Source organism: Symphalangus syndactylus, chromosome 4 (genome assembly GCF_028878055.3).
Source record: "Symphalangus syndactylus isolate Jambi chromosome 4, NHGRI_mSymSyn1-v2.1_pri, whole genome shotgun sequence".
Taxonomy (NCBI): Eukaryota; Metazoa; Chordata; class Mammalia; order Primates; family Hylobatidae; genus Symphalangus; species Symphalangus syndactylus.
Genome location: NC_072426.2, coordinates 136,541,540 through 136,613,628, shown reverse-complemented (window position 1 = coordinate 136,613,628; position 72,089 = coordinate 136,541,540). Strand labels below are relative to the sequence as shown.

The 72,089-nt window shown below is 38.0% G+C and overlaps 1 pseudogene; it reads left to right on the top strand.

Annotated features, from left to right (window-relative positions):
- The first annotated feature begins 50,363 nt into the window (after positions 1-50,363).
- LOC129480170 (small ribosomal subunit protein uS5m-like) lies at positions 50,364-52,154 on the top strand (annotated as a pseudogene).
- Positions 52,155-72,089: the final 19,935 nt, after the last annotated feature.

Sequence of the window (72,089 nt, the reverse complement as noted above, 5' to 3'; positions counted from 1 at the left end):
TTCACATGATCATGTTAATGGATGCAGAAAAAACATTTGAAAAAATCTATCATCCATTTATAGTAAAAACTCTCAGCAAAGCCAACTAATAGAGGAACAGAAAACCAAATACCACATGTTCTCACTTACAAGTGGAAGCTAAATATTGAATACACATAGACACAAAGATGAGAATAACAGACACTGGGAACTACTTGATGGGGGAAGGTGGGAAGGAGGCATGAGTTGGAAGGCTACTTATACTACATTCACTACCTAGGTGATGGGATCATTCATACACCAAGCCTCAGTGACACGAAATTTACCCATGTAACAAACCTGCACATGTACTCCCTGAACCTGAAATAAAAGTAAAAAAAGCAAAGAGAGAATGAGAAGAGAAGCCAAAGACCTAGGAGAAAATATTTTCAAAAGACATATCTGGTTCTAGATCCTCGAGGAATTGCTGTACTGTCTTCTATAATGGTTGAACTAATTTACATTCCCATGAACTGAGTAAAAGTGTTTCTATTTCTCTACAGTCTCACCAGGATCTGTTGATTCTTGACTTTTTAATAATTGCCATTCTGACTGGCATGAGATGGTATCTCATTGTGGTTTTGATTTGCATTTCTCTAATGATCAGTGATGTTGAGCTTTTTTTCATATGTTTGTTGGCTGCATAAATGTCTTCTTTTGAGAAGCTCCTGTTCATGTTCTTTGCCAACTTTGAAATACCATTTGACCCAGCAATCCCATTACTGGGTATATACCCAAAGGAATATAAATCATTCTATTATAAAGACACATGCACATGTATGTTTATTGCAACACTATTCACAATAGTAGAGACATGGAATCAATGCAAATACCCATCAATCATAGCCTGAATAAAGAAAATGTGGTACATATATACCATGGAATACCATGCAGCCATAAAGAGGAATGAGATCATGTCCTTTGCAGGGACATGGATGGAGCTGGAAGCCATTATCCTCAGCAAACTAACACAGGAACAAAAATCCAGACACTGTGTCTTCTCACTCATAAGTGGGAGCTGAATAATGAGAATACAAGGACACAGGGAGGGGAACAACACACACTGGGGCCTGTTGGCAGGGGGTCAGGGGAGGAAGAGAATCAGGATAAATAGCTAATGCATATTGGGCTTAATACCTAGGTGATGGGTTGACAGGTGCAGCAAACCACCATGGCACACGTTTACCTATGTAACAAACATGCACATCCTGCACATGGATCCCAGGACTTAAAATAAATTTTTTTAAAAAGACATATCTGATAAGAGGCTGTAATCAAAAATATATAAAGAACTTTGAAAACTCAACAACAAGAAAAGTAATAACACAATGTAAAATGTATAAAATACTTGAATGGATGTTTCACCAAAAAAGTTGCACAGAAGTTAAATAAGCATATGAAAAGTTGCTTAATATCATATGTCATTAGAGAAATGAAAGCTAAAATAACAAAGAGATACTACCACATACCATTAGAATGGCCAAAAGACTAACAGCACCAAATGCTGGCAAAGATGGGGAGCAACAGGAACACTCATTCATTTCTAGTGGGAATTCACAAGGGTACAATCACATTGGAAGATAGTTTGGAAGTTCTTATAATACTGAACATACTCTTACCATATGATCCAACAATCATACTCCTTGGTATTTACCCAAATGAGTTAAAAACTTATGTCTACACAAAGCTTGCACATGGATGTTTATAGCAGCTTTATTCCTACTTGCCAAAACTTGGAAGCAACCATGATGTTCATCAGAAGGTGAATGGATAAACAGTGATATATCTAGACAATAGAATATTATTTAGTGCTAAAAAGAAATGAACTATCAAACCATGAAAAGAGGTGAAGAAACCTTAAATGCATTTTACTAAATGAAAGAAGCCAATCCGAAAAAGCTTTATACTGTATGATTCCAACTATATGACATTGTGAAGAAAGCAAAATAATGGAAACTGGAAAAAATTCAGCATTTTCCAGTGGTAAAGGGAATGAGGGACAAATAGGCAGAGTGCAGAGTATTTTTAGGGCAGTGAAACTATTCTGTAAGATACTATGATGGTGGATACATGTCATTACACATTTGTCAAGACTCATAGAATGTACAACACCAAGAGTGAACTGTGATGTACACTATGGACTTTGGGTGATAATGATATGTTAATGTAGTTTCACCAATTGTAACAAATGTTCCACTCTGGTGTGGGATTTTCATAGTGGGAGAACTGTGTGTATGGGGGTGGCAAGGAGTAAACGGGAAATTTCTGTACTTTGCACTCCATTTTGCTGTGAACCTAAACCTGCACTAAAAAATAGTCTAGGCCAGGTGTGGTGGCTCATGCCTGTACTCCCAACACTTTGAGAGGTTGGGACAGGAGGATTGCTTGAAGCCAGGAGTTCAGAACAGCCAGGGCAATACAGTGAGATCCTGTCTCTACAAAAAATAAAAAAATCAAAAACAGTAAAATAAGTAAAAAAAAAAAAAAAATCTATTTATAAAAATCAGCAAACAATAATATATCCACTAGCAATGGCTTCTGATTCTTTTTCCCCTCCACCCGCTGGCAACCACTAGTCCTATTTTCGTCTCTATGCATTTGCCTATTCTAGACATTTCCTGTAAATGGAATAATATAATATGTGATCTTTTGTAACTTACTTCACTTTGCTTAGCATAATATTCACAAGGTTCATCCACGTGGTAACATATATCAATATTTCATTCCTTTTTTATTAAAAATAATATTTCTATGTATGGATACACCATATTTTGTTTAACCTTTCATATGTTGATGGACATTTGGATTGTTACCACTTTTTCAGCTATTATGAATAATGGTGCTATGAACCTTCTTGCATACTTTTTTTTTTGTGGACATATGTTTTCCTTTCTCTTGGATATATACCTAGAAGTGAAATTGCCAGGTTGTCTGCTAACTCTATGTTTAGATTTTTGAAGAACTGCCAAACCATTTTACAAAGCAGCTGCACATTTTACATTCCTACCAGCAATGCATGAGGGTTCCAATTTCTCCACTATTGTCTGTCATTTTGATTATGCTCATCCTTGTGGGTGTAAAGTGGTTATCACCTCAGCGTGATGTTAATTTTCATCTCCCTAGTGACTAATGTCATTGAGCATAGTTTCACATGCTTAATGAACATTTGTATATCTTCTTTGGAGAAACATCTATTAAAGTCCTTTGCCCATTTTCAATAGGTTTATTTTTCTTGATATTTTTGAGTTCTAAGAGTTCCTTATATATTTTGGATAATGGTCTTTTATTAGACATATAAAAGACCTTTGGGTTGCCTTTTATAATTTAATTTTAAAATATAAGTTCCTAGGAGGAAAACTTACATAGGAGGCATTTAATTATCATAAAAAATGAATTTTATTTTCACAATGATTTCTACAGGGGAGAAAAAGGTACAGAAGGCCAGAAAACAACTAAAATTTGAGCACCTACTATGTGCCGAAAATTTCATGTATGTCATCTCATTGGATCCTCATGAAACATCTGTAAAGTCACTTCTTTATACTAATTTCACAGATAAGGAAACAGTTTTGGACAGATTAAACAGCATTCCAAACTGACTGAGTTCATAAACAGCAAAGCAGGAATTGAATTGCATGTGTTTGACTCCAAGTCTTGTGCCACTTCTAGCGTACCAAATTTCCTCTCTTATTTTCTAAACTGCCCTAAACTTGGTCAAAAGAAAATTAATAAGAAATTCTGTGCAATGCTTCAATGCTTCCAGTCAAAGCTGCTGTATTAATGCCTCATATGCATTTACTGGGCAAGCACTAAATACCCCCTGGAGACAATGTCACAGATCTACAGACCTGTATCCATGTTAGATTTTGCATTTGCATCTTACACTCCTAAAAGAAATAGAAGAGAAGCATTTGTTGATTTAAATCATATGTTTTGAAAATTGCAGTAAAATATGTATCTCACTTAAGTTTTTTGCCAGATGCTTTTATTTCTACATTATCTCATAATATTCCAAATAAGAAGTGATAAGATTGGAACCTAGGTCCGTGTGACTGCAAATTCCATGGATTTTTCTTCTATACCTCTACAACAGTGAGCAATTGAATGACATCATGCAGTTGATTTATTTTTGTCTATGTTCCACATAAACAAAACTACTAGTAAGAAAAAAATGAATAAAGGCAATCATGCAAAATATTCTGCTTTGTCCAAATGACAAAATAAAAAAGAAGAAAAGTGCTTTTTATAACTAAATTTTTCTGTTGTTTTGGCATAACATCACCTTTGTGCCCCCAACCACACCTCCTTTATTTTATTTTTATCTTGAGCCCTAATATTTTATAGCTCTTCAAAAGATTGATGAAATAAGTAAGTTTCTCTAGTTCCATTCGTTTTGTTGTACTGCTTATTTCCCTTAGGAAGACAAGTTTGGAGATTGTTGTATCTATCCTATGCGTGCATTTCCCCTAGTTATATCAAATAAACTTTAATAATAATAGCTGACAATTATGTAGCACATATGTGGTAGATGCCTTTCTAATTTGTATCTGATTCTCACTTCAAGTTTGCATTATGGTACTTGTTAAAGCCCAGAGAGGTTAAGTTAGTTAACCAAGGCCACAGGCTGGCAAAGTGGTAGAATTCAATCCAGATCTGTCCAGCCTCAAAGCCCAGGGTCTCTTTGCCATATACAATGCACACTGTCCTTTACGGGGACTGAGTTTATCCAAGGGCCTAACAGATGGCAGGGGACAGACAGAAATATGGTAGAGGCAAAAGTCCTATGTCCTCTCTGCTGTTGGTTTTAAGCACTGACAACAAAGGCACCCATTACAGGCACAGTGTTTTGATATTTTGACTCTAAAATTATATCAAAATCTTTCATAGTAGTTATTATTTTCTCAACACAAAAGCATATTTAGATTTTGCAGACACATGGGATGTGCGTAAAATGTAGTCTTTGCCTTCAAGGAGTGATTGTAATTGGAAAGAAAGGATAGACAATGTTTGTTATGCACATCTCCAGGCTTCAGCACCCTAATTTGCAAAATGAGGAAATTAAACTAAATGACAGCTAAGATAGATATCAGCTCCAAAATTTTGTAATTTGTAAGATTAATGGGTTAACAGAAAGGGGAGACCTGGTCAGGGACTCTATGCAGATAAAATGTTCTACCTACAACAAATCGTATAAGAGAAAGTGTCCTGAAAAATAAAGACAAAGGCCGGTGCGGTGGCTCACACCTGTAATCCCAGCACTTTGGAAGGCTGAGGCAGGCGGATCACTTGAGGTCTGGAGTTTGAGACCAGCCTGGACAACATGGTGAAAGCCCGTATCTACTAAAAATACAAAAACTAGCCAGGCGTGGTGACACACGCCTGTAATCCCAGCTACTCAGCAGGCTGAGGCACAACAGTCATTTGAACCCAGGAGGCAGAAGTTGCAGTGAGCCTAGATTGCACCACTGCATTCCAGCCTGAGTCACAGAGCGAGATTCAGTCTCAAAAATAAATAAATAATAAACATATAAAAGCATTATGGTACTTATTATACCAAAGTATAACAAAGTATACTTGTTTTTTACAAATATACAAGTGTATTTCTTACTTGTATAGCAAAGTAAGAACTCTGTGACATATAAAAGGACAGACTGGGGAAAATGGAGGTGAAACTGTGGTCAAAGAGAACCAAGTCTGGCTGAGCATATGTAAGACTAAGGCAGGCTGGAAGGAGCAGAGGGTGTGGAGGAGCTGCCTAGGAAAGTGCACCTAATTTTCAAAATGGACAATGCATTTAAAGGCCATGTAAAGGACATTTTGCAATTGGAAAGAGAACATGATGTTCACAAATGAATATGGATATGAATGAAGTCGAGGAAAGCAAATTAGCCAAACAGACTCTATATGCAAGGTGAAATTCACATTCAATGATTATACTATGCATGGAATCACAGAGACCAGGAGTTTGTGGTAAGGTAGAAGGAAATAGAAAACATGGCAGTTAGTAAGACAGTTAGTAAAATGAAGACAGTGATCTGTCTTTCCTATAATAGGTTGGAAATTAGAAAATACCCAGTTGGAAAGTAGACAAAGAAATCCTATGGACAAAGAAATCCCTTGACATCAAGTGAAGAGTTAAAAAAAAAAAAAAAAAACAATTTCATAGAGGGTATACGAATAGCTACCAATCGAGAATTTAAAACCTCAAAACAAGCCATATGTATACAGTGTTATTATTTTACAGATGAGAAAAGTGCAGCTCAAAGAGATTACATAGAATCCCCAAAGTCTCACTTATTAATCTGCAGAAGTTGAATTTTATCCCACATCTGGGTGACTCCAAAGCATGTCTACTTAAAAACTAGAATATTACACTTTCCAGTGACAGCCAAATGGAATTTTTAAAATTGCATGCTTAGCTTTCTGCTTGAGCACATCCATATTAGTCTATTTTTTAAATAATCAATCTCAAGATACTGTGGTTAGCCTATATTTAACACTAAATAAAGAACACAAAATAATTTTGAAAAAAAGTGCAAGCTTTTCTGCAAACTTTTTATGTGAGTATTTCTTTAGAGGAAAACTTGTACCTAAATATGATTAAGCACTGTATAAAAACTTTAAAAAGTCACATCTTGAGAGAAAATACAAGTTATAATTAAATAGCCATGCTAATACTCCAAATATCTCATTATTACTAGAATGTCTGCACCTAAGTCAGCCAAATACAGGGTGAAAATAAAATAAGCTAATATATTAGAAGCTAGGATATAGTTAAGTCTTACTCAAATATTTTCCTTTTGAGGAAATCAGAAACTTTGTGCTTTGAAAATATTTCAATTGTTCCTGGCTTCCAAGGCATCTTAACACTTCTAACTTTATACTTCTAGAGAAATTATTTTATTTCCTTTTCATGCTTCCTGTGGTTTGGACATAATGTTCTCTTTCCAGCCAGATTTGCTGGGTTTCTGAACAGTTTAACAGAGTATTCTTGGCTGGAGGGCTGGTAAGGGAAAAACAGCAAAGTATGAAGTTAAGAATTCTCATCCCATCTTTATTTAGTAGAATATGTTCATCTCACTCTCAATTTATCTGAAGCAGAAGAATGGATTACAGCAAGAGGTAGTATCAGTTCAGGTTCATTCAACTGACATTTAAGGTATAAACTAGCTGGTGCTAAGTTCTGTGGAAGATGATGGCAGTAAAATGAGACTGTCCTTACTTTGGACAGACACTAAATTCAATGGGGGAAATATACAGAAATATATTACTTCTCATGTAGCATATGGTGAACATAACCCTAAATGTATATTCACAGTGTTCTCAGAGGTACTTAGCTCAGACAGGACTGAAGGAAGCTTCTTGAAAATACCTAAACCAAACCTCAAAAACGAGGTAAAATTACAGTTACCTGACAGAAAAAATTATAGAGAACCTTAATCTGTCCAGTTCATATAACATACAACAAAATTATTAGAGTCTTTTGCTTGTTTCTTCTTTGCTTATGTTATACATAATTTATGCATTCATATCAAAATTTATATTTAAACACAATAAAACTAGAAACATTTTAGCTAAGGAAGGAACTAACCTTAATCAAAGATAAGTGTAAGCAAAATGTTGGCTACTATTCATAGTGCTAGAAAAATAATTACCACATTTAAGAATCATGCTTTTTTTTAGCTTTTTGGTTCTAAGTTCAATTATTTAAGGATTGTTTCTTCCTTGAATACAGCTATTGGCACATGAATAACACCTAGGCCAGTGCTGGAAACTCCAGTTTAATATACTTAGGTTGATTGAGGAAGATGTATTATTATGGATGTCTATTGTGTAAGTTAGATATTTGAAGGTAAGGTATATGTGATACCCAAGTACGCTTTCATTTTCTTCAAGCAGAAATTCTTTTTTATTCAAACAATCAGCCTTGAAAACAGACACGTTTATTAGTCAGAATGAAGAGGTTCTCTTGGGGATCTCTGTGAGTACGAAGCAGGTTATTTTTTCTAATAATCTTGACTTGCACCCAGCTTTGCTCAACAAGTCTTTTCCATTCCAATTTGCTGTCCAAGCCACTTTGTTTGCTAAATAATAACCAAGTAAACTAGGTGAAGTTCAAGTGGGCAGACACTGTAAGTTAGTTGCACTGGGGTGACCAATAGAATGGTTGACTTGGTATTAGGGCTAAAGGAATATCATGGCCTGGCTCAGTGGCTCACACCTATAATCTCAGCACTTTGGGAGGCCAAGACAGGCAGATCACTTGAGCCCAGGAGTTCGAGACCTGCCTGGGCAACATGGTGAATCCCTATCTCTACAAAAAATAAAAATAAAAATAAATTGGCTGTGCTGTAGTCTTAGCTACTCAGGAGGCTGAGGTGGGAGGATCCCTTGAGCCTGGGAGGTGAAGGTTGCAGTGAGGTAAGATCATGCCACTGCACTCCAGCCTGGATGACAGAGTGAGATCCTGTCAAAGGAAAGGAAAGGAGAGGAGAGAGAAGAGAGGAGAGGAGGGGAGAGGAGGGGAGAGGAGGGGAGGGGAGAGGAGGGGAGAGGAGGGGAGAGGAGGGGAGAGGAGGGGAGAGGAGGGGAGAGGAGGGGAGAGGAGAGGAGGGGAGGGGAGAGGAGGGGAGAGGAGAGGAGGGGAGGGGAGGGGAGGGGAGGGGAGGGGAACGAAGGGGAGGGGAGGGGAACGAAGGGGAGGGGAGGGGAGGGGAGGGGAGGGGAGGGGAGGAGAACATGCCCATATCTCCCACTGCCATTTATATTACCTGACAAATGACCACACTGACAAGAAGATGGTGCCTCAGAAGGCGCACAGAACACCATTTTCAGTTTCTAATAGAAACTGACACTAAGTCCTTGAAAGTTTGCACTCATTCCTTGTACTAAGTAATTCACTATCTCTTGTTCCCAGGTCTTCCTTGACGTGATAGATCTTTAGAGGAAAATAACTTATATTTAAATAATGTTTTGCAATTCATTAACTGCTTCCATGTAGTTTGCTTTATTTAGATATTTTCGGCCGCTCTTTGTACTAAGTAATTATTAGCTCAATTTTACAGACCAGAAAACCCAGATTAAAGGAGGATGAGAAATAAGATTTAGTGATGCCTGCCAGTCTTCATAAACCCTGTCAGGTAGGTGTCATTCATCCCTATTTTACAGTTGAGAAAACTAAATGTTTCTGTAACATCTTCAAAGTCATAAACTAATGTATGGTAGATTTGGCACTTAAAATTAACATTGTCAGAAAGTTACTCTTTGGAGTAATTATCAACAAGAATAATGATTGGAGTCACCTATGGGGCTTTCTCAAAATACACATCTATCCTATATCTTAGACTTCTTTGAGACTAGTAAAACATTTGAACTTTGAAAGCTTCCACAATTTATTCTAATGTGCACCCCTGGTTAAGACACTCTGCTTCCTCATTTGCTTCTTTATTACATATTATCTTCTCAAACTAGAGTTGGATCATCAAGAATCATTTACCATCTTTTAAAAATGAATCATTGGCCAGGTGCGGTGGCTTATGCTTGTAACCCTAGCACTTTGGGAGGCTGCGGCAGGTGGATCACAAGGTCAAGAGATTGAGACCATCCTGGCCAACATGGTGAAACCCCGTCTCTACTAAAAATACAAAAATTAGCTGGGCGTGGTGGCCCGTGCCTGTAGTCCCAGCTACTCCTGACGCTGAGGCAGGAGAATCGCTTGAACCCGGGAGGCAGAGGTTGCAGTGAGCCAAGCTCACGCCACTGCACTCCAGCCTGGCAACAGAGTGAGACACCATCTCAAAAAAAAAAAAAAAAAAAAAAAAATTCTTGGTTTAACTACATTTAAATATCTTACATGGATTCTGATCATCAAGTTGATCATTAACAATTATGAAACTTACCAAAGAGAATATCTAGTTTTTTACTATCTTATAATACCCTCAACATGTTGTAATAGTATAATCACTTAAAACATCTTAAGCACAGATAAAGTTATTACAATTAAAACATTGGTGCTGAAATAAATAAACACACAGACAAATACACCAGTGGAACAAAAGAGAGAGCCCAGAAATAGCCACATTTTTATTAAATTAGTATATTTGACTATATACAATGAGCACCATATTTGGTATCATTATTGTCATTGCTATTATTATTATTGCCATTATTGTTATGGGAGAGGTTACTCTACAGAAAAATGAGTGAGGGATGGTCTTCTCAATATAGTTAACTATATGAAAAAATGGTTCTAGATTTTAAGAAAGAAAGAAATTATTCTCTAGCCTTAGACCATATAAAAACAATAGCTCCAAGTGGGATGTAAACTTACATTTAAAAGATAAAATTAGAATGATTTTAGAAGATACTGTAGAAGACTATCATCATAACCTTGGAGTTAGGAAAATATTTCTTAACTGAGACACAAAAAAAGCACATTTAAGAAATAAATTATTAAATGTGACTACATTAAAATAAGAACTCCTTTATCAAAAGACATCATCAATAGAGTAAAAATACAAGTCACAGAATTGAAAAAAAGTTTGTTAAATAAATAACAAAGGACTAGTACAGAAACTTTAGAACCAACAATAAGAAAAAGGAAGAAAATCCAGTAGAAAAATTGACAAAATATTTGAACAGGAACTTCAGAAAAAAGGAAATTCAAATGGTTGTCAAACATATAAGAGGTGTTTAACATTATTAGTAATCAGGAAAAGGCACATTAAAACTGTAATATGACACCCTTACAGAGCCATAAGACTGAGAAAGATGGGAACAGTATGAGTTGCATACACTGCTAGTAAGGGTGTAAATTGGTACAGCCATTTTGGAAAATAGTTTGGAATTAGCCAGTAAAACTGAAGATATGCATGTCTTATCATCCTACAATTTCAAACCCTGGAATAAAACTCATACAATCTCCTCCTATGTGGACCAGAATACACGACATGCAAAAGAATGTCTATAGCATCATTTCTTCTAATTATCCCAAACTGGAAACAATCCAAATGTCCAAAGACAGTAGAATGGTTAAGTAATATTATGTATTCATAGACTGGAACTTTTATAGCAATAAAATAAAATAAACCCTGGCCATATTCTAAAATCTTCCAATATGATATCGAATAAATGAAACCAGAACATATAATAATACATTTTGCATGTATCCACTCAAATTAATTTTTTTGTTTTTTTGTTTTTTGTTTTTTTAGTTTGTTTGTTTTGAGATGGAATCTCACTCTGTCGCCCAGGCTGGAGTGCAGTGGCGCGATCTCAGCTCACTGCAAGCTCCGCCTCCTGGGTTCACACCATTCTCCTGCCTCAGCCTCCCAAGTAGCTGGGACTACAGGCGCCCACCACCACGCCCCGCTAATTTTTTGTATTTTTAGTAGAGACGGGGTTTCACCGTGTTAGCCAGGATGGTCTCGATCTCCTGACCTCTTGATCCGCCCACCTCAGCCTCCCAAAGTGCTGGGATAACAGGCGTGAGCCACCGCGCCTGGCCCAAATTAATTTTTTTAAATGCAAAATTAAACTACATTACTAGGGAAGTGCACATAGTTGGGAAACTATAGAGAAAATGGTTGCTGTAAAAGCAAGGCAATTGCTGTCTCAAGTGGGAAGGAAGAAGGAATAGAATCTGAAGAGACACACAGTGATATAGAAAACCTCTATGAATGTAGCAATATTTTATTTCTCATATTGGGTGTTCTCTATAATTTTCATTATATTCTTCAACCATGCTTTATACATTTTTTGTATTTGTGTTATATCTCACAATATTGAACAGGTTTTAAAAAGCCTGCTTAAGCAGAAAACCTCCTGTGAAATGTTTATTACTATCAAATTTGAGTATAATAAATATTTAGGGTTAAGAAATAAAAGGGATAAATGAAATAAGTTTGGTCTACTGCTGAAATGGTATATATATATATATATATAATTGTTAGTACGCATCAAATGTGTTTGTGTGTTTTTTCATTGTCATGTGGTGTGGAGCAGTTGGTGATTCTGGAGCTGCTTTTCAAATTATAATAAGACATCCCATATGATAATCTCTAGAAATCAGAGAATAACAATACAGCTTTGCTCCTGATAACACTAACAATGAAGTGCCTGCAGGCAGGGCATGGTGACTGAGATTTTAATTAATCAGTGTGTTTATTTTAGTATGAATTACACTCCCACCACTTCCTGTGTTCAGAGTTTATTATTAATATTTCTATGGATGACATATCTTCCTTTCCAAGACCTTGCTGCTTTCTTTTTTTATTGCCTTGGGTAGCTAGGGGGTTGTTTATTTAGCTCTGGCTGATTCTTACATGAATCTTTTCACAAGAAGAGCCTGATGAAAGGATAAACCAATGGATCTTTATTAAAATATGAAAAACAAAACTATGGACAGCATGGCTACAGATTTGGTCATAAAACCAAGAGCACGCTGTATCAGGACTAAAACATATTGACACATTAAATAAGAACATTATGAACGAGCACACAGAAAATAGAGCTATCACAACAATGTAAATGGAAACTAGCCCCTTATCTTATTTGACACTTACAGAACCCTTCACCCTTCACCATCCAGGGAAATAGGACAGAACAGAATAACAAATAGAGGTGTTCCTTCTAGCACCTCTAGATTTTTCCTTTTCACCAGGAGTTGCATCTTTTTATTCTTATTAGTGGGTCATGGTCCAACCAAACCAAACAAAAATGACAACTTTCCTGAAATGAGAGTAGTTTTTAGCTCTTTCATCATATACAATAAAAGCTAACATCCGTTTATCCCTTAACATCTGAAAGTGACTTACCTATATTATTCTTCAATCCTCACAAAATTGTATAAAATTGTTATTCTGCTTCCCCATTTTACAGAAGAAGAAACTGAGGTGTAGAGAAGCTGAGTCTTTTGCATACAACAAACTGGTACTTGTGGAAGAGTCAAAATTCAACCCCAGGAGTCTGATTCCAGAGGCCACACTTAACCCACTACATCATATGAGATGACATATGTCCTCCCATCAGCTAAGGGACCCAAGAGATTCTGTAGAATTTCCTGACACTTCTGGAAATGCTGTGAATGCTGTCTTTGATGATAATCTCTAGAATAATGCCTGGACAGCATCCTTAAAAGCCTGAATAATTTATAGTAGATTTCAGAAGCATATGATTTATTCCCAGAAATCTTATCCGTAGAGCCTTTGCCATAGCTAGAAAAGGACCAGAAATGTTTCTAAAATTCTGCGTCTTAACGTTGTCTTATGTGTGATGCCTTTCTTGGTTCCCTAAGGCAATATACCCATGTCCCTTTGCCACTGCATTTTTCTCATTATACTCCTGTTTATTTATGTTTCTTTCATCTCTTCTAGATTTTGAGAACCAATAAAACCAGGAATTTTGAATATTCATATGCCCAGTACTTTCACAAGGCCTGGAATATAGCAGTTACAATGTATCATTCTGGAATGCAGGATTAAGCAATCCCATAATAGCATTGATATGGTTTGGCTGTGACCCCACCCAAATCACATCTTGAACTGTATAATAGTTCCCATAATCCCCACGTGTCATGGGAGGAACCTGGTGAGAGGTAATTTAATCCTGGGGGCAGTTCCCTTCATGCTGTTCTCATGATAGTGAGTTCTCATGAACTCTGATGGTTTTATAAGGGGCTTTCCCCCTTTTTCTCGGCACTTCTTCGTCCTGCCACCCCATGAAGAAGGACGTGTTTGCTTCCCCTTCACCCACAATTGTAAGTTTCCTGAGGCCTCTTTAGCCCTGCAGAACTGAGTCAATTAAACCTCTTTCCTTTATAAATTACCCAGTCTTGCGTGTGTCTTTATTAGCAGCATAAAAATAGACCAATACAGCACTTAATATTTATTGCATCTACTCTGTGTTAGGTGTCATAGAAGATATTTTGTATGTATTATCTTATTTATTCTTCACAAGAGCTTAATGAGATTAAAAATTCTTATTAGGCTTATCTTTAAGTGTATAATTGAATGCTTAGGTTTAAATCCGAATAGCTTGTTCATGGTCATGTAGGTAGTCATAATGAAGACAAAATCCAAACTCAGAGCCATCTGGCTCCAGAGTCTACCCTCTCAAACACTACACTGCTCTGTTTTCCTGTCTTAAAATTCATCACTTTTGTTAGAAAAAATCAGTCAGATTCAAACGGTAGGTTTTTGTATGACTTGATGATAAACGGCACTGTTTAGACTGGTATGCATAAATATTCCTCTTGAAATCTTTTTAATTTCCTGGATGGATGATTCCTTAAGAGTCAGAACTGACTGGCATAGTGGCTTCATGCCTGTAATCCCAGCACTTTGGGAGGCTGAGGCGGGCAGATCACGAGGTCAGGAGTTCGAGACCAGCCTGGCCAATATGGTGAAACCCCATCTTTACTAAAACTACAAAAATTAGCCGGGCATGGTGGCGTGCACCTGTAGTCCCAGCTACTTGGGAGGCTGAGGCAGAAGAATCTCTTGAACCCAGGAGGTGGAGGTTGCAGTGAGCCAAGATCGCACCACTGTACTCCAGCCTGGGAAACAAAGCGAGGTTTCATCTAAAAAAAAAAAAAAAGAGTAAGACCCTTCAAGCTCATTATAATCCTGTTTCATAACTGCATACATAGAAGAATTAATAGTGTTTGCTCTTTCTGGGGTATAAAAACTGAATAATTGAATAGTGAAAGCAAGTTTCTATTGACTGTGTATTAGATATTAAAATACAGTGGCAATTGGGTTGTAGAGAGCACAAATTATTCCTATGAAATACAGTTACTGCATTTCTAATGGTTCTAATTTTCCTCAAATATAAGCCCTATATATTTAAGAAAAGAGAAAATAATGCTAAAGAGCACTCCAGTTTGAGGAAAAACGAAAATGATTCCCATTAACTATTCTGGAAGGTTGTAAATATTATATAGACACTGTAGGTCTGATTCTATGTAAGATTAGCTATTTTTATTAAAGGTAGTTTTTTTCCCATACAGTATATTTCTGCACTTTGTTTTTAATAAAAAATTTAAGAAGCATTACCAGAGCCGTGGGAACAATTTCACACTTTAAGCAAGAGCTTAGAGAAAACATCAAACTATGTATTTGAAATAGATATAAAAAAGAAACCATTTATTCTGGCATTTTTCCAAAACTTGGTCACAATAATTTGAATTTTTAAGCAATATAAAATAGTTCTCTCTAAAGTGATGAAATTCAAAATAAGTCCAAAGAAAATGCTCACAAAGATTTGCTTCTCCATAGCAATTCATGGATTCTGAGGTTAAATTATTCCTGAAAATAAAACAAATGAAACTGATACTATCAAGCCATCAGGCCAAGTTTCAGCAATAGATGCTATTTTTTTTTCTCTTCCATTCTTTCTTATACTCCCTACTCAAACCCTTGCACAAGGAAAACATAAGAAAGTTAAACAGTCCTCAGAAGATAATGCATTTCAGAAGGCAAAAAAATTAAAGTTTTTTTTTTTTTTTTTTTCCTGGGAGAGGATGAATTATCCACCACTGGGCATACTGAAGCAGAGAATAGACCATCACTGGTCAGGATATTGTAGGATATTGAGAATTAGATCAGTTAGTTTTCTCCCAAATCTGAAGTCTATGATTCTGGCGCTCATTTGTGCATTTGTGCTAATTGCTTGTACTCAGCTACTGTGAGGGCATCCTTTCCTCTCTTGACTTCACTTTTTAAGGGTAGGATTCACTCTCAGGCCTCTGGCTTCTGGCTGGCTGGAAATCACACCTCTGGGTCCAGGAGCACCTCTGTCCAGGCAGTTTAAAATGGGGCAGAGAGTAAAACCATCTCTGTGCCTGTTCTTAGATTTCTGTTCAGAGTTCACCTACCCTGGTTCTCCTTCCGGCCAGATCCACTTATCTATTTATAAACATAAGCTAGCACAAGGTGGGTCGGCATTTAAACCAAGGTCTGACTCCAAATCTCATGTTCCCATTGCACGTCACATTATCCATTATCCTAGATCTTTCACAACAGAGCAGTGGAATTATAATTTGTTGTTGCTCATGTCCTGACATAGCTCATAGCCTAGCAAAGACTGCTTAGCCTGGAGTGTGCAAAGGTCAGGGACATGGCTAAGCCAGATGGTCATAGCTGAAAAGATTCTCTTGTCCATCATCCAGGCTAGCACTGATGCCTCGAGCATATCAGTTGAATCCTTTCAAATAAATGAAACTGTGCTTCTCCTGATAACATCCTACACTAGGGATTGTTGGCTACAGGATTAAATTTGCATGTCCCAGCTAAATTGGAGAATCACAGAATTATTGAATTGAAAGTAGAACATATCTTAGAAGCCCTTGAATGTGTAAGTTACATTTTTAAAGATGGGAAATGGAGGCTCAGCAAAGCCTAAGTAGCACAGTATGAACTGATACTAACGTTGGAATTAGAGCTTTGGTCGGAGCCCTTTCTCCAACATAAAGGGATAGACTATTTCACCATGCTTTGCTTTATTGGACTTCACAGATAATGCATGTTTTACAAGTTGAAAGTTTGTGGCAAACTTGCCTCAGACAAGTCCATCAGCATCATTTTTTCAACAGCATGTGCTGGTGCCTCTGCGTCATGTAATTCTTACAATATTTTAAACTTTATTATTATCACATCCATCATGATGATCTGTGGTCAGTAATGTTTGATGTAACCACTGTAATTGCTTTGAGGCACTAGAAATCACTCTCATATAAGATGGCAAACTGAATCACTTAATGTTGTACATGTTCTGACTGCTCCCGTCTTCTCCCTTTCCTTGGGCCTCCCTATTCTCTGAGATGCAGCAATATTGAAATTCAGCCAATTAACAACCCTAAAATGGCCTCTAAGTGTTCAAGTGAAAGGAAGAGTTGCACTTCTGTGACTTTAAATCAAAACCTAGATATGATTAATCTTAGTAAGGAAGATATGTCAAAAGCTGAGATAGGCTGAAGGCTAGTCCTGTTGTGCCAAACAGACAAGCAAGGAAAAGTTCTTGAAGGAAATTAAAAGTGCTACTCCAGTGAACACATAAATGAGAAGAAAGCAAAACAGACTTATTGCCAATATGAAGTAAGTTTGCATGGTCTGGATAAAAGATCACACCAGCCACAACATTCCCTTAAGTCAAAGGCTAATCCTGAGCAAGACCCTATATCTCCTGTATAATGACAGAGAGGCGAGGAAGCTGCCGAAGAAAAGTTGAAAGCTAGCAGAGGTTGGTTCATGAAGTTTAAGGAAGGGAGGCATCTCCATTACATAAAAATGCAAGATGCAGTAGCAAGTACAGATGTAGAAGCTGCAGCAAGTGATCCAGAAGATCTAGCTAAGACAATAGATAAACATGGCAACACTAAAAATCATTTTCAGTGGAGACAAACAGCCTTCTATTGATAAAAGATGCCATGTTCTCATTCATAGGTGGGAATTGAACAACGAGAGCATATGGACACGGGAAGGGCAACATCACACTCCGGGGACTGTTGTGGGGTGGGGGGAGGGGGGAGAGATAGCATTAGGAGATATACATAATGCTAAATGACGAGTTAATAGGTGCAGCACACCAACATGGCACATGTATACATATGTAACAAACCTGCACGTTGTGCACATGTACCCTAAAACTTAAAGTATAATAATAATAAAATTTAAAAAAAAAAGAAAAAAAGAAAAAAGATGCCATCTAGGACTTTCATAGCTACAGAGGAGAAGTCAATACCTGGCTTCAAAGCTTTAAAGGTCAGGCTGATGCCCCCAACCTCTCGTTAGGGGCTAATGCACTGGTGACTTTAAGTTAAAGCCACTGTTCATTTACAATTCCAAAAATTGTAGAGCTTTTCAGAATCATGCGAAATCTACTCTGCCTGTGCTGAATAAATAAAACAAGAAAGCTTGGATGACAGCACCTCTGTTTACAGCATGTAAACAGAATATTTTGAGGATTCAAGATTTTAGTGAAGGAAGTAACTGCAGATGTGTTGGAAATAAGAAGAGAACTAGAATTAGAAGTGGAGCCTGATGATGTGACTGAATTGCTACAAGTTCATGAGAAAACTTGAATGGGGACTGGGTGTGGTGGCTCACGCCTGTAATCCCAGCACTTTGGGAGGCAGAGGCAGGCAGATCACCGAGGTCAGGAGTTCGAGACCAGCCTGGCCAACATGGCGAAACCCTGTCTTTACTAAACATACAAAAATCAGACGAGCATAGTGGTGAACGTCTGTAATCCCAGCTACTTGGGAGGCTGCAGCAGGAGAATTGCTTGAGCCCAGGAGACAGAGGTTGCAGTGAGCCAAGATTGCACCACTGTACTGGGCGACAGAGCAAGCCATCTCAAAAAAAAACAAACAAACAAAACTTGAATGGATGAGGAGTTACTTCTAATGGATGAGCAAAGAAAATGGTTACTTGAGATGGAATCTACTCCTGGTAAAGATGTGAACATTGTTTAATTGATATCAAAAAATTTAGAATATTACATAAACTTAATTAATAAAGAAGTGGCAGGATTTGAGAGGATGAGCTCCAATTTTGAAAGTTCTACTGAGGTTAAAATGCAACTAAACAGCATTACATGCTATAGAGAAATTTTTCACGAAAAAGAGATTCAATCACTGTGTCAAATTTCATTGTTGTGTTATTTTAAGAAATTGCCACTGCCACTCCCACTTTTAGCAACCACCACTCTAATCGGTCAGCAGCCATCAACATTAAGACAAGACCCTCCACCAGTGGAAAAGCTGACAACTCGCTCAAGGCTAAATTGATTGTCAGCATTTTTTAGCAATACAGTATTTTTAAGTTGGGGTATATACATTGTTTTTTAGCTACTGCACACTTAATATAGCGTATTATAAATTTTTGAGATGGAGTGTTGCTCTGTCATCTAGGCTGGAGTGCAGTGGCATGATCTTGGCTCACCGCAACCTCCACCTTCCAGATTCAAGCGATTCTCCTGCCTCAGCCTCCCGAGTAGCTGGGATCACAGGCATACACCACAATGCCGGGCTAATTTTGTATTTTTAGTAGAGACGGGGTTTCTCCATGTTGGTTAGGCTGGTCTCGAACTCCCGACCTCAGGTGATCCGCCCGCCTCGGCCTCCCAAAGCGTTGGGAATACAGGCATGAGCCACTGCGCTGGCTGTGTATTATAATTTTTATGCGCACTTGGAAACCAAAAAATGTGTGCAACTCACTTTATTGTCATGTTTACTTTATTGTGGTGGTCTGGAAAGGAACCTACAATAGATCTGAAGTATGCCTGTGGTCCTTCCAAACCACACCATGGAGGGAGCTTAAGGTCAGCAACCCTCCCTGCATGTTGAAGAGAACTCAGGCTTTGTCTTTTCTACCAGAGCTAGAGACCAAACATAATAAAATAAGCTTCATCAACTTGTCATGAAACCAGGGTGTCCAGAGGAAGTGTTTAAAACAATGGTAAGCAGACAACATCAAAGGACAGCTAGAGGGGAAAAAATTAAATTCAGAGTATTTAAAATTTGAAACACCTATTCTTTTTTTTTTTTTTTTTTTTTTGAGACAGGGTCTTGCTCTGTTGCCCGGGCTGGAGTACAGTGGTGCAATCTCAGCTCACTGAAACCTCTGTCTCCTGGGTTAAAACTGTTCTCCTGCCTCAGCCTCCCAAGTAGCTGGGACTACAGTCATGTGCCACCATGCTTGCTTGGCTAATTTTTTGTATGTTTAGTAGAGACGGGGTTTCACCACGTTGGCCAGGCTAATCTTGAACTCCTGACCTCAGATGATCTGCCCACCTTGGCCTCTCAAAGTGCTGGGATTACAGGCATGAGCCACTATGCCTGGCCTGAAACACTTGTTCTGATTTTAGTAGGTGCATTCTCAAGTACTATTTTTTCTAATGTTTTAATGGACTTGTCAAATACTTCTTTTCTTTGTAGCAACTTTATCTATAAAAATAGAATAAATTTCTGGGTGTTGAACAAATGAGGATATAATTTAGCTAATGCTGAAAATATCTCAAGCAAGTCCTAAATATGGCAACAAGAGCATGAAGTAAGCCCATTATTCAAGCACAGGCTTTATCCTTATAAAATTTTAGGCCAAAGTGAAAATTTCAGCCAAAAGCATAGGTGGAAAGGCATCTTAATCATAAAGAATTGAAGGTGTATTTTTCTAAGGTTTAAGACAAACTCTTAAGACATAGAATAATACACACACATTATACCAATGTCAAATTCCTAATTTTGATATAGTATAGTAATTATACATGATGTAAACACTGGAGAAGACTTGTTAAAAGGCAACATCCTATGAAACTATAATTATTTCCAAATAGTTTTTAAATGCTAACTCTTGAAGAAGTTAATTAAGTAAAAATAATGCACACACATTGCAGGTTATTTTATGACCTAATATCATGATCAATGGTTCCTATTAGTGTACAGCTGGTGTTTTTCTTCTCTTTTTATGTGCTTATTTTTTAGCCACAGTAAAGCTCTATCAGAAAGCCAAGGTACATTCATTTCCACTATCAGCATCACAAAAATTTCACTAAATACTAAGTATATTTTTCCATTGACTTAGGCCATTATTCATACCATGTAGGTATTGGTTTAATGAATTTAGGTATCTAGACCTTTATAATGGTTCACATTTTACTTTGCTTGATATTTATTTTTTAAAAAGTACATTAGTCTCAAGACACAAAAGAAAAACCTCTACATGTTATGGTTCATTTAAAGATTGTCAATATTGATCAAATCCTTTTCAATGCTATAGATTGTGACTAAGTTTTTGTTTTTAATTGCGAAGGCAAAAAGCCCAATTTAAGAAATATTAATTTTATTGAATCTACCCTAAATGGATCATGATTCTTAACAAAGTGTTGATTTACATAAGGACATAAATAAATGCTTCCCATGAAATGTTGAAGTAGGAAGAGACCATAGGATCATCTAATCTCCATGCCACTCTTTCTAGGTGATGTACCTGAGGCTTAGCAAGATCAAATGACTTCCCTTCTAAGGCCACCAGTTATAACTGAAAAACCTGGGACATCTTTATCACTGCAAACAATTTGTACCCAAGTTTTGTTTGCTTGAATTTAAGAACCAGCTTCACCATGCAGTAGCTATGTGTCTTTAGTCAAGTTATTTACTCTCTGTATGCCTCAGCTTCTGTATCTGTAACATGGAGATACCAGTAGTGCAGTTGCTGAGGTCTTGCTAAGGTGGTTGGATACTTTTAATTCTAGATAGCCTAGATTTTAACTGAGGTGATTTTATACTTGTAATTCTACATGGTCTTGATTTTATCAGTCTTTCCCCTTACATGACTTTTCTATTTTAGAAACCATTATTTATCATATAACATTCTTAATTCAAAATTGAATACGTGTATTGCAAGATTCACTGCCACAGTAGACGCTACAGTTTGTGTATCTCACATCCACTCCTCTTCTTCCACACTCACAGGTAGACGGGACTCTGCCCAACATTCTTCTTCTCTCCCCAGATGGCAGGGAGACTCACAGGTCCCCTCAGAAAAAATCTTCCCCTTGCTTTGGTTCATAGCTTTATCCCAGCATTTTGATATTCTCCAAGAATTTCCAGTCTCAAGGTTTTTGTCCTATCTAGAGAGGAACAAGTCTGTACCAACACTCTCAATTGGGATCTCAGCAGGGTCCGGACAGACTCTCACTCTCTAGCCTTCCTGTCCCAAGATTCCAGCAGCTGCCCCTGTGAGGCTGTCACTTAGCAGCTGAACTGGGGTAGGAGGAGTACATCAACAGTCATCTTAAAGCCATAATCTTCTTAGAAACTTCTTGTGACTTTTTTTAAAAGCAAGGAACAGAATTATTAATTCCTCAAGCCCATTTGTCTTCCAGAAGACTGGAGTTAATCACTAATCATCCAGCTTCTAGAAATCATAATGGGTTCTTCTCTTTCTCTCCTTCCCCACTTCAAATCCATTCCCATGGCCTGTTAATTTTACCTCCACAAAAACTGCGTACTTTCTCCATTGCTGCCACTGTATCTCTACTACTTCAATAGAGCATTAGCCTTATAACTAGTTCTCCTGGTTCTCTGTTGTATATGGCATCTTCAGTTCATTCTCCACACAGGAACCTCCTTGAGCTTTTACCTGCAAATTGAATTATGTCTCTCCTGGGATCCCCACATGTAGCATAAAATCAAAAATTCCTATCATGGACTGTAAATCCTTAAGTAACCTGGCCCTTGTTTATCTCTGCAATATCTGGTACAATTTCTCCTCTCACTCACTATGCTTCAGCCACTATGGGCCCTAATTCCATTCTTAGAACATTTTGAGAGTTTTCTTCACTTATTTTAGGGTTTCTGCTGATGCAGTTCCTCCTGTCTGGAATGTTCTTCTCTAAGCTCCGTATAGCAGCTTTCCTCTCATCCTGCAGCTCTCAGTTCAACGTCTCTTACTTAGGGATACATTTCCTGATAGTTCTAAGTGGGTTCTTCTTGTTATTTTTTTAACTAACATGTTTCTTTATTTCATGACATTTCACATTTTGTATTTATTTATTTATTTGCTAATTTATTGTCTGTTTAACTGTATATTCTATGATAGCAAGGGCCATGTACAATTTGCTAATAACTTTATACCATGAACATGATTGGTTTCAATCAAATTTTGTTAATTAAATAAAATGTGCGTGAAAAAGATACACAAGAATACATTCCAAACACAATGCATTGACTGTCTTTTTTTCTTTCTTTTTTTTTATTTTTTTGAGACGGAATCTTGCTCTGTTGCCGGGCTGGAGTGCAGTGGTGCGATCTTGGCTCACTGCAGCCTCTGCCTCCTGGGTTCAAGCGATTCTCCTGCCTCAGCCTCCCAAGTAGCTGGGATTATAGGCACATGCCACCACACCCAACTAATTTTTGTATTTTTACTAGAGACAGGGCTTCATCATGTAGGCCAGCATGGTCCCGATCTCTTGACCTCGTGATCCACCCGCCTCGGCCTCCCAAAGTGCTGGGATTACAAGTGTGAGCCACTGTGCCCAGCCTGTTTTAAAAGGATATAAATCATGTGTATTAATGACTACAGTATAAATAAACACATACCATACACTACATGAAAGACATAAACTCAATCCATGAAGCATAGAGAGAGGAAAAAGATCTGAAGGCAACTTTAAAGAGAAGTGGGTGTTTTAATTGAGCCTTAAGCTCAATAGGCAGAGATGGAAAGGAAGGGTTTGAAAGCAGAAACAACTTAAGTACAAGCATGGGGATGGAGAAGTTCTATTATGTATATCCAAGATATAAAGCAGATAGGAAAGTGGGCTTTATAGGGAGATAAGACAATGGGCTGAGGAGTTTGCACTTTGTTCAGTAAGTAGGAAAGGGAAAAGCGTTTAAAACTTTAAGCTGGATACTGGCATATTCATCAGGAAGTATAAACACAACAGAAGACTTTAGGAGAGGATAATATTGATGAGAAGAGTTTTAAGATTGGCTTGAATTATGATGGTAATACTCGAAATGAAAGATAATGGATGATCAGAGGCTCCAACCTGGGCTCCTTGGAATGTTAGAGTTCCTGGAAGTAGCTCCAGGGAGGTGGAAATCCCTGAATGTGTATATAAACATCTTGTGCATTTTTCAAGAGAGAATCCTGGGTTTTTATGAGAAATCTCAAGGGCGCCTCTAATTTCAATTTTTTTTTTCTTGAGACAGAGTCTCACTCTATTGCCCAAGCTGGAGTGCAGTGGCACGATCTCGTCTCACTGCAACCTCCACCTCCCAGGTTCCAGTGATTCTCCTGCCTCAGCCTCCCAAGTAGCTAAGACTACAGGCACGTGCCACCACGCCTGGCTATTTTATTATTATTATTATTATTATTATTATTGTTTTTGTATTTTTAGTAGAGATGGGGTTTCACCGTGTTAGCCAGGATGGTCTTGATTTCCTGACCTCATCATCTGGCCATCTTGGCCTCCCAAAGTGCTGGGATTACAGGTGTGAGCCACCACGCCCGGCCTAATTTCAAAATTTTAAGGAGGCTGGGTTTGCTTGACCCTAGTTTTCTGGGGCTATGTAGAAATCCTTATCCACGGCCTTAGCTTTTCCTGCTTTGTCTGAATTATGTGGTGGAGTAGGACATTACCCAAATTAGTTTACATTTCTAAAGAACACCTCCTGAACACACACCTACTGCACATCATTTATAGTCATTCTTTTTTTATTTTAAGACGGAGTCTTCCTCTTGTTGCCCAGGCTGGAGTGCAATGGTGCGATTTCGGCTCACTGCAACCTCCGCCTCCTGTGTTCAAGCGATTCTCTTGCCTCAGCCTCCTGAGTAGCTGGGATTACAGGTGCCTACCACCATGTCCGGCTAATTTTTGTATTTTTAGTAGAAATGGGGTTTCACCATGTTGGCCAGGCTGGTCTCTAATTCCTGACAGGTGATCCACCCACCTCGGCCTCCCAAAGTGCTGGGATTACAGGCATGAGCCACCACGCCCGGCCTATATTCATTCTTTTTCACTCAGAAGGGACTATTTTTCTCCTTCTCACTGCACTTTCCTTATGCACCTAAGGCTAAGCATTCACATTCAGTGGATTAAATATACCCACTCATCCTTTTAAACCGGCATCCACTTGACCTTATTATGAGATTTATAAATTGTGTTCCAAACTTCTAACACAAATAACCTCTTAAAGGGCATGCCTTTTAGCCTTACACCCAGATTACTTTCCTAATACCTAGACCAATGGATCCAAGTAATAGGTTTATAAACAAAGAAGTGAAGTGCTTCAGATTTCTATTCGGAAGTCTGTCAAAGTCCCGTAGATTTTCAGGCATCATTTATTTTCCACTAAGGATTTGAACCAGTAATGTTATCTTGCCATGGTTTTCATAGGTGTGGATATTAGTCCAGAAAGTCTGTTTTCTCAGTCACTGAAGACATGTTTTGGAAATTTTGGTGTTCATCTGTTTCTGTAGTGTGTGTTCCGGTATGCCTGTCAGACGGTCTCTCCTACAAAACTGGAACACTCATTCCATTTAGCTGCTGGGACATGGCTGCTGACAGGCCTTTCCCTGGATAAAGGAAACTCTTTTAGCCATGCTACTTCCATAGTGCAAGGAGTCCAAAGGCTGAAATAATATGCCCACATGGAGTCCACGCCTGCCTTTCTTTTCTATCTCTCTTTTCCTCTTCCTTATTCTTTCCCTTCTCCTTCCCCTTCTCCTCCCCCTTCACCTTCCCTTCCCTTCCCTTCCGTTCTTTTCTTTCTTTTCATTCCTTTCTTTATTTTAACAGACCAGGTCTCCCTCTGTCACCCAGGCTGGAGTGCAGGGGCACAATCATAGGCCACTGCAGCTTTGAATTCACAAGCCCCAGCAATCCTCCTGCCTCAGCCTCCCACATAGCTGGGACTACAGGCATGCACCAGCACATCCAGCTATTTTTTATTTTTTTGTAGACAAGAGGTGTCTCTATGTTACCCAGGCTTGTCTGGAACTCCTGGACTCAAGCAATCCTCCCACCTTGGCCTCCCAAAGTGCTGGGATTACAGGCATGAGCCACCACACCCTGCTCATGCCCCTTCTTTTATACTACTTTCTGGGCACACAGGACTCAGGAAGCCCTGCCCAAACAGACTCAAGCTCACTTGCATAGTAGAAAGTAGTATAATTATTGTAATCATTCCTTAAGTTTCTGTATATTTGATAGAAGAGACATGAAAATCTCCAGCAGTAAAAATAGATTATGATTTAGGGTTTATAAAACAAAAGCAAACACTTTTTAGGAGAAACTCATTTATTGTACTGAGAAAAGTGAACAATTTATCTTAAGATCCTCTGATATGGCTTGGCTCTGTGTCCCCACCAAAATCTCATCTCTAATGATGATTCCCGCTTGTGGAGGGAAGGAAGTGATTGGATTATGGGGAGTGGTTTCCTTCATGCTGTTCTTGTGATAGCGAGTGAATTCTCATGAGATCTGATGGTTTTGTAAATGGTAGTTTTTCCTGAGCTCCCACGCACTCCCTCCCTCTAGCCTGCTGCTATGTAAGACGCACCCCTTCCCCTTCTGCCATGATTGTAAGTTTCCTGAAGCCTCCCCAGCCATGTAGAACTGTGAGTCAATTAAGCCTCGTTTCTTTATAAATTACCCAGTCTCAGGTAGTATCTTTATAGCAGTGTGAGAACAGACTAATACATCCTGTTAAAGAAGGATGCTGCATATTTTAAGAAACAATAATTCCAGCAACATCTTTAAAATAAGTTCATCAATGAGCTTCATAAAATCGTTTCTTACTATGTTCCTCAATATAGAACATTAGCAAAAGCATAAGCAAATGAGGACAGTTTTACAAATGCTTTTAATCTTGTGGTTCAGGCATACATTTCTTTTTTGGTCAGGTGTCAGGGATAAAATAAAGATTACCTAGAGTAACAAATGAAATGTGCATGCTTCAGAAGTATTTCACAAACACTGTTTATTAGCATGATGTTCTAAAATACTGCCCAGGCTGGATGCAGTGGTTTACGCCTGTAATCCCAGTATTGTGAGAAGCCAAGGTGGGAGGATTGCTTGAGGCCAGGAACTCCAGACCTGCCTGGGCAACATGAGACCCTATCTCTACAAAGTAAAAAATAAAAAGTGAAATACCGCTTGTTTTAAGTGCCTTTAAAATAAAGCCAGATGCACCGTGTAAGCACAATTCTATAAAAAGAAGGGACAAACAAAAGGATCACCACATTAGTCTACACAAATCTTAAAAGAAGTAAAAAAAAAGTTTTTATTTGAGTATTAACCCTAAAGCTCTGTTATATTATTTTTAAATGCCTCTAAGTTCTTAAGCACTGTACAGAAGTCTAGCTCACTTTATTTCTGTCATCATTTTTTCCTAGGATTACAGCAAAAACCTCCACATGCACTCTTGGCTTTCTTCCATTCATTATCAAAACTTCAGACAAAGTGATCTTTTAAAAATATATACAACTAAAATACAAAGTTAATAGCGTCAAATCCCTGATCAAAGCCCTGCAATATTCATTGCTCTGGAATAAATTCATGCTCAACATGATCTGGTCACTCCTTTCACTGTCTCCTCTGCTCTCACTACACAAACATATGCTGGAATACTTCAATTCCTTGGGTGCTCATTCCCATAGTTTCCTCAGTTTCCAATCCAGAATATTTAAATAAATTAATATCTGCCTTGAGCTTTGAAATCTCCATTTATTATGCTTGATTCACTTTTCAAACAAAAAGTTGGAAGTTTTAAGACAGTTTCCTCCCTCCTATCCCTTCCTAGACAAAAATAATTTTCGAATAATTAGGAATGAGCTTTGTGAGATGCACCAACTTTGGAGACTTTTAATAAAATGCTCCAGGGGGCCGGGCGCGGTGGTTCATGCTTGTAATCCCAGCACTTTGGGAGGCCAAGGCAGGCGGATCACAAGGTCAGGAGATGGAGACCATGGTGAAACCCCGTCTCTACTAAAAAAATACAAAAAATTAGCCGGGCGTGGTGGCGGGTGCCTGTAGTCCCAGCTACTCGGAGAGGCTGAGGCAGGAGAATGGCGTGAACCCGGGAGGCGGAGCTTGCAGTGAGCCGAGATTGCGCCACTGCACTCCAGCCTGGGCGACAGAGCAAGACTCCGTCTCAAAAACAAACAAACAAACAAAAAAATGCTCCAGCATCTGAAAGAAAAGTAAAAATTACAAACCTTCTGGCCCATCACCAGTTAGAACCTGGGCACATGAAGCGGCAGGCCCATTGATGAACAAATAATTCCACTGCCAACTCTTTTATTTGGTGTGAGGTTCTGAATCTCTGAGTGACTACTAGTATCCAAACTTTCTGTCCACTTACTGTGAAAAGAACAAGTGGTAATGACTGATGGAGACAGAATTCACTATTTGGCCAGGAAGATTACTAATTAAAATAAAACTTACAGATCTTCAAAGATACAGTTTTCTTTTACTTTAGTTACAAGACACCCAGTTTATCGAACTATATTAGTTATTATATAAATGTACCTTATATTGTATAACTGAAATTTAAGCATTTTCTGTGCTCTTTTGCTAGAACATTGCTATACATTTTCCCCTGAGGAAATGTGTTTTATTCTTTTTTAAAAGATTTTTTGAGATAATTGAGATTCACATGCAGTTATAAGAAATGATACAGAGATATCCCATATAACCTTTGTCTAGTTTTCCCCTATTATAACATCTACCATAACTATAGTATAATACCACAACCAGGAAATTGACATTAAAAATCCATCAATCATATTCACACTTCACCAGTGTGTGTATTTAGGTATATACAATTTTAACACATGTGTAGATTCTTGTGACCATTGCCACTGTCAAGATACAGGACAGTTCCATCACACAATCATATCTTATGTAACCTTTTTGCCATGTCCCTCCCACTCTCCCTTACCCTATCCCTAGCCCCTGACACCCGCTAACCTAGTCTTCATTTATATTTTTTTATTTCCTAGAATATTATAGAAATGAAAGCGTATAATATATAACTGTTTGGACTTTTTTTCACTCAGCATAATTTCCTGGAGATTCATTCAGGGAGTTGTGTGTATTGATATTTCATTCTTTTTTATTATCAAGCAATATTTTCTGATATCGATGTACCACAGTTTGTTTAACCATTTGCCTATTTCAGGATATCTGGGTTGTATCCTATTTTGGATTATGATAAACGAAGCTGCAATGAACATTTGTGTGTAAGTTTTTCATGTGAACATAAATTATATTTTTTCTGGAGTAAATGCTCAAGAGTGCAATTAGTGAGTAGTACAGTAATTGCACATTTAGTTTTATAAGAAACTGCCAAACTTTGTCATTTTGGTTGTACCATGTTATATTCACACCAGCATTGTATGAATGATCCATTTTCTTTGTATTGGTCATTTGTATGATCAAACATATGATTATTTCTCTGTAAAATGATTCATTTTCACCTTACTAGTGTTTGGTGTTGGCATTATTTTTTATTTTAGTCATTCTGATACACTTGCAGAGATAACCCATTGTGGTTTTAGTTTACATTTCCTTGATGTTTACATTTAGTTTACATTTCTTTAATGGCTAATGAAATTAAAAATCATTTCACATAAGATGGCTTATTTGCCATATGTATATCTTCTTAAGTGAAATGTCTGTTCATCTCTTTTTCTCACTTTCTAATTAGATTACTTGGCTTATTTACTGTTGAGTTTTGAGTGTTCCTTATATATTCTGAAATCTAGTCCTTTGTCGGATCTGCAAATATTTTCTCCCAACTGTAGGCTGTTTTTTCATCTTCTTAAGAATGCCTTTGCAGACAGAGTACAAATTTTCCATTTTGATGAGGTTGAATATATCAGTTTTTCGTTTTATGGATTGTGCTTTTTGGTGTGAAGTCTAAGAAACCTTTGCATAAAGCTTGAAGAATTTCGCCTGTCTACCCAAATGAGAAGGAACCAGAAAAACAATTCTGGTAATATGACAAAACAAGGTTCTTTAACATCCCCAAAAGATCACACTAGCTTACAAGCAATGGATTCAAACCAAGATTAAATTTCTGAATTTCCAGAAAAAGAATTCGGAAGGTTGACTATTAAGCCAATCAAGGGGGCACCAGAGAAAGGTGAAAGTTCAACTTAAAGAAATAAAAAAAGTGATAGAGTATATGAAGGGAAAAATCTCCAGTGAAATAAATAGCACATATAAAAAATAATATAAAAATAATCACAATTTCTTGAAATGAAGGACACTCTTAGAGAATTGCAAAATGCACTGGAAAGTCTCAGCAATAGAATCAAACAAGCAGAAGAAAGAACTTCAGAACTCGAAATCAAGGCTTTTGAATTAACCCAATTTGACAAATACAAAGAAAAAAGAATTTTAAAAAATTGACAAAGCCTACAAGAAGTTTGGGATTTTGTTAAACAACCAAACCTAAGAATAATTGGTGTTCCCAAGGAAGAAGAGAAATCTAAAAGTTTGGAAAACATATTTGAGGAAATAATGAGGAAAATTTCCCCAGCTTTGCTAGAAATCTAGACATCCAAATGCAAGAAGCTCAAAGAACACCTGGGAAATACATCACAAAAAGATCATCGTCTAGGCATATAGCCATCAGGTTATGTAAAGTCAAGATGAAGGAAAAAATCTTAAGAGCTGTGAGGCAAAAGCATCAGGTAACCAATAAAGGAAAACCTATCAGCTCAACAACATCTTTCTCAGCAGAAACTTCACAAGCTAGAAGGGATTGGGGTCCTATCTGTAGCCTTTAAATCAAACAAATATCAGCCAAGAATTTTGTATCCAGTGAAACTAAGCTTCATAAATGAAGGAAAGATACAGTCTTTTTCAGACAAATATTGAGAGAATTCACCACTACCAAGCCAGCACTACAAGGACTGCTAAAAGGAGCTCTAAATCTTGAAACAAACCCTTGAAATACACCAGAATAGAATCTCCTTAAAGCATAAATCTCACAGGATCTATAAAACAATAATGCAATGATTTAAAAAACCAAAGTATTCAGGCAACAAGTATCATGATGAATAGAATAGTACCTCACATCTCAATACTAACACTGAATGTAAATGGCCTAAATGCTCCACTTAAAAGATACAGAATGGCAGAATGGATAAGAATTCACTAACCAAGTATCTACTGTCTTCAACAGACTCACCTAATACATAAAGACTCACATAAGCTTAAGGTAAAGGGGTAGAAAAAGATATCCCATGCAAATGGACACCAAAAGCAAGCAGGAATAACTATTTTTGTATCAGACAAAACAAACTTCAAAGCAACAGCGGTTAAAAAACACAAAGAGAGATGTTATATAATGATAAAAGGACTAGTCCAATAGGAAAATATCACAATCCTAAACATGTAAGTGCCTAATACTGGAGCTCCCAAATTTACAAAACAATTACTACAACACCCAAGAAATGAGATAGATGGCAACACAGCATTAGTGGGGGAATTCAGTACTCCACTGACAGCACTAGACAGATCATCAAGACAGAAAGTTAACAAAGAAAACAATGTACTTAAACTACACCCTACAACACATGGGTTTACAGCTATGTGGAGAACATTCTACCCAGCAAATGCAAAACATACATTCCATTCATCAGCACATGGAACATTCTCCAATATAGAACATATGATAGGCCACAGAACAAGTCTCAACAAATTTAAGAATATCAAAATTATATCAAGTACTATCTCAGACCACAGTGGAATAAGATGGGAAATCACCCCCAAAAGAAACCTTCAAAACAATGCAAATACATCAAAATTAAACAACCTGCTCCTGAAAAATTATTGGGTGAAAAATGAAATCAGGATAGAAATGTAAAAATTGTTTCAACTGAACAATAATAGTGACACAAACTATCAAAACCTCTGGAATACAGCAAAGACAAAGGGATTGGGGTCCTATCTGTAGTCTTTAAACCAAACAAATATCAGCCAAGAATTTTGTATCCAGTGAAACTAAGCTTCATAAATGAAGGAAAGATAGTCTTTTTCAGGCAAATACTGAGCACTACAAAAACTGCTAAAAGGAGCTCTAAATCTTGAAACAAATCCTCGAAATACACCAGAATAGAATCTCATAACATTACATACCTACATAAATAGAAACTTGATAACATTAAATACCTACATCTAAAAGTCTGAAAGAGCACAAATAGACAATCTAAGGTCACACCTCAAGAAGCTAAAGAAACAAGAACAAACCAAACCCAAACCCAGCAGAAAAAAAGAAAAAACCAAGATCAGAGCAGAGCTAAATGAAATTGAAACAAAAAATATACAAAAGATAAATAAAACAAAAAGCTGGTTATTTGAAAAGATTAACAAAATTGATAGACCATTAGCAAGATTAACCAAGAAAAAAAGAGAAGATCCAAATAAGCTCAATTAAAAATGAAATGAGAGATATTACAACTGTTACTACAGAAATACAAAAGGTCACTCAAGGCTACTATGAACACCTGTATGCACATAAACTAGAAAACCTAGAGGAGATGTGTAAATTCCTGGAAAGATACAACCCTCCTAGATTAAACCAGGAAGAAATAGAAACTCTGAACAGACCAATAACAAGCAGTGAGATTGAAATAGTAATCAAAATGTTACCAAACAAAAATAAGTACAGGACCAGACGGATTCACAGCTGAATTCTATCAGGCATTCAAAGAAGAATTGGTACCAATCCTAGTTACACTATTCGAAAAGACAGAGAAAGAGAAAATCCTCCCTAAATCATTCAATGAAGCCAGTATTACTGTAATATCAAAACCAGGAAAGGACATAACAAAAAAAGAAAACTAGAGACCAATATCACTGATTAACCTAGATGCAAAAATCCTCAATAAAATACTAGCTAACTAAATCCAACCACATATTGAAAATATAATCTACCATGATCAAGTGGGTTTCATACCAGGGATGCAGGAATGCTTTAACATACACAAGTCCATAAATGTGATATACAACATAAACAGAATTAAAAACAAAAATCACATGATCATCTCAATAAACACAGAAAAAATATTTGACAAAATCCAGCATCCTTTATGATTAAAATCCTTAGCAAAATCCACATAGAAGAGATATGCCTTAAGGTAATAAAAACCATCTGTGACAAACCCACAGCCAACAACATTATATTGAATGGGAAAAAGTTGAAAACATTTCCCATGCGAACTAGAACAAGACGAGGGTGCCTACACTCATCACTCCTCTTCAACATGGTATTGGAAGTCCTAGCCAGAGCAATCACACAAGAGAAAGAAAAAAAGGGCATCCAAATCGGTAAAGAGGAAGTGAAACTGCCACTCTTTGCTGATGATATGATTGTATACCTAGAAAACCCTAAAGACTCAACCAAAAGTTCCTAGAACTGTTAAATGAATTCAGCAAAGTTTCAGGATACAAAATTAATGTACACAAATCAGTAGCCCTGCTATACATGAATAGCAACAAAGCTGAGAATCAAATAATGAACTCAATCCCTTTTACAATAGCTGCAAATATATATATACACATTTGGGACTATACTTAACCAAGGAGGTGAAAGACCTACACAAGGAAAACTACAAAACACTGCTGAAAGAAATCATAGATGACACAAACAAATGGAAACACATCTCATGATCATGGATGAGTAAATCAATATTGTGAAAATGACCATACTGCCAAAAGCAATCTACAAATTCAATGCAATTCCCATCAAAATACCACCATCATTCTTCACAGAATGAGAAAAAACAATCCTAAAATTCATATGGAACCAAAAAAGAGCTCTCATAGCCAAAGCAAGATTAAGCAAAAAGAACAAATCTGGAGGCATCACATTACTTGACTTCAAACTATACTCTAAGGCCATACTTAGCAAAACAGCATGGTACTGGTATAAAAACAGGCATATAGACCAATGGAACAGAATAGAGAACCCAGAGACAAAGCCAAACACTTACAGCCAACTGATCTTCAACAAAGCAAACAAAAATATAAAGTGGGGAAAGGACATCCTATTCAACAAATGACACTGAAATAATTGGCAACCCACATGTAGAAGAATGAAACTGGATCCTCATCTCTCACCTTATACAAAAATTGACTTAAGATGGATCAAAGACTTAATCTAAGAGCTGAAACTATAAAAATTCTAGAAGATAACATTGGAAAAACCCCTCTAGACATTGGCTTAGGCAAAGACTTCATGACCAAGAACCCAAAAGCAAAAGTAACAAAAACAAAGATAAATAGATGGAATTTAATTCAACTAAAAAGCTTGGGCACAGCAAAAGAAATAATCAGCAGAGTCAAGAGACAACCCACAGAGAGGGAGAAAATCTTCTTAATCTATACATCTGACAAAGGATTGATATCCAGAATCGACAAGGAACTCAAACAAATCAGCAAGAATTAAACAAACAATCCCATCAAAAAGTTGGCTAAGGACATGAATAGACAATTCTCAAAGAAGATACACAAATGGCCTGTAAACATATCAAAAAATGCCCAACATCACTAATGATCAGGGAAATGCAAATCAAAACCACAGTGGGATATCACCTCACTCCTGAAAGAATGGCCCTAATAAAAAAAATCAAAAATTAATAGATGTTGGTGTGGATTTGGTGAAAAGGAAACAATTTTACACTGTTGATGGGAATGTAAACTAGTATAACCACGATGGAAAACAGTGTGGAGATTCCTTAAAGAACTAAAAGTAGATCTTTAGACCCTACTCCTTTTGCCCAGAAGAAGTCCTTATACTAAATAGATACTTGCACATGCATGGGAGTGCTATAAACGCATGTTTATAGCAGCACAATTTGCAATTGAAAAAAATATGAAACCAGCTCAAATGCCCATCAACCGAGTGGATAAAGAAAATGTGATATATACATATACATATATATATATGTATACACACACACATATATACATATAGTGTATATACATACACACACACACAATGGAATACTACTCAGCCATAAAAAGGAATGAAATAATGGCATTTTCAGCAACTTGAATGGAATTGGAGATCATTATTCTAAGTGAAGTAACTCAGGAATGGAAAACCAAACATCATCTCTTCATCAGTGGGAGCTAAGCTATGAGGACGCAAAGGCATAAGAATGATACAACGGACTTCAATGACTTGGGGGAAAACAGTGAGGGGGGATAAGGGATAAAACAGTAACACTGGATACAGTGTACACTGCTCAGGTGATGAGTACACCAAAATGTCAGAAATCACCAGTAAAGAACTTATTCATGTAACCAAACATCACTAGTTCCCAAAAAACCTGTTGAAATAATTAAAAAATAATAATAAATAATAAAATCTTGCAATTTGAGATCTTAAATAAGATAAGGATGTCAGCTAACATCCTTTCCATTCGACAGTGCACTGAATATCTTAGCCAGGACAATAAAGCAAAAAGAAATAAAAGGCATGAAAATTTGAAATAAACTGTCATTATTCACAGAACACATGATTACTACATACAGACATTCCCATAAGAATCTACGTTGAGAATTAGCAGGTAAATTGAAAAATATTGCTAGGTCAATATGCCAAAATCATTATACAAAACCAATTGTATGTCCATATATTTTCAGTTAGATAAGATTGTTAAATGATAAAAAAAAGTGAAGAATTTCTCCTAATTGTTAAAAAATTATAGTTTCATGTATTACATTTGTTTCTGTGATCTATTTTGGAGTTAGTTTTGTTTAAAGTATGAGGTTTGGTCAATGTTTGTTTTGTTTTTGTTTTATTTATGGAGGTTCAATAGTTCCAGCACTCATTTTTTCAAAGACTATCCTTCCTCTACTGAGTTGCTTATGAATCTATTAAGAAAATAAGTTGGGCCTATGTATGTGGGTGCATCAATGAGCTTTTTTTCCTATTCCATTGATCTAGATGTCAATCCTTTCACCAAGACTATATGTCTTGCTTGGTGTAGTGATATACTAAAGTTTAATATAGAGTGATTCCTCCACTTTATTCTTCTTTTTCAAGATTGAATTATCTATTCTAGGCCTATAATTTTCCATATATATCTTAGTGTAAGCTTGTCCATATTACTATGGATTTTTATATGCTGGGAATGTTTATTTAAAAGTAATAGTTAAGCATAAAATACTCCATTTCTTCTCTTCTGTAGTTATTATCATCAAATAGAATACAATACTGCAACTAAGACTACAGTAATCACTTTTATTAAAAACTAAATTTATGCTACTATTACTTTTGATCTGTCATTAACAATGAAGCATTTGGAGGCATGTAACATTTTGGTAGCCTCTTATATCCAGTGCTACTTATTTGAGAAAGACTGGATACAGAAAAGAGTAATCATGGCATCTTGTTTTGGCCACATTTGCCTACATCATGCTCAGAAAAGCACAATGAAATTTGATAGAAGAACCTATTCAAAACTATTATTTTCTGTTTTATATTGCAGGAGTCTTGTGAGAGGATTAGCGTCATCAAAGTTAGCCTGGCTTTCCTTGACCTGAGATAAAGAATAATCTAGCCTGTAGCTGCAATGAGATACCTTTGGGTTTTCTGTCTTGTCACTGTCACAATACCATGTCCTTGAACCTGTAAAGCAATGCCGCAACTCTTTTAAAAAATAACATCCCAAGAATATCTCTTTAAACAGTTTCCTTCCCTGAATACTTTTTTATCCTGTTGATAAATAAGCCCTGGCTAGAGCTTGAGATAATTTGGAGGTGTGGCTCATCCCATAGCCACACTTTCTGAAGGCTGCAATGTCCTGAGTGTGTCCCCTTATGCTTCCCACTCCAACTCCAACCCTGGCTATAAACGGATGGATCCAGTGCATGACCTTAGCTCTTCCCATTCTACTGTCTCTCTGAGGAGTGTGGAATCAGAATAAGGACATGTTAGTCAACCTGAGGACATAACTACCTGGCAGCCAAATCTGTCGCTGTGTGGAAGTCATCTCTAGCCAACACATTCTGACTCCACTTAGACCAATTTTCTGTGAGACCAAAGATAATAAATATTAAGTTTGTATTTTGCCAACCAAAAAAAAATGCATTAGAACAGAGGCTAGATCAGAGTTAGGTTGCATAAGTATAAATTTGTGTCAAAAGTAGAGGGAAATAGTAGAAAGATTTCTTTGAACACATAAACATGGAAAAAGATAAATTATTTTTGGCAAAAATGCCCTAAGGGCATATTTTAAATTCTAAGAGTGTGGGTGGTTTCCCCGGAGCAAAATGTGCAGTATGGTGGTTTTTTTTCCTTTGTTTGTATGCTGTTTTCTCTAAAATATGTATCTAATTGTTCTGCATTATGTAGAAATTTATATTAAAGAGATTCGAATGGGCCTTTAGAGTCCTCTTATATTTTTGCCTTTTCACATTGTACCTTGCCACTTTTATCTTTCATATCTTTCTAGTAAAGCTTCAGTCAGGTATAAATCTATTGAACACATACTATATGTGTATGTAGAAAGGAAAATGATTTTGTTGCATTTTATATATATATATAAATTAAACTCAGTGCTTATTTCAAGACAATTATAAGACATAAACAAAGTTTTAAGAAAGAATTGTTGACTATTCAGAAGAAGGCATTTAAATACCTAAAAATATTAAGAGAGAGAATTGGGTCTTTTTTATTGTCCAGAAGCTGCACTGAGCATCACACAGCAGGAGTGATACTTCTCTTAAATTATTTTCTCACAGTTCTCATTGCTTTCTTTTAACACAAGATACACTAATAGGGATTTTTGGAAACTGGGAAGAGGGAAAGGGTCAGGATACTATTCTTCTCTTTTTGTTTGTTTATTTGCTTGTTTGAGAAAGGGTCTTGCTCTGTTAGCCAGGGTGGAGTGGAGTGGCATGATCATGGCTCACTGCAGCCTTGCACTTCTGGACTCAAGTGATCCTCTCAATTCAGCCTCCCAAGCAACTGGGACTACAGGCAAATGCCACCTTGCCCTGTTAGATTTTTTTGATTTTTTTGTAGAGACGGGATTTCACCATGTTGCTCAGGCTGGTCTCGAACTCTTGGGCTCAAGTGATCCTCCCGCCTCGGCCTCCCAAAGTGCTGGGATTACAGCATGCACCACTGTGCATGGCCTTATTTCTCTGTTTTTGACTTGAAATTTTTTATTTGATGTCTTTTGTTATTCAATCCTCTTATTTTCTGAATTTCCCCTTCCCTTCCTTTACTCTGCAGGTTTCTGCCCATATCCTCTCCTGCATATGGCGAGCTGACTCTCCAAGCCAATTTTCTCTGCTTAGAAATGCATCACCAGAAAGCCAAAAGAACAAATGCCTTCCTCAGTTTCTTGCAATCAAGGCTTATTAGTTGCATTGAAGTTACGAATGTTTCATTTTTCAGGTTTTCTGATCTCTCCCTTTTATCCTTCACATAAGTGGTTTAGTGAGAGTAGAACTGAATCAACATTGCAGGAAAAACTTAGAACACTAGCTGGTTATTTCTTGTAAGTAATGCCAAACAGTTAAATTTCCCCCTAACTTAATATACTTTAAAAAATATTGAATATGCTTTTTTACTTTTCTTAACACTGGAAAAGATCTGTATTTATCCAGAAGAAAAAAAATGTACATATTCACCTTATATAAGCTTCTCTTGAAATGAACACAGTTTCTACTTAGGTCATGAACCAACTTTGGGTTCATTTGCTATAGATATAAAAAAAAATCTGAGATCATTCTGGGGAGCTCATGTCAGAATAACAACAAAAACCACTGGTCATTTAAGATATTGCTTATTAAACACTTTGAACAAGCCAACTCCTCTTTTAAATGCTTAACCTGAAATATCTTATTTAATTCTTACAAAAATCCTGTGTGGTTGGTTATCCACAAATAAACATCATTTTGCATACGAGGTCACTGACACACAGAGAGCTTAAATGAATTGCTCAAGATCACACAACTAGAAAGAGGCTGAACTAACAGTAAAGCATACAGTTCATTCTAGAAAATATATCCTTAATCGTAATCCTACACTGCTTTTCAGCAATGGAAAGAATGCATAGAATAATCGAAAATATTACTTTTAAGGAAATATTATGTTTAAATATGGCTATTGGAGGATTCATTATCAGCCACTGTCCTTTCATTTTTGACTTTTAAAACAGACTTTTTCATCATAATTCCATTTACTTAGTTCTCACTCATAAAGGCATGATACAGTGTTTCATACTCAATAGACCACGGAGTAAGGGAATTTTACATTTTGATAACAGAAGACCATAGTGTGTAAGATGATCCACATGAAATGCAATAAGACCAATAATAACACATCACCCTCCTTCCTGGACTTCTCTTTAAATGCCCATTCCTTGATGACTCAGACATCTCCACACAGACCTCTCCAAGCTTTGCAAATCTGCCTTCCATGTCTATAGCCACTAGCCTTTCCCTGGACACAAACTCAAATCTGCTTTTCCACTTAGCTTTGCTAGTTTCCATTAGTGGAATCATCAATTGCCAGAAAAAAAAAATGAGAATTAAATTTCTTTCTCCTTTTCCCCAAACATTAACTCTGAAATATTTTAATTCTTTCTTCCCTTTCTACCTTAGTGCCAAGGCCATACTTGGAATGGTTTGTCATTTCTTTCTTTCTTTTTTTTTTTTAAGAGGGAGTCACTCTGTCACCCAGGCTGGAGTGCAGTGGCATGATCATGGCTCACTGCAAGCTCCACCTCCCGGGTTCACGCCATTCTCCTGCCTCAGCCTCCCGAGTAGCTGGGACTACAGGCGCCCACCACCACATCTGGCTAATTTTTTGTATTTTTAGTATAGATGGGGTTTCACCGGGTTAGCCAGGATGGTCTCAATCTCCTGACCTCATGATCCACCCACCTCAGCCTCCCAAAGTGCTGGGATTACAGGCGTGAGCCACTGCACCCGGCCTGTCATTTCTTGATTAGACTTCAGTAATGGTGTCTTCATTATCATTTAAAATCTACCTTCCAAACAGCTGCAAGGTGGATTTCCTCACCTGCAAATCCTAGTATGCTACTAATATGAGCAGCTTCTCATATGTTCAGGATTAATTTCAACTCCCTGCTTACCCTTTCAAGCTTACCTCCCAAAATGTCCACAGATATCCTTCACATCAATCACACCTAGGTACATTCAGTTTCTCAATTGGCCAGATGTTCTCACACCCCATCACTTTGTTCACAATCTCATGGATCCCACCCCCTAGTTAATTGCCTGGCCAACTTCTATTTTTCACCCAGGACAGATAGATCAATACCTACATTTAGAAATAGTTTCTCATTGAAACCCCACATCTCTCAAGTAAAGTAAGTATTCTTTTTATATGCTGCTACTTTATTGTGGCTACTTCAACTTATTCGGTTTATATATGATTAAACTTAGTCACACTGTCTCTAGTCATTTTTTAGTATATCTTTTCATTGTGAGGTTTTAGAACATAAAGACTATGTGTTAATCATATCTACATACCAAAACCTTGAATTTTGACTGACACATTGTACGTGCTTAATACATGCTTGTTGAATTGAATTGAAATGTTTACCAGAAATATTCTTGGCAGCCTTAAACAACAAGAACAAAAACACAATGATGGAAAATTGAATATAAGAGAAAATAGCTTTCAGAACATTATGGCAGGTTGTACATTAAATACAATCACCTCCGCATTCTTTTCATACATTGAGGCTAATTTATAATACAAGCAATGTTCAAAGATTTCTGATTATGGTACCTCAAGGTTTTCAATCACCAAGACTCAATTATTTGCAATATATACTTTATCTTCTATTACACACACATACCTTGTGCAGATTTATATAGATGCCCCCCAATCATACTAATCTGAAAGTAAAAGTAGACTCACAATTCTTATTATAAACCCACTTTTCTCTCTTTTCTCAACTGCTCTGCAGAAACTCTAGACTCCTCACAAATTCCTCCTGAATAGTTCTTGTAGAATGTAGACAGTTTCCCAAGTGTGCTAGATAAACTAGTACTCCTGATGACCTGTGGTGCCTGCTAAGCTTCTCTTCTCCTTCTGTAGCTTGCCCTGTCTGTGCTTTCTGTCTCTACTGATGCCTTCTGGTGGCATAGGCATCTTTGTTCTGAGCAAGATGCTATTAATGCTGAGAGTACTGATGCTCAACATTCCCCACTTCTACGGGACTGCCATTAAAGCCAACCTAGATTAGCAAATAGGAAGGAAAACACATGCTTAGGAAACTAAAAAAATGGCATCAGAAAAATTTCTGTAAATAATTTAACATTAATTATTTTAAAAATCATGATTATAGTTTTTATGGCAAAAATCAGAATTCCTATTTAAATTTACTTACACGTAGTTAGCAGTTTGGAATTACTATTTTTTAATTTCCATGTGAGAAAATACTCCTAATATTTTTAGTCATAAATCTTCTAAAGATTAAAGCAGCCCTTCCTGATACTTATGGCCACGGATGCCCAAGCAGCAAATGCAGGTTGCTGGTGTGAAGGGTGCTAATGTCTGTGGTGTTGGCATCATCTCATGTTTGAAATCCAAACACATGCTCCACACTGTCCAGGTCTTCTTTCTTTCTTTCTTCTCCTATTTTTATTGCAACTGCCTTGCTGTGGACTCACAACAGGTGTGTGTTCATGGAGACTGAATTAGAGGACAATCTGAGAACTGTTTAGAAACACCCTTCTTTTCAGAACTTGAACTATGCTTCTTGATACTCTTTTTTTCTTGAAATAAATTGCTTATGGTGAGGAACCTTGGCACTTTATGTAAACACACTAGGGACAGACCCATACACTACTCCAGGTAGGTTTAGGGTAAGCGTCACTGAAATTAGGTTTTATATGGGAATGCTTGATTCACTAATGCATTTGTAAACATTTTTCAGTAACAATTTTTGAAATGAAAATAACCTGTTTCATTTTATTAAACTCCAGGCTGGGTGTGGTGGCTCATAGCTGTAATCCCAGCATTTGGGAGGCTGAGGCAGCTGCCTGCCTTGAGGTCAGGAGTTTGAGACCAGCCTGGCCAACATGGTGAAACCCCATCTCTACTAAAAATAAAAAAATTAGCAGGGCGATGAGGCGCACACCTGTAATCCCAGCTACTCAGGAGGCTGAGGCAGGAGAATTGCTTGGACCTGGGAAGCAGAGGTTGCAGTGAGCTGAGATCGTCCCACTGCACTCCAGCCTGAGTGACAGAGCAAGACTCTGCCTCCAACAACAACAACAACAACAACAACAACAACAAAAACACCCAAAAAACGCCTCCAGTTAACAACACTATCCTTTACCCAGGTAATCTGGCTAACTAAAGTATTACTATATCATTTTGATCCTAGAATTTAAAATAAACCTAAGAAGACTTAAGAAAGAAAGAATCAAAAAAATCCTTAAATACTTCCGAAAAATAAACCTAAGCCTGCACCATGTTGCCAATGTCTGGCTTGTTCCTAGAGAGTCAGGGGTGGATTAACGGCTGCAGAAACTAGTTCATGAATGCAAAGTCCTCACCTAATTATTCCACAGGCAATTTTCAGGTGGCTTCATTAGTTAGTGGGACAGAGTGGGCAAGGATGAGAGGATTTTCTTCCATCTCTGTCTCGAAACACCCCTGGATTTCACTGGGTCTGTAGGAAAATTTCCAAAACCTAACTATAATAATTTTTCTCATTTTAAAGAAAAAGAAGTGGCAATTACAGTAACAATGAATGCCAAATTTGCTTTGATTCTTTTTCCAGGCCATCTGCTCTTCTCTGTGTGCTTGTATTGTAGCGTCTGCTGAGATCATTGAACAAGATAAGTGAGAATAAGCAAAATAGACTCTACTTCACTGAATCCTAAATTGCTCAAATATATATTCTTGTTGTTTGAGAAGTCATCTTTAAATTTAAAACTAAAATAAATGTAGAAAATTCAAGTAATTTTGTGATATATACTGTATTGATTTGGGTAAAAGCTAAGCTACTATAACAGAAACCAAAAGAAAAAGAAAAAAAAAAACCCATACAACAGTATTGGATTTTTAAAATGTAGTTTATTTCTCTATTGTGTAATAGCCAGAAGTAGTTGTCATTTCAAAAATTGAAACGACACTGAAAAAATACTTAGAAATGTATTAACGAATCAAGAGTTCCCATATAAAACCTAACTCCAGTGACCCTTTCCCTAAACCTACCTGGAGTAGTGTAAGGGTCTATAACAGCCACAAGTGAGTTGCCCAGAGCCAACTATGAGGCTCTGCCATCAGCACATTTTGCTTGGTTTTTGTTTGTAGTATGCCAAATAAAAGAAACCAGAGCCAGATCTGATGAAGACGATAGAATATCACCCAGAAATTCTGACTTTCTGCTGTATGGAGAAACAGGATGAAATTTTGAGTTGTCTCTATTGGTGGGAAAGGGAGTGTGTGTTGTATACATGGGAAAAACGGTGCGCATGTGTGGAATTCGGGAGAAGAGAGAAGTCAGAGGGGCAGATGGAGGCTTCCTGCTTCCAGTATTTCTTCTCTCCTTCTTACTTTTAGTAACAGAACCCCTCAACTTTTACCTGGGAACGTGTACGCCTTCACTCCCTGCAAGCTACATACTATTCTCCTAGGCTCTTTTCTAGTGATGTGAGCCCATGTGGACTATACTCAAGCTGATGAAGTGTGAAAGAATCTGAAGTATGGAGTTTCCTGGTCATCTCTTTACAGATGCTTCCTCTGCACTCTCTGCTTTCTGATGCCTGAAAACTACTGACAGTGGAAGAAACCACAGGTTGAAGATAGAAGACCACTCCCAGCCCCGGAACGCTCACGGTTGAAGTGTTTATTTGTTTAACGACCTTGTGGAAGTTTAAAAACATGGCATCAAAAGGTAAAGTCTATGTAGTCTATGTCTTCTTTTTTCAAAGGCCTTGTGACTTCTATACAACGAAGGATAGACTTCTTATACAATGGAGGATATGTGACTTTCATAGCTTGGCCAGAAGAGGCCTTGTGACTTCTACTTGGTTTTCTCAGAATGCTCATCCCCACGATGCTCCCCACTGGAACTCAGCTGCCCTCTTGTGTTACAACCAAGGCCACACATAGGTGCTTGGTTGACAGTTCCAACTGAACCAAGCCTTCGTGTCCTCCCAGACCGAGTACAGCTATGTCAGTAGAGAAATCCCCAGGTTGCCCCACAACATTTAAATCACCCTCAGACATACAAGCTTTCTCAACTGAGGCCCCAGATATCTTGAAACAAGATAAGCCATCCCCTCTGACTCCCATCTGAATTCCTAACACACAGTATCTGTGAGCATAAGAAAATGTTTTAAGCATTTTAAGATATCCTTAGTAAAACAACATAGCCTGTACCCTAACTAATGCAAATGCCATAAAAATTAAATAATTATTAATAATCTATATATCATAATATAATATAATAATATATAGTATATAATAATATAATATAATAATATATAGTATATAATTTTAATAATTATAATTATTATTAAATAATTAATTTGTCATACTAAAACAAGACTATTTTAAGGGCCCTAAACAATCTTGAATGTTACTCGATGTCTTAGATAGCAACTATTTACCTATAACTAAGCAACCAGTAAATAGGGCAATTCTGTCAAAAATTGTTCAGAACTCTGAAGGAAAAGAGAGGCTGATCTGAAATTTGAATCTATGATACTTTATCAAGAGAATTTGTCTAGCTTGCTGGGCTGATGTCATTCAATCTTGTGTCTTCCTTCCTTCCCTATATGACTTGCTGCTCAGAGGTCTGAAGGTGGATTGTGTTTCAGTTAAGTTTAGCTTATGGTGTATACCTACACAATAAAGTTGTGATTGAAAACTTTCCTGTTAACCTTTATCTCTGGGCTGCTACATAGCTCTAAGGCATTTAAATAATTAACTGCTTGCCTCTCAATTTGCCTTTAAGTCTCTGTATATACATGGACAATTGCTAGCACTTGTGGTGATTGGGTCTACAGTAACTATATGTTCTAACTCCATAACTTTAAAAGTCTTTTTTAGAAGAAAAATCTCTCATCTTTATTAGTTTTCCATCTGTATTATCATTAAGATGGAGACAAATGCTGTGACAATTATATTGCAACTTAATCTACACCTGCCTATACAGAGATAGATGTAAATATGCATTATGCTACATTCCTGGGGCATAGGCCACTATGCTTGAGAGAAAGAGAAAGAGGTTGTGATCCGTGAAACTATGCTCCAAAAGTATGACATGAAAATGTCAATGTAGGGACTTGGCATATATACCACTTACCTTTTCTGAGCCTCACTTTCCTCTCCAACAGAAGGAGATCATTGAATCTCCACTGCATCTCTCCCAGGATGGTTGTCAAGAATAAATTACACAATGTGAACAGTTCAGAGCTACTCTTATAAAAGACCCCTTGCAGTCTTATAACATAGCCAACTGGAGACCAGTACTAAGGGAACTGAACACACATCCCTCAGATTACATGTAGGCAAAATGAGTCCAAAAATTTAAACATTCCTGTACCCTCTCTTGTTTCTTTATACAGATGAAGTCCTAGTAAGTGATAGACTGAGGATGAAAATCCAATGGCCATACCTTCCCGTATTTGGAGATATGGTGAAAAATCAAAATTAGCTTGAATTCTGTTAACTTCCTCTCTTCTCCATTTCCTTCTGCTTTGTTGATTCTTTTTTTTTCTAATGCTACAGATGAAATGAAATTCCCCCAGGCCAGGTTTATTTCACCAGTTTATATAAACTATCTAAATCATATGAAAACCTTTTCTTAAAATAAATACTCTTTTGTTTGCACTCTTGAAAATGCTTGGACAACCCAATGAGTGTCTATCACGTGTGGGGAAAGCTCTCTCAGTGCAGAGGGAGGCCACAGGCAAGGACACAAGAGACAGGAGAGTGGCTCCTCCTGGGTCTGTCACTCACTAATGACTCTGACTCATTCTCTGAAGCCCATGTCCCTCATCTGTAAATGATGGGTTGTACTGAGCTATTTCAAGTGTCTTTCATTTCTAAGATTTTGCAATCATATTTATTTAAAGAATAGTAGTTAAGAGTGTGGGTTCTTGAGCCCATTGCCTGGGCTTAAATCCCAGTTCTCCCACTTACCATGTGTGTAACCTTGGGTGAATGACTTAACTTTATATTTCTCAACCATCTCATCTGAAAAAAAATGTACAAATGATTGTCTCTACCTCATAGGGTAATATGAATATTAAATGAGGCAATACATATGTAATGATTAGGATGGTGCCTGGCACTTAAAGGGCTCAATATGCATTTAACTACATTGTACATAAAACAGCTATCCTTTATTTCCTACTCATTAGGTGCCAGGCATGTGCTAATTTTTGCATTCTCATTTCTTTCATTCTTCGTAACAACTATTTGAAGTTGATTTTGATTTTCTTGATAAGGAAAATAAGGTTCAGAGAGCTCAAAAGACCCAAATCACAAAACTAGTAAATTGTGGAGCAACATCTCCACCATAGATTTGGCTGACACCAAACCATTGTCTTTAAAATTTGCATAGCCATAAAATATGGATTATTGAAAATTCTAAGAAATGGCTAGACATAACATACTCTAATCTTTAGAATTATAGGACTATTTGAAGACAGTTCACCTTGAACTCCTGAGTTTGTTGTCATTATTATGCTCACCTGTTTTTTTAGTGTCCCTTTTTGGCAAGCTTTCTGTTCCTCATAGTCTGGTCATTTGTTTTGTTTTTTGTTCCATTTCTCTAAAACAACCTGAATCCTATACCCAATACCCTCTTTCAGCATTTTCCCCAGGACACGTACATGGTTTGTGTGTCCTTATAGTAACCAGGCAATCCAGATGTCAGTAATTTCCAAGTTAAATTTTTATCTGCCAGCAGGGTAATTTCTTTACTGTTCTCTTTTACTAACCTGGAGAAGGGAGATAAACAGGAAAACAAAGTGATCCTGAGTCAGTGGAAAGGGAAAGAAGAAAAGGGACGGACTGGGACCAAACAGGGGATGTCTGGGATGGGGAAGGTGGGGAGGTGACACTAAAACATTGAAGTCCAGCCTGTGACTCAGACACCTGAAGTCTGGTGAAGAAGTTGGACATGGAATAGGCAGTGACCCCAGGAGTGCAAGGAAGAGAGCTGTTTGTGGAAGGGTTCCTGAAGGGTTAGTTGCTGTCAGTGAGTGAGTGGATGATGAACACTTTCTCAATGTGGCCCTTCTGAATTAGTCAGGGTTACAAAGACATATCAAGGCCTTTGCAGTAAGGGCAACACTTTAAATGTCCTCACAGAAGCTTATCAGATGCTTAAGGACTTACAGTTAATAAGCATAAAATTAAGTTATATTTCCTGAGTATACATAGGCTAAGAGATAGGACAAGTCGGCTCGGTTTTGGGGAATGAAGCAAAGAGGTATATTCATTGAATGTGGCTAACAAGAATCTTGTCTAGAGTCATAAAAGCAACATGAAACAGGCTAATGGATCAGGCTTCATTCGCAAAACCAAATACGAATTAGGCCAGTTAGCTGGCCTTGACAAAATGGTTGAGGCAGACAAAATATGACTTTGGAACCCCACAGTACACTTCCAGCTCCTTTTCTCCCTTGCCTGGCAAGCAAGGTACCCTCCAGACCTCTCTTCTCTCACCACCCTTCTCTCCTATTGACAGCTAGTTGCCCAGAAAATCCCCTCTGAAGCATCAGCTGGAGCGTGGTTATGCCTCCCTCTTTCCTCTGGAGGTGCTCACATTTCAGCAGTGGCTCCCGAGCAAGGAGTCATTGGGGCTTTAAGATGTGGGTGTCTAATGGTGGGTTTTCAGGGAGTGGTGGAGGAGTTATCAGGGAGTGACAGGCTATTCTGACCCCCTTAGGGCTCAGCACGTGGGGAACAACTTACTTTGTTGTCTTTATGAGGCAGCCTGCATGCCACCTGCTCTCTGGAGCAGAGGCGCCCAGTTGGAATCCCTTCAGCCTTCAATACTGGTTCCTAAAATGGGGACTTTTAAAATCTATTATAAATGGTAACAATCAAATTCTCTCCCTTTCTGTTTCTCTCGTTTATTTATTTTTAATAGAAAGGCTGAGACAGAAATGTTGAGGAAAAAAAACAAGTGTCCTCACAGAGCCCTGCAGCAACAGTGTCAGTGTCATTTCAAACTGGACAGATCACTAGGGTTACAAAACAACTCATCCTTGTCAGTAACCTTCGACTTGATCACTCTTTCCCCCAAACCCCCAAACCCTTAACCTCCCTTCACCCAGTTTCAGGGTAAAGCAAAATAATTTTAGGATGAGCTGAAAAGTGGATCCTGTAAAGGTTTATCTAAAGCATTGTCTCAGTCCTCTCAAAAGATAGCTTACATCTTTGGCCAACTGCTTTCCACATTTCTTTCTCCCCACACCAGGATGTATATTTAAAATAACATTTATTTACAAAACTGTATCTTAGCAACAGTGGTACAGCACAAGAGTGTGTTATCTAAAGCAAACCAATTCTGGTCATAAACTACATAAGCATGGCAGCCAAATGTGATTGGTAGGGCTTTCCTGAGATACCGTGAGCTTGAGGTGTCACATAAGATTAAAGCCATATTTTTCAGACTCGAGATGATTCATCATTCATGTTTAACTCAAGGGATGGGCAACACGTTTATTCATAATTATCTAAGCATAAAACTTTAGAACTGAAAAGGATACTGGAGGCTACCTAGTCTAGTCCTGTGATACTATAAGGAGGTTAAAAAAAAAAAGCAAAGAAAAAGAAGAGATAATTTGCTACCTCTGAACAACAGGTGTTTAGTAGCAGAGCTGGTGTGAGAAATCAGGTTTCTTGACTTTAGTCCAATTACTCCAGTAATTTTTGCATGAGAACACCGGTCTGATCTTTATCCCACATGGACCTATTTAAATTCCCACATAAAATGAATGCATTGTTTCAACGTGTGTGAATATAAATTTGACAAAGCTTTTACTTTTGTACAAGAGACAGATGATATTTTCAATTTACGTAACTCACGAACTACTAATATTACATTTGCAAAGATCATTGAAACTGAGAATTACACATTAGACCAAAATCTAAGTGACTGCTTGTGATCCATGACAAATCTATTTTTAGTGTATGTCCAAATTAAGGGAGACTCATCTAGTTTATCAAGGTGTTGTTAAAAGTGCTGATTTTAGAGTCGGACAGCATCAGTTTGAATCCCAGCTCTAGTTTCTAACTACTAATGCTTCCTTGGGATAGTTGTCTGACATCTCTGGTGCCAGTACTTTCAACCAAAAAATTAAGATATATTTATATGTACGGGGCTATGGGATAATTAAATGAGATAATTTATGTAAAATGCTTTAACAGTTCCTGGCAAAGAGCTCTTATGTACATGTTAACTCTTTTCATTTGTAATGGTAAGTAAGCCATTGAGAGAACACCAAGGGTAAGTTCTAACCATATCTTTCTTCTTTTGGTCTGAGAACCTATATTCAAATTCCAAACATCAAGTTCTACTATGAAGGATACTCCAGCGGCTGTCTCACAAATCATGGCATCCACTAATACTTTATATTTTCTAATTTGGGTCACATCCTTGATCTGGTCAGCCTGTAACATTTGCATTGTTTATAATTATAAAGCTTCCATTTGAGTAGCATAAATATATTTAAAGCATCTTTACCCTTAATACTTATCTACTTAGAAAGAAGGCGCAAATGAAAGTCAAGTAAGTTTGACAACTGCTCTTAAGAAACAGAACTCATCAGTGAAGTAGACAAAGCAGGAATCCAGGTCTCCTTCATCCCAGACCATGGGTTTTACAAAAAAACTGTACTTTCAAGTCAGAACAAGTGTTTCCAATTTGCTTCTTTTCCTCACCCCAAATGATGTTGCAGAGTGTTGTGCTTCTGGTTAGAATGCCTCAACATCCCACAATTGCTGTTTCCTTAAGGTATGAACAAAGACTATCTTTTTTTTTTTTTTTTTTTTGAGACGGAGTCTTACTCTGTCGTGCAGGCTGGAGTGCAGTGATGCGATCTCCGCTCACTGCAAGCTCCGCCTCTCCGGTTCACGCCATTCTCCTGCCTCAGCCTCCTAAGTAGCGTGACTATATAGGCGCCTGGCACCACGCCCGGCTAATTTTTGAACAAAGACTATCTTAAAAAACGTCACCCAGCATTTTTGCTACACATGATTTTCTGAACCTCATCCTAGACCTACTGAATGAGAATTTTTCAGAGTTGGGCATTTTAATAAGTTTCAGTTCATTCTTATACACACTGAAGAGACGCACCTGTCAGCGGGATAAAGTCCCATTGCTTAGCTTCAAATATAAGGCCCTCCACATTTGGCTCCAGCCTACATCTTCATACTTATCTGAGCTGCAATTCCCACCATTGATCTTCAGCAAATTCAGTAGGTCTGACCTTACTGATGTTTACATTCCTCAGGCCTTTGCACTCATTATTCTGTCTGGAAAATCTCTCATTTCCCACCCATCTCCACCTACTCATCAAACCGTAACCATTCCTGAAACTAGATTAGGCTGCTCCTACTTTTCCCAGCCTTTCCTCTATCCCTAGAAGCAAAATTGATTACATCTGCAACTTCTCCTAGGAGCATGTGTATTTATCTGTCTGTTTACACCCTCTGCCCTCAGTTTTTAGATACAAGGGAACCAATAAACATTTGAAGAAAGAATAATAAGATGCATAGGGATGTGATAGCTGTCACGATGGTACTTCTGCAAATCACTTAGTCGTAATCACATACAGACTACTTGACTATGGAGTGCCATCATTTCCAGACGACACCATTGTTGTCAAAATATAAAACTGTTCTCTATAATATTCATGGTGAGATGCGTTAAAAATGTATTTTCAAAACAAATAAGAACCTTCCTTTTAGTCAATATCTGCACCAATTGGAACAATATCAAAAGTTTTTCTTTCTTCTTATTCTCTCACTGTCTTTTTAAAACTGTTTTTCTGGGTTAGTGCTGCCTCCAAGGATTAGAGACTTACTTCTAACATGAACAAGCAGCTTTCATGGTTTTACTAACATTATACACTGATGAGAAGATTTGGAAGTGCTGTCATTTATCACAGTCTTCCATCTTTTTTTTCTTTTGCTGGTAAAAGATCATTGTTTGCTGACCAGTTTTATTTGAGTTTTCAATTCAGTTCCTCAGGAATTTGATATTGATTTTATAGTTGCTGCACATTTGGGTGACTGTCTAGGAAATTCCACTGCAGATGAGCTGTGGAAAGGTGTTTTAGCAGAGATTGGTGCTGGAGCAAGAAAAGGAAGAGGCAGAAGAACTAAAAAGAAGAGAAGAAAGGATTTGAACAGGGGTCAGATCATTGGTGAAGGGCATTATGGTTTCTGTGGCCTGGTCTGAATGTCCCTTTTATTAAAAATGGAGCAGTACAGATCATTGCCCAAAAAAAACAAGGAAGAACAGAAGGAGGAGGCCAACATGACCCAGCAGAGAGAAGAATGGGACCGGAAGAGGAGGATGAAGATAAATGAGAGCGAGGATGCAATGGAAACTTGTGGGGAGGCATCAGTCTTAGCCCTTTGACCCTGGTCCCAACAGAGAAACATGTGGTAACTTTGTTTTTTGTTTTTCGTTTTTTTTTTTTGTTTTTGAGATGGAGTCTTGCTCTGTTGCCCAGGCTGGAGTGCAGTGGCGTGATCTCAGCTCACTGCAAGCTCCACCTCCCGGGTTCACGCCATTCTCCTGCCTCAGCCTCCCGCGTAGCTGGGACTACAGGCACCCGCCACCACGCCCGGCTAATTTTTTGTATTTTTGGTAGAGACGGGGTTTCATTGTGTTAGCCAGGATAGTCTCGATCTCCTGATCTTGTGATCCGCCCGCCTCGGCCTCCCAAAGTGCTGGGATTACAGGCTTGAGCCACTGCGCCCGGCAACATATGGTAATTTTGATACCAGGATACTTGAGGTAGGAAATGTTTTCAATAGGACAGCAAAAGAGGGAAGAAAGAGATTGGTAGGTGTCCTGCAGGCTGTGGGGAATGGACAACGAGCTTCAAGTTTTGCTGTTGGGAAAGCCACTAAATGGATAGATGCTTTCAGAAAAGCAAAGAATAGAGCAATTCACTATTTGCGTTATATAGAACGATATGAAGACCATACAATATTCCATGATATTTCATTAAGGTTTAAAAGGAGGCATATCAAGATGAAGAAACAACCCAGAGGTTACAAGATATGCTGCCACAGGGCCATCAACACCATATGCCAGCTCGCTGGCATCAAAGACATGTATGCCAAGGTCTCTGGGTCCATCAGTATGCTCCCCCTCACCTGGGGCCTCTTCCATGGGCTCTCAGTCAGAAACCCGTCAACAGCTGGCAAGTAAGAAGGGCCTCCAGGTTGTGGAATTCTAGGAGGAATGTGGCCCTCTGCCTATCATGGTTGCCTCCCCAGGGGGACCTTGAAAAAGGAGCCAGGTGATGAGGTTCCACATATCAAACTGGACTTGGAAGAAGTGAATGCTCTACAGGGAATGTAGCGCTCTGTGTGGTCGGGTTTCTAGAGAGCCGCCACCTAACCTCCCTGGCCTTGTGCAGCCAGTGCCTGGTGCTGCCCAGCACATAGGAGAGACTCAGCCCCTCACATCCCGGGATGTCACCTGGTTTTTTGTTTGTTTGAGGAAAGTTTAACCTTTAAACTGTTTATACATAAATAATTATAGCTTTAAAGATATCAATCCTTTATTTTACTGCCACATAATGGTTGCTAAAGCAATTTGTTACAAACACGCCTTTGTTGAATACAGATATACAGCAAAGGTGACAAATAAAATCAGATCCTGAGAAAACATCCTTGAGTTAGACAAGCATGAAAATGACCTTAGGTATTATCAAAGACCAGTAATTTGTTACTTTTGTAAGGGTCGATTTTTCATAATAAAATAAAGACAGAATTAAATAAATATTATAATAGAAATGCAAACTAAGCTTCAGGAACATTTCGGGGATGGCAATAATGCTGACTTGGGAATTTAGAGAGGACTACAAGGAGGAAGAACCATTTGAGTTGATGTTTAAATAAGAATATGAAATATAAGAAAATGGAAAAAATGGGATGTGGTTAAAGTTTAGGAATTTTATTTTGGAGGCCATACTTTGCCAGTTGATATGATCTGGCTCTGTGCCCCCAACCAAATCTCTTCTTGAATTGTAATCTGAATTGTAATCCCCACATGTTGGGAGAGGGACCTCATGCGAGGTAACTGAATCATGAGGGCAGTTTCTCCATCCTATTCTTGTGATAATGAGTAAGTTCTCCTGAGATCTGATGGTTTTATAAGGGGCTTCCCCCTTCGCTCAGCTCCCATTTTTCTCCTTCCTGCTGCCATGTGAAGTACATGTTTGCTTCCTCTTCCGCCATGATTGTAAGTTTCCCGAGGCCTCCCCAGCCCTGCTGAACTGTGAATCAATTAAACCTTTTTCTTTATAAATTATCCAGTCTCAGGCAGTTCTTTATAGCAGCATGAGAATGAACTAATATACCAGTATTATTCTATTTTGTTAAATGTTAGAGATTAGTTTACAGGATAAGATCACCTTAGAGGCCAGGCGAGGTGGCTTATGCCTATAATCCCGGCACTTTGGAAGGCCAAGGCAGGCAGATCACCTGAGGTAAGGAGTTCAAGACCAGCCTGGCCAACATGGTGAAACCCTGTCTCTACTAAAAATACAAAAATTAGCTGGGCGTGGTGGCAGGTGCCTGTTATCCCAGCTACTCGGGAGGCTGAGGCAGGAGAATGGCGTGAACCCGGGAGGAGGAGCTTGCAGTGAGCCGAGATCATGCCACTGCACTCCAGCCTGGGCAACAGAATGAGACTCCGTCTCAAAAAAAAAAAGAAAAGAAAAGAAAAAAGAAAAATCGCCTTCGAATGGCCTGCAATATTTGTACTGGAAATTGACTATTTATAACTTTCCACAGAGTAGCAGATGCTCTGATGAGGGTACATTAATGAATATCACAAAATACGGATCTAAAAATGATCAATGTACAAGGTGCTGTTTCCCCAGTTTCTTTAAAAACAAAGAAAAAAATCAGCATTTATTTTCTCTGGGGTAAAAAGCTATTATTGACTAGACAGTAAATAAAAATAAATGTGCATGTCTTTTACCTTTTCACTGCTTTATATTTCAATCAAGAAATAATCCTTCCTAAGCCAAAAGAACAAAGCCGGAGGCACCATGCTACCTGACTTCAAACTATGCTACAAGTCTACAGTAACCAAAACAGCATGGTACTGGTACCAAAACAGAGATATAGATCAATGGAACAGAACAGAGCCCTCAGAAATAATGCTGCATATCTACAACTATCTGATCTTTGACAAACCTGACAAAAACAAGCAATGGGGGAAGGATTCCCTATTTAATAAATGGTGCTGGGAAAACTGGCTAGCCATATGTAGAAAGCTGAAACTGGATCCCTTCCTTACACCTTATACAAAAATTAATTCAAGATGGATTAAAGACTTACATGTTAGACCAAAAACCATAAAAACCCTAGAAGAAAACGTAGGCATTACCATTCAGGACATAGGCATGGGCAAGGACTTCATGTCTAAAACACCAAAAGCAATGGCAACAAAAGCCAAAATTGACAAATGGGATCTAATTAAACTAAAGAGCTTCTGCACAGCAAAAGAAACTACCGTCAGAGTGAACAGGCAACGTACAATACGGGAGAAAATTTTTGCAACCTACTCATCTGACAAAGGGCTAATAACCAGAATCTACAATGAACTCAAACAAATTTACAAGAAAAAAACAAACAACCCCATCAAAAAGTGGGCAAAGGACATGAACAGACACTTCTCAAAAGAAGACATTTATGCAGCCAAAAAACACATGAAAAAATGCTCATCATCACTGGCCATCAGAGAAATGCAAATCAAAACCACAATGAGATACCATCTCACACCAGTTAGAATGGTGATCATTAAAAATTCAGGAAACAACAGGTGCTGGAGAGGATGTGGAGAAATAGGAACACTTTTACACTGTTGGTGGGACTGTAAACTAGTTCAACCATTGTGGAAGACAGTGTGGTGATTCCTCAGGGATCTAGAACTAGAAATACCATTTGACCCAGCCATCCCATTACTGGGTATATACCCAAAGGACTATAAATCATGCTGCTATAAAGACACATGCACACGTATGTTTATTGTGGCACTATTCACAATAGCAAAGACTTGGAACCAACCCAAATGTCCAATAACGACAGACTGGATTAAGAAAATGTGGCACATATACACCATGGAATACTATGCAGCCATAAAAATGATGAGTTCATGTCCTTTGTAGGGACATGGATGAAACTGGAAATCATCATTCTCAGTAAACTATCACAAGGACAAAAAACCAAACACCGCATGTTCTCACTCATAGGTGGGAATTGAACAATGAGAACACATGGACACAGGACGGGGAACATCACATTCTGGGGACTGTTGTGGGGTTGGGGGACGGGGGAGGGACAGCATTAGGAGATACACCAAATGCTAAATGAAGAGTTAATGGGTGCAGCACACCAACATGGCACATGGATACATATGTAACAAACCTGCACATTGCACACATGTACCCTAAAACTTGAAGTATAATAATAATAAAATAAAATAAAAATAAAAAAAAGAAATAATCCTGAAGATTGGAATTGCTGCCATGTGGGAACAAGAGTTTCCTGGACAGCCAGCAACTTTTCCTCCACATAGCACAGACTCTGAAATCATCCATTCTCAGCACCATTGCTCTTTGCAGCTGTGCTCCTTCTCCCTGCTTAGCATGCCTGCTGTTTCCCACACGGCTGAATCAGCAAGTCCCAGACTCTGCCTGCTCCAACTAGCACTGTTCTTCACCAGCTATCAGCTACTGTTGCTTCAGGTGGGTTTTTTTGCACCCTTGGTATAATTAAACTCCATCAATCACCCAAGTATTTCTAGTGTTTGTGAATTAGCTTTATTAGTTTTAGAAATGAAAATCTAGAGGAATTCTTTGTAAACATAAACCAACAAAATTTGAGGAAAAAACATAAAAGGAATTTAGAAAGCGTGGATCTCAATAGAATTAACTGAAGTCATCCTACTCCTCCTAAGTGACTAGTTTGCAGTTTTAGTAACACCTTACAGAGTAAAAAGGCATGGGTGATATTTATAAGTAAAATAATTTAATGTTAGATATATAAGGTCTGTGATGATCTAAATAAAATTTAAGGCAGTGCTACTAACAGTAAACCCAAAATAAATTTATGAAAGCACAATCAAAAGCACTCTACTGTTTCTTTTGAACCATAACAAACAAGTCATTATTGGACATAGTTCTAACACCACCTGAGGGTACATCACTTCTAACAGAGCCAAATGTCCTCTAATATGTTAAAAGTAATCTGGGTACCATCCTGGCTGAAGTTTTCATGTACAGTTCAATGTTCAATAAGTACAACTTTTTCTTTAGAGCATTCTTTTCATTAATTCATTCATAATTCTCTGCCTGTTTATCATGATCTGAGATTGAAATATGTGTTCACTAGAAAATACAATGCAATTGACTAACAGATAAATTAGAAGTTATGACTTTCCTTTTCGTTAATTTCCAAGGGAACTTTTTAAAAGATAGAGTTGAATTAACTTTTGTGCAACATAATTTTTATATTTGAATTCTTATTTTTAAAATAAACTGATACTAAAGAAGTGGGGTGGGCATAGTGGCTCATGCCTGTAATACCAGTGACTTCGTAAGGCTGAGGAGGGAGGATCACTTGAGGCCAGAAGTTCAAGACCAGCCTTGGCCATATAGAGACACTTCATCTCAATAAATAAATAAATAGCTGAGTATAGTGTCATGTGCCTATATTCCCAGCTGCTCAGGAGGCTAAGGTAAAGGATTCCTTGAATCCAGTTCATGGCTGTAGTGAGCTATGATGGTGCCACTGCACTCCCATCTGGGCAACAGAGTGGGACTCCATCTATAAATTCAATAAATATATAAAACTATTTTTAGAAAGGAAAGAAATGGTTTCAGAGGTAAATGAAATTCCATTTCACAGTAAGTTCCAATCATTACACATTTGAAATTTAAATTTTATTTTAAAATATGTAATTGAAAAAATACCAAATAAACATGGCAGGCTCTAAGTTTTGCTTTTTTTTTTTTCGAAAAAAAAAAACCTATTCAGAATATGAACTGCAAGCACTGTAAGTGATGTTTGAAGATTTAAAAGATATTGAAGAGGCAATGAACTGAAAGATTTTCTTTAATTCCCTCAAGGATGAAAAGTTATAGACTCTATAATATTTACTCTAAATACGAAATGCTCTGAGTTGAAAAAAAAGGGGCAGACTAATAACTTGCAAATAAAATAAGACAATTGTTTGGTATAAGCTGGAATTGTAGGAGATAAATACCACCATCCCTGCAGTTCTTTTTAATGTGAAAACAGTAGAACATGAAAACATGTGCTTCACGGTTTGCAATACTGCTGGTCAAGTACAGATGGTCCCGACTTAAAAACTGTTCAACTTACGATTTTTCAACTTTACAACAGGCAAAAGGGATGCACATTTAGTGGAAACTATGCTATGGATACCCACACATCCATTCTGTATTTCATTTCCAGTATGGTATTCAATAAATTACGTGAGATATTCAACACTTTATTATAAAATAGACTTTGTGTTGGATGATTTTGTCCAACTATAGGCTAATGTAAGTGTTGTGAGCACCTTTGAAGCAGGCTAGGCTAAGCTATGATGTTTAATAGGTTAGAAGTATTAAATGCATTTTCAGCCGGATGTGGTGGCTCACGCCTATAATCCCAGCACTTTGGGGGACCAAGGCGGGAGGATCACTGGAGCCTAGGGATTTGAGACTAGTCTGTGCAGCATGGTGAAACCCAGTCTCTACAAAAATTAGCCAGGTGCAGTGGTGCACACCTGTAGTCACAGCTACTCAAGAGGCTGAGGCAGGAGGATCGATTGAGCAAGGGAAGCAGAGGCTGCAGTGAAGCAAGATCATACCACTGCAGTCCAGCCTGGGTGAAAGAGTGAGATCCTATCCCAAAAAAAATAAAAATAAAAATAAAATAAATGCATTTTCAACTTATGATATTTCCAACTTACCAAGGGTTTATCAAAGGACTGTCTGTGTTAGATATATTTGGATAGTATTGGTAGTATTGAAGCAGAGGGAGTTTTTGCGGGTGCAGGGCAAGTCTCAGAAAAGTTACTTAAAGGATGCTGTATGCCCTTTCTTTCTCTCTTTCTCTTTTGTTTTTAACCAATGGGTTTTACCCAGTGCTATGGGTCTTCAGAGCAGTTAGATTTTCAGACATTTAGGATGAGATCTTCCAGGAAAGGGATCTTCCAGTAGAGAGACAGAGCTGTTTCTCAGATGAACTCCCAAATTTTATGTCACATTACTATCGAAGGACACATTTGACAAAAGTGGTCATTTCCGTCTTATTTAATCAGCCATGTTTAGAAATGAAGTTGGCACAATATTATGGTATTTAATATATGCTTTTAACAATTATTATTTGTCAAATGCTATGTAATTATTAGTGATACAGCTTAAGTTTAAGGAAAGCTTTCTTTTCTTAAAAAAATTACTCTAATTCTGCTCCTCTCAGATTGAATGCCTAGTTATAATCATTGTGACATAATAAAATAATCATTTTGAATATTTTTAATCCCTGATAAATTATATTTTAAAGGTCCCCTTGCTACTTCATTGTTATTCTTGGAATCGTCCAGTAATTTTCAAATGTAATATTTAATTCCTGCTTATTTCGTGTCTCTACCAAATCTGTAATACTCTTTGTGCCTTTTGGGAAAAACCTCTAAAATACTGTTCAGTTCTACACTAAAGAATACTTTTTCTTTTTTATACTTGTAGCTCCATAAACCTAGTTTATTGTGTTGAAGCCCCATTGACATGATTTTTGATATTTAGTAGATTCTCCTATATCTTGCCATCATATCTTGCATGGTATTTTTAGTAAAGCCTGACTTTTTGCAAGGTGATTTTTCTCTTTTGTTCTATTTTAAAAATTGTTATCAAGCAAGTCTCTAGTAAAATATTTGAAAATATCATCTGGCATAAAATATTTGGATTACTAAAATCTATTCGAAAATATTACCTGCTGAAATGTACATTCCGCGAGGGCATGGAAATCCCATAAGAAATTTCTGCTTTGTTTACACATATAACCCAAGTGCCTAGAATAATATTTGGCCTAGAATAATATTGGTATGCATTCTTTGTAAAAATAGTATGATCAAATTTTTCCCTAAACATTTGAAATTTTTTTGTATATTTTATATACTATGACCACGAATGCTAATCAAAGTGAGTTTATTATGTAGCCTGAATTAGAAGGGAAACAATGAAGTAAATAATAACCATGAATAGAAGAGTGAAGACAAAACTTTAAAATTTTAAATTCTGAATTCTCTCTTTTTTTTTTTTAAATCAAGGCAGGGTCTGGCTCTGTTTCCCAGGCTGGAGTACAGTGGTATGATCACAGCTCACTATAGCTTCTACCTCCCAGATTCAAGCAATCCTCCCATCTCAGCCTCCAAAACAGCTAGGACCACAGGCACATGCCACCATGCCCAACTTTCATTTTTTTGTTTGTTTTGTTTTCATGTGTGGTTTTTTTTTTGTATTTTTTATAATGATGGAGTTTTGTTATGTTGCCCAGGCTGATCTCAAACTCCTGGGTTCAAGCAATCCACCCGCCTCAGCTTCCGAAAGTGCTGGGATTACAGGTTTCGTGAAGCCACTGTGCCGGGCCAAGTTCTGGATTCTTTTACAAGCCTTTTAATTCTTCAAAATGATTAAACAAATCGTTCAAAATTAAAATCTAAGTTATTTTCTTTCTTTCTTTCTTTCTTTTTTTTTTTTTTTTTTTGATGGAGTCTCGCTCTGTCACCCAGGCTAGAGTGCAGTGGCACAATCTCGGCTCACTGCAAGCTCCTCCTCCCGGGTTCACGCCATTCTCCTGCCTCTGCCTCCCGAGTAGCTGGGACTATAGGCTCCTGCCACCATGCATGGCTAATTTTTTGTATTTTTAGTAGAGACAGAATTTCACTGTGTTAACCAGGATGGTCTCAATCTCCTGACCTTACAATCTGCCCGCCTTGGCCTCCCAAAGTGCTGGGATTACAGGCGTGAGCCACTGCGCCTGGCCAAATCTAAGTTATTTTCAAAAGTATGATATAAAGGTGAAAGCTGTAACGAACTGAATACGATCTTTCCCCCCTCTCTCAAAACAAAAAGGGGAGGGTAGAGAGGAAAGTGCAGATGTGTCTAACCTAGGAAGGATTCTTTAATTAGCAAAGAAGTTTTTCAATAGGCAATATATGTGAAGTGAATAGCAAAGGATGTGTAGACATAAAAAAAAGGATGAGTAAAAACCCAGGAAGGAAGTTTACTTGACTTCACTTACCTGGACTATTTGTTTTTGCTACCCTATACTGTATTGGAAGCTTTGTAGTCCAGTACACTGAACTCTAAAGGAACCTATGCAATTTGGAAGACTATTCATTGGAATGGACAAACAACTGCCCATTATATTTATTTTTCACAACGTTCTTTAAAAAAAATCTATAATGTTCATGATATAAAAGTATGGGGTAAGCCCATATAAAATAGCCATTTTTGCATATCAGCCATTTTATATGATTCAACCTAATGTATATGAAAAGATTCAGTAAATGTTTGTACAGAGAGATGAACACTCAAATCTTTTAAACCAATAAATAAAGGTGTTGAGAACTTTGAAGAACCTTTGTCTCGCCAATTTTTAAAGTAAATGTCTTCAACTCTGCTTGCCTATCAAAAAATAAAAGTAAAAAATGCTTAAAGGAAAAAGGCATCTGTTTTTCCTCTCTTTTGATCATGGCTATATTATATCTTAAAATCTACTTCTAAGAAGTATTGTTTTATTGATTATTCTAATTAATATTTTCATATAGTTCTTTCTGTGTTCTGTGAGCTTCTCTTTCAAGTTCTGTTTTCTAAACTTGCCTTACAAAACCAATTTTTACTGATTACAATGATTCAACAAGTAGATTCATACAGTTTGATTGCTGACGTTATAGAAATATTCAGCCAAATCATTGCTATGCTCTGAAGAACTACTAGGTAAAACTTCATTTTATTTCATTTTTGCAGTTGTTTGGAAGCTCAAGATTTTCAATTAGAAAATACATTTTATCTGATACATTTATATGACTTGATTTTCTATGTTTGAAACACTTTCTGTGAAGGCTTTAAACCACTTTTTATTTCCAGAGGGTTTGGTTTGTCTGTTTGGGTCTGTGAGCTTCTAAAGCTTTAATCTGAACACCATCCCAACATCAAGAGTCTGTCTAATGTGTATCATGTGTGTCCTACAAATCCTTCACTGTTATTAGAGGGTAGCCCTTGAAATGGAAGCTCTTAGATGACAAATCCTATGACACTTGTGTATGTATATGGTGCTATTAAAAATCAGCATTCAATTATAAGCCTATAAAATAGAATAGAAATGGATGTGAATTTTAAGATACCCTGTTTAGTAATTGAAAACATGAAAGGAAGATAACAATAGTTTTCACAAATTAAAGATGTTCTTGGCTACTCTGCCCATCACTTGTAAACCAACCCTTTTATCTCCATCTTTTGACTTATTTTGTCCTTATCTTGTTTTAAATATTTTATTTTTGTCTTGTTCATTTCTGCCTCTTGCCACTACAATATAAATTCAATGAGTTATTTTTCATGTATTTATTCCAGCACCTAAAGTACTATTAATACAGAATGGCTGGGCTTCTGGCTAAATCCCACTCTTCAGCCTGGAACCACGGCCCTAAGTGAAAACAGCTGACATTGTTTTTACACCTAAATGCCGCTCTTTTGGCCTGCTGCGCCCCTATCCTGTCCCCATAAAAAGACTGCAGCTGACAGAGCCACACAAGTGGCTGATGCAAGTGGTCGGGGATGCAAACTGCTTAACATCGAGGATACAAGCTGGTGAACACTGGGGAAACAAGCAGTTGAGCATCGGAGACTGTGGATAGACATGGCTAACTTCAGATGGTGCAGCTTCAGGGAAATATTACCTGTTTCCCACACCAACCACTTTCCAACTCCCCATTCAGCTGAGAGCCACATCTGCTGCCCAATAAAATCCTTCACATACACTACCCTTCAATCTGTTCATGTGACCCGATTCTTCTCGGATGCCAGACAAGAACCCAGGTTCCTACAGGGTAGGGGCTTGGATGCTGCTGCAGGGCCCACATAGACCCTACTTCCACCAGAGAAGAGTGACCAGCCACTTTCAGCATTTGTTCCCTCTGGTTCCTGCCCTCGCTTGTTTGCACAATCCCTCTTGTGAGGTGTGGCCAGCAGCAGGCTGAGTGAAATGAGCTACTCCAGTTTCTGCCCATGAAGGGGGTCAAGGTCAAGGGAACAATCCTGTTTCATCTCTCCTGTGCCCATAAAAAAACTTCAGCTGGCAGAGCAACACAAGTGGCTGATGCATGCAGTCATGGATGCAAGTTGGTCTTTTTATGGGCACAGGATTGGGGCATGGTAGGCCAAAAAAGCAACATTTGGGCAGAAAAGTAGGATCAGCTATTTTCACATAGGGCCACAGTTCCAGGCTTAAGGGTGAGATTTGGCCAGGAGCCCAGCCTTTCTGTATCAGTGTGGCATATAAAGGTACTCATTACATATTTGTTGACTGGCTGAATGGATGATTGCTGAATTGGATGTTAAAGGCTATGTAGTCTTTTATGAGTGTTGGAGGCCTGCTGAGACCGATTAAAGCCATTTATTCATTTGTTCAACAAGAATTTACTAAGCATGCATTTTGTCCCAGGCACTGTATTAGCTTAGATATGCAGTGTTAAAGGAGCTATGGCACTGTCCTCTGTCGACAGCTTTTTAAACGACCCAAAAAATAAGAATCACTTTAGTCTTGCATAATCATTATCTCACTCCTGGGACTTTCATGTATAAGTGGTAGGTCTGTCACCTGCCCAGGACTGAGACATAGGTTTTTCAATCCATGCAGTCGGTAAGGAAATATTTTGCCACCATGCCTCATGTACTGCATGACAGGCTAAATGTTGCCCATGTACAATGTAGATATCTCTTTCTGGAAGATGAATTAAAATGTAAACAGTATCTTTGCCACTTGGGAAAACAAAAATTATCTGAAAATAGAATCACAAGGACATGAATTTAAACTGGCCTTGGATTAGTACATTTAGTTCTGAGATGTTTCCAAAAACATAAGGAGAATTGGTGGTGGTGACCTAATCGGGTCACTGGGCTTCATTTAGAAGGTTCAAGCTTTTTGAATCAAATGAAGAAAACACACACAATGAGAATCAGAATGGAGTGAAGTAGCTCTGGCCCTGGAGTCAAGGGACTAAAATTCAAATGAATTCAAATATGTACTGAACTATGTGACTTTCACATGTGATTCTTGGTTACTATATCTGTAAAATAGCTACAATGACTTGTATACGCAACATTGGTTCCTTTTGAGAACTAAGATAATATTTATGAAAACATTTGTAAGCTATAAAATCTATGCAAAATCAACATATGAGTGGCCTGTGCTATGATGAACCTCTTTATGCTCAGGGGATATTAAAAGTGATTTTCTTTTTCTCACTAGTGCAAATTTACAAAATTCCAGAATTAACACTCCTTATACAAGCAAAACAATTTCTATTTTTCTCTACCCAATTAACACTTCAAATTTATCACTGGGCTTTCTTTCTTTCTATTCTAGGACTGTGTTACATAAAACAAGCTTTCCAAGCCCTCTATGGCTTTCTTTAAAAACAAACAAACAAACAAACAAACAAAACTTCCACGGTTCATGCAATCAACCAAATGTGTCTGTTGAAGTAAAGAAATTGCTACAGACAATGCTCCTGTAAACCTTTTACCTTGCTTTGAAAAACCATGCTCCAAATAAACAGTTGGAAATCATAAGGATTATTAGCTCTTTGTGCCAAGAAATTTCAAGTGAAATTAGGCTACTTAAGTAGCTCTTAGCATTATAATTTTGGATAATTGCTCCTCGAATTTATCTTTGTTTTATGTCCCCATAGATAGACACCTTTGCACATTTAGATTTGCTTCCAAGCACCCAGGTGAAAGATTCACAATTTTTTAAAAACATACTGTGTTAAAATAATGCAGTAAATATTTTTGTATCACCTATGATGTTATATATAACTTATTCATAATACATGTATAACTTTATATTTTTGTATCATGTATGATATATTATATATAGCTTATGCATAATATATGTATAACAATATAATTATACTTCAAAAAATATATTAGAGGTTGATATGAATTGGCTCCATGTCCCCACCCAAATCTCATCTAGAATTGTAATCCCCATAATCCCTATGAGCCAAGGAAGGGACCTGGTTTGAGGTGATTGGATCATGGGGGTGGTTTTCCCCATGCTGTTCTCATGATAGTGAGTTATCATGAGATCTGATGGTATTATAAGTGTTTGACAGTTCCTCTTTCACATACTCTCTCTCACCTGCCTATATATCTACCTATATATAGGTAGATATTATATATAAGTATAACTTAATTATTATACACTGGTTACAATTATACTCTGGTTTTGCAGAGTGTAAGTGATGGCCACTGCATCCCCTGTGGAGTGGCCACTGTGAAGATGCCAGCTGCAGTTAGGGAGGCATGGCTGCGGCTGCACACTCCATGGAGCTGACCGGAGCTGGGAACATGCAGGAGCTAAGAACAGGTGGGAGCCCTGCCCTTTCTGAGTTGGAGGTGCAGGAGCCCCACCCTCCCAGGCTGTCGACCCTGGCATCTCTGCACTCTTGAGGGCTCAGAAAGTCCCCCTTTCCCCTCAGGTTCAGAAGTGCCTGCCCCTGCTGCCTGGCCTCTCCCTGCTCCTGGCACCCACCCACTCTGATGTCAGAGCAAAGTTGTGGCTGAACCAGGGTGCTATCTTGACCCAGCCAGGTGTGCATGTGCTTAGGGTGGCACTGACATTTTAGTTCCCTGCCGCCTCAACCCCCTCTGGACTTTGGGCACCAATGAGCATGGGAGGGAGGCCAAGGGTGCTCTGAGGGTGGCTGGGTGTGGGTCTGAAGGTGCCCCTCAGCATGGACAGCTGAAGTTCTGGAGACTACATGTTGATAGCAGCAGGAGGCAGACAGGTTTTTGTGCAGAAAGTGGGGGGTCTTTGGTGAAATCCTTCCTTTAATCCAGGGACAGCCTGAAGGATGGGGGCTGGGGCTGCCAGTTTTGGGTGGAGTCCACTGCCTAGAGTGAGAACTTATGTTGTTTTTTACAGGCCCGCCCATGGCTGCCCATGGACCAATCAGCATGTACTTCCTCCCTTCTGAAGCCCACAAAAACCCTAGCCCCAGCCAGACTCACAGAGATGTTGGGACAACCTGCCTGCAGATAGGTGCTACCCACTCCAGGTCTCCTCTCCACTGAGGGCTGCACTTGTTGAGACGACCTGCCTGCAGAAAGGAACTACCCACTTTGGGTCTCCTGAGAGCTGTATTGTTGCTCAATAAAGCACCTCTTCATCTTGCTCACCCTCCAGTTGTCTGCATACCTCATTCTTCCTGGAAGTGGGACAAGAACTCAGGACCTGCTGGATAGGGGGACTAAAAGAGCTATAATACAAACAGAGCTGAAATACACCCCCCTCTCTCACCACATTCTGGGTGACTAAAAGGAGAGAAGAGCTATGGCTCTTCTAGGAGCCCAGACCTAGGGGCTTCCCAAGCCAAGGTTTTGACATCCTCTTTGGGGCTTTGCAGTTTCTAGTGTCTCCAAGCTTCCAGGTGCCTCCACATTCCCGTTGTCCAGACATGGGTGCCCACAGTGGAAGCTGCTTGCAGAGCATCAGATTCAGCTGCAGGCTTGCACAAAGCCAGTTCCTGGAGCTGCCCATCCAGCCATGGCAGCTGGCATGTTTGGCTGTGTGCAATGGCTGGACCCTGCCCTTGCTTGCTCAGATACCCCTCATTGCTCTGTGCCTGGCTCATCCTTGGCAGACATGGGATCCAGGTCAGTAGCAAAGGCCAAGTGCAGCCTACCAGGCCAAGTGAGCAGAACAAGCCCAGCGGGCCTGAGCAAAACTCGGGTGAAGATACCACTGGCCACAGAGGCTTCTGGCTGGAAAAGCAACACCCCAAGGATCCTGTGACATAAGGTGGTTATACATCTGAAGGAAAGGGAAAATTAAAACAATTGTTTTTTAGTAAGAAAAAGATAATTAACATAGAGACTTAAAACTGTCTTCAGATTCATAGAATTCTTAAAATGTTATTGGTAGAATTTCTTTAGATTGTTTGATGACCCAGACAAGTAATAGTTAATGTCACAAAGTGGCAAAAGATAATTGAATTAATATTAGCTCAACACTTAATTACCTCTTGGGAAGAAGAGGAATCAAGCCTAGAACATTTTACTCACCCCAATATAAGGTTAGGGAGTGATATTTACTAGTAGTTCCTGGTTTAGAGTAAAGTAAATCAATTTGTTAGTATAGACCTCAATTTTTAAGAATACAGTCAAGATTTACTTATAAAAACTATTGTCTAATTCTCCTCTCATCTTTCTTGACATCTCAGCAGCTTTGACGATGTTAACAACTAAATTTCCCAGATGTTTCTGTAGCCGAGGCCTCTCTTATGACCCTGCTCAACCCTCAACCCTCTAAGCCCCAAGAAAAAAAACAAAAACAAGAGTCTCATCTGTCACCCTGATTTATTTGATTAATTTGAGAGACTTATATAGCACAAACCATGTTCTAGGCACTCCTAAGCACTTTACAAAAATTAACTCATGTCATAGTCATAGCAATAGGTCAAAATCCAGGACATGAAGACAACAAATACAACTGTTCAAAGCTGAAGAACTAGTAAATGGCAAAGTTGGAATTTGAACCCATATTCTCTGGCTTCAGAGCCTGTATACTTAAATGTGATAAGATGCTACCTCTCCAATCTATAATTAAGTTTGTTACTCGTTCCTCATAAGTCACTCACGTCCTTCTGCTTTTCTCCATCTCCCCTGCCATCAGGCTAATCCAAGCCACCAACATGTTTCACATGATACTTTCACACCCTCTTCTCCTCTCTCTAGTCCATCACTCATTACCAGTTATTTCTTAAAAATATAAATCTGATTATATTGTTCACTAGAATAGAAACTTTCAACAGCTTTCCAGTAACATAAAAATCAACTTCCTTTACACTACCTACTTTGCACCTTTTTTCCAGCACTCCATTCCCAGTTACTCTATTCCAGATACACTTGGCTGCTTCTAATTCCTCAAATTGTTCCAGGCTCCTTCCCACTTCAGAGCCCTCTCCATATATCATTCCCTTAGGCCAAGGTTTCTTGACCTCAGCATTATTGGTACTTTGGCCTGGATAGTTCCTTCTCATGGATGGCTGTTCTGTGCACCATAAGATGTTTAGCAGCAATCCTGGCCTCCACTCAACTAAATGCCAATAGCAACCCCTAGTTTTAACAAGCAAAAATTGCCAGGTGCTCCCATGGGGGAATGGGAGGATTACTTCTATTCAGAACCATTGCCTTAGACTCAACTATTCTAGCCCCTTCTTTTGGTTTATTCTTATTCTTCAAGAATAAGAGAAGGTAAGGAAGCAGAATTGGGCAGAAGGAAACACTGAGATGTAAGAATACAGCTCACTGAAGCGTTCACTGAAGACCACCTCTTGGGCCACTCTTATCCACTTGTTAATATACAAGTTCTGGTGGGCCTCTTTTCCTGGAGTAAATTCATAAGAGTGACAAACTTAGTCCCTACTGCTGCAGCAGGTCTCAGGATTGCATCTGATACTCATTGTCTCCCTCCTCTACAATTTATTTGACATTCCCTCACCCCAAGCTATCTCATGGTGAGGAGTCTGTTGTGACACATATACTCATCCTTGTGGGGTCTGTGCCCTTCTCAGGCTGTGATTGTTGCACTGTCTAACAAAACTGGGTGAAACAGTAGCAACAGCGGCTTAAGTGAGTTGCCTCAATTCCAATCATATTCCTCTCTTGCTCCCCCTGTGGAGAAGTAGCAAAGTGCTCATAGCAACTCCAAATGAAGCGGCATTCTCAGCACTGGGAGAACCAGGGCTTCCATCCTGAAAGAGTAACTGGATACCACACTACAGTAACCACCACACTAGGTCAGGTCCCTGCAGTATTTGCCCTCATGACATTTATTTCATTTGTAATGAAATATTTGCTTATATTGGGTAGGTGATACCTCTCCTCTCCTAACATAAATTCCTTCCTCTGATACAAAAGCAGAAAGACAAAGATTCTGTTAACAGACGTAAGAGAGTTATGCAACAAGAGGCAGTTCACAGAAGAAAGATTTTTTTTTTTCTTTCAGATGTTTTCTCCTGAGAGACCTGAAGGACCTATGAGCATCCACCTACTCTTCCCAAAGATCAACTAGAGGGGAAAAGTATAGAAATAATTGACTACAATCCAAGATTCTGAGGGAGATCGAAGAGCTTAAAGACCCAGGAAGAAGATTAAGTAAATTAACAAGAAAAGACTCCGCAATACACACCAAAGGTGGATGTTGTGATGTCGAATAAACTATGAGGAAAATAAAATACCACTCTGCACCATTCTCTGAGTTCCAAATTAAGGAAATGTTCTATTGGCATAATTTTATGGTAATGGTTTTACCTATGGCCTTTAGAGATGGTTTTGATTTTTAATGTCTGTCTTCTCTACCAGGGTGTGTGCCTCCTGAAAGAAAAAAGGAGTTACTCTGATCTCAATTTATTTAAGCAGAAGCTCACTCTTGCACCAGGACAGGCCTGATTAGGGCTTTAGAGATTGTCAACAAACTTGCAATTCAAAAAGATGACAAAAAATTTGACATGTGAATTTTTGTAGATCAGAGAAATAGTGAGATACCTATTAAAGTAATATTTCTTTTCTTCATTTATGGAGGTTATCAATGACCAGGGTAAAGCTCCTCAAATTTATGACAAAAATAGAGAGACATTAATTTTACCATAGACTATATAATTGAAGTTACATGAGATGGATTGGTTTTTTAAAGTTATATAAGATATATATATATATATATATATACACACACATATACACATGCAGAGTGCATGCAACCCTCTAAATGTTTTCTGTTCCCAGTATCAGATATATATATATAAATATATATAATATATAATAAATATACATATATTATATATAATATTATATGTATGTATATATTATATATAATATAGGCATATATTTTATATATTATATATACCTATATTATATATAATACATATTATATATACCTATATTATATATAATACATATATTATATATTATATATTATATTTATATTATATTATATATTATATTAATATTATATATAATATTTATATATAATATATGTATTATATATAATATATGCATATATTATATATATTATATGCATATATTATATATAATATGCATATATTATATATATTATATGCATATATTATATATATTATATGCATATATTATATGGTTTGGCTGTGTCCCCATCCAAATATCATCTTGAATTCCCACATGTTGTGAGACAGACCTGGTGGGAGGTAATTAAATCATGGGGACATGTCTTTCCCATTCTGTTCTTGTGATAGTGAATAAGTCTCATGAGATCTGATGGCTTTATAAGGCAGAGTTTCCCTGCACAAGCTCTCTCTCTGTCTGCTGCCATCCACGTAAGATGTGACTTGCTCCTCCTTGCCTTCTGCCATGATTGTGAGGCCTCTCCAGCCCTGTGAAACTGTAAGTCCATTAAACTTCTTTCTTTTGTAAAGAAAAGAGGCATACCCAGTCTCTTTGTCAAAAGCCTTTTTGTAAAAAGACATACCCAGTATCAGGTATGTCTTTAACAGCAGCATGAAAATGGACTAATGCAATATCCTCTGTTGTCTTTCTCTCAATTATCAATCTTCACTTGTCAGTGTAGGCAATAGCCTCATGTGGACCATTTTGCTAGCTGTCAGATTTTTCTGTTTTTCTGTCATGTTATATTAAGGGTGTCATCTACTATTGCCACTATTTCTATCATGCAAAGGGATCACAGACATGCACACTAGGATCACATGTTGCAGGTATACCATAGGGTTTATTGGGCCAAAACTTACAAGCAGGGAAGTAGCAGAGTGCATGCAATCCCCTAAACATTTTCTGTTCCGTAGCATAAACTGGGGTTAGATATATTGTATGTACCATGGACAAGGTGCAAGCAGAGAGGAGCTTGCCGTGACCAGCAGGCTTGAGAGAAAGCTGAACACAGTATGGGGAGCACTTTCACCAGTGAGAATGAGTCCACCTCAAACACTGTGTTGCCTATTTATAGATTACCTAAGTGGGACTTGGAACATCTAGTTTCTGTAGGCAACAAGAAAGATATCAAGGGATGTCCAGAAATAGCACAAAGCAATATGCATACCAATGGCCAAGGTCTGCCCACCAAAAGCTCTGGGAACAACCTTGCCTGCCAGAGATGCTGACATCATCCCAAGCCTTGTCTCTTTGCAGATGGCAGCTGAGCCAGGTCTTGGCTAAACTACCAAAAGAGGAAAGGAAATATGCTTCCAAGCCTATCCAGATTTGTCTCTCATCAACTTCTCCTGACCTTAACGATCTTTCTAGAGTGACTTTCCCTACCACCAACTTTGACCACATTTCTGTGCCAATGACCACTTGATGCCTGTTTCCTCTTTATTGTCTTTTATATTTCATCAGTCTTGCACATCTTTCTTTTCCTCCTCTTCCTGTTTTGCCATCCTTTATTCAATTGATTATTATGATTCAAAACATTTTCCATTTTGTACATGACATTTGGTACAACTCTAAAATACTTGTCACATTGAAAGGCTACTGGGAGTCCCTGTATGCACTGACTTTGCTACACAGCCCTGGGGTTTAACCTCTTGGTGCCTTATTTTTTTTTTTCACTTTTATTATTCAGTGATCATTAAGACAGGTAATTTAGGTGAAAGCATTTTAGACATTATAAGTGCTGCTCAAGTCAAAGACATTATTGAAGCTGTAGCCTTGTAGTATAGTTTAAAGTCAGGTAGCGTGATGCCTCCAGCTTTGTTCTTTTGGCTTAGGATTGACTTGGCGATGCGGGCTCTTTTTTGGTTCCATATGAACTTTAAAGTAGTTTTTTCCAATTCTGTGAAGAAAGTCATTGGTAGCTTGATGGGGATGGCATTGAATCTATAAATTACCTTGGGCAGTATGGCCATTTTCACGATATTGATTCTTCCAACCCATGAGCATGGAATGTTCTTCCATTTGTTTGTATCCTCTTTTATTTCATTGAGCAGTGGTTTGTAGTTCTCCTTGAAGAGGTCCTTCACATCCCTTGTAAGTTGGATTCCTAGGTATTTGATTCTCTTTGAAGCAATTGTGAATGGGAGTTCACTCATGATTTGGCTCTCTGTTTGTCTGTTATTGGTGTACAAGAATGCTTGTGATTTTTGTACATTAATTTTGTATCCTGAGACTTTGCTGAAGTTGCTAATCAGCTTAAGGAGATTTTGGGCTGAGACGATGGGGTTTTCTAGATATACAATCATGTCATCTGCAAACAGGGACAATTTGACTTCCTCTTTTCCTAATTGAATACCCTTTATTTCCTTCTCCTGCTTGATTGCTCTGGCCAGAACTTCCAGCACTATGTTGAATAGGAGCGGTGAGAGAGGGCATCCCTGTCTTGTGCCAGTTTTCAGAGGGAATGCTTCCAGTTTTTGCCCATTCAGTATGATATTGGCTGTGGGTTTGTTGTAGATAGCTCTTATTATTTTGAGATACGTCCCATCAATACCTAATTTATTGAGAGTTTTTAGCATGAAGCGTTGTTCAATTTTGTCAAAGGCCTTTTCTGCATCTATTGAGATAATCATGTGGTTTTTGTCTTTGGTTCTGTTTATATGCTGGATTACATTTATTGATTTGCGTATGTTGAACCAGCCTTGCATCCCAGGGATGAAGCCCACTTGATCATGGTGGATGAGCTTTTTGATGTGCTGCTGGATTCGGTTTGCCAGTATTTTATTGAGGATTTTTGCATCAATGTTCATCAAGGATATTGGTCTGAAATTCTCTTTTTTGGTTATGTCTCTGCCAGGTTTTGGTATCAGGACGATGCTGGCTTCGTAAAATGTGTTAGGGAGGATTCCCTCTTTTTCTATCGATTGGAATAGTTTCAGAAGGAATGGTACCAGTTCCTCCTTGTACCTCTGGTAGAATTCAGCTGTGAATCCATCAGGTCCTGGACTCTTTTTGGTTGGTAAGCTATTGATTATTGCCACAATTTCAGAACCTGTTATTGGTCTATTCAGAGATTCAACTTCTTCCTGGTTTAGTCTTGGGAGGGT